The sequence below is a fragment of the Schistocerca serialis genome, unplaced genomic scaffold (genome assembly GCF_023864345.2).
Source record: "Schistocerca serialis cubense isolate TAMUIC-IGC-003099 unplaced genomic scaffold, iqSchSeri2.2 HiC_scaffold_1370, whole genome shotgun sequence".
Classification (NCBI taxonomy): Eukaryota; Metazoa; Arthropoda; class Insecta; order Orthoptera; family Acrididae; genus Schistocerca; species Schistocerca serialis.
In genome coordinates this window covers 11,039,914-11,112,002 of record NW_026047592.1, presented here as the reverse complement: position 1 = coordinate 11,112,002, position 72,089 = coordinate 11,039,914, and positions in this window count along the sequence as shown.

Below are 72,089 nucleotides of genomic sequence, written 5' to 3'. Positions count from 1 at the left end.
GTCTCCAAGGGTCAATTACTGCCTGGGGCACCTTATGAACGTTCTCCTGTGAGTCTAGATTTTCGAATCCAATGCAAAACTGATAGTTAATTGTAACGTTCAGGGCCTCCTAATGACGATGCAGCACTCAAATTGCGTTGCGATTCAATACATCATCCTCCAGCGGACTGGACTCCAAGGGGATATTGCTGCCTCGGGCACCTTATGGTCCGCCTCCAGTAAGTCTAGATATTCGAATCCGACGCAAAACTGATAGTTAATTGTAACGTTCAGGGCCTCCTAATGACAATTTAGCAAACAAATTGCGTCGCGATTCAATACATCGTCCTCCAGCGGACTGGTCGCCAAGGGAATATAGCTGCCTCGGGCACCTTATGGTCCGTCTCCAGTAAGTCTAGATTTTCGAATCCGACGCTAAACTGATAGTTAATTGTAACTTTGAGGGCCTCCTAGTTACGATGGAACAATCAAATTGCGTCGCGATCCAATACATCGTCCTCCAGCCGACTTGTCTCCAAGGGTCTATTACTGCCTGGGGCACCCTATGATCGTTCTCCTCTGAGTCTAGATTTTCGAATCCAACGCAAAACTGATAGTTGATTGTAACGTTCTGGGCCTCCTAATAACGATGGAGCACTCAAATTGCGTTGCGATTCAATACATCGTCCTCCAGCGCACTGGACTCCAAGGGGATATTGCTGCCTCGGGCACCCTATGGTCCGCCTCCAGTAAGTCTAGATATTCGAATCCGACGCAAAACTGATAGTTAATTGTAACGTTCAGGTCCGCCTAATGACGATGGCACACTCAAATTGCGTCGAGATTCAATACATCGTCCTTCAGCTGACTTGTCTCCAAACGAATATTGCTGCCTCGGGCACCTTGTGATCGTTCTCCTGTGAGTCTAGATTTTCGAACCCGACGTAAAACTGATAATTAATTGTAACGTTCAGGGCCTCCTAATGACGATGGAACACTCAAATTGCGTCGAGATTCAATACATCGTCCTTCAGCCGACTTGTCTCCAAGGGTCTATTGCTGCCTCGGGCTCCTTATCGTCGGTCTCCTGTGAGTCTAGATTTTCGAATCCGACGCAGAACTGATAGTTAATTGTAGCCTTCAGGGCCTCCCAATGACGATGGAACACTCAAATTGCGTCGCGATCCAATACATCGTCCTCCAGCTGACTTGTCTCCAAGGGTCAATTGCTGCCTGGGGCACCTTATGATCGTTCTCCTGTGAGTCTAGATTTTCGAATCCAACGCAAAACTGATAGTTAATTGTAACGTTCAGGGCCTCCTAATGACGATGCAGCACTCAAATTGCGTTGCGATTCAATACATCGTCCTCCAGCGCACTGGACTCCAAGGGGATATTGCTGCCTCGGGCACCTTATGGTCCGCCTCCAGTAAGTCTAGATATTTGAATCCGACGCAAAACTGATAGTTAATTGTAACGTTCAGGTCCGCCTAATGACGATGGCACACTCAAATTGCGTCGAGATTCAATACATCGTCCTTCAGCTGACTTGTCTCCAAAGGTATATTGCTGCCTCGGCCTTATGATTGTTCTCGTGTGAGTCTAGATTTTCGAACCCGACGCAAAACTGATAGTTAATTGTAACGTTCAGGGCCTCCTAATGACGATGGAACACTCTCATTGCGTGGAGATTCAATACATCGTCCTTCAGCCGACTTGTCTCCAAGGGTCTATTGCTGCCTCGGGCTCCTTATCGTCGGTCTCCTGTGAGTCTAGATTTTCGAATCCGACGCTAACTGATAGTTAATTGTAGCCTTCAGGGCCTCCTAATGACGATGGAACACTCAAATTGCGTCGAGAATCAATACATCGTTCTCCAGCCGACTTGTCTCCAAGGGTCTATTGCAGCCTCGGGCACCTTATGATCGTTCATCTGTGAGTCTAGATTTTCGAATCCGACGCATAACTGATAGTTTAGTGTAACGTTTAGCGCCTCCTAGTTACGATGGAACACTCAAATTGCGTCGCGATCCAATACATCGTCCTCCAGCCAACTTGTCTCCAAGGGTCAATTGCTGCCTGGGGCACCTTATGATCGTTCTCCTGTGAGTCTAGATTTTCGAATCCAACGCAAAACTGATAGTTAATTGTAAAGTTCAGGGCCTCCTAATGACGATGGAGCACTCGAATTGCGTTGCGATTCAATACATCGTCCTCCAGCGGACTGGACTAAACGGGGATATTGCTGCCTCGGGCACCTTATGGTCCGCCTCCAGTAAGTCTAGATATTCGAATCCGAAGCAAAACTGATAGTTAATTGTAACGTTCAGGGCCTCCTAATGACGATGGAACACTCAAATTGCGTCGAGATTCAATACATCGTCCTCCAGCCGACTTGTATCCAAGGGGATATTGCTGTCTCGGGCATCATATGATCCTTCTCCTGTGAGTAGATTTTCGAATCCCACGAAAAACTGATAAATAATTGTAACGTTCAGGGCCTCCCAATGACGATGGATAACTCAAATTGCGTCGAGATTCAATATATCGTTCTTCAGCCGACTTGTCTCCAAGGGTCTATTGCTGCCTCGGGCACCTTATCGTCGGTCTCCAGTAAGTCTAGATTTTCGAATCCGACGCAAAACTGATAATTAATTGTAACGTTCCGGGCCTCCTAATAATGATGGAGCACTCAAATTGCGTCGCGATTCAATACATCGTCCGCCACTGGATTGGTCTCCAAGGGGATATTGCTGCCTCGGGCACCTTATGGTCCGTCTCCAGTAAGTCTAGATTTTCGAATCCGACGCAAAACTGATAGTTAATTGCAACGTTCAGGGCCTCCTAATGACGATGGAACACTCAAATTGCGTCGAGATTCAATACATCGTTCTCCAACCGACTTTTCTCCAAGGGTCTATTGCAGCCTCGGGAACCTTATGATCGTTCTCCTGTGAGTCTAGATTTTCGAATCCGACGCAAAACTGATAGTTAATTGTAACGTTCAGGGCCTCCTAATGACGATGGAACACTCAAATTGCGTCGCGATCCAATATATCGTCGTTCAGCCGACTTGTCTCCAAGGGTCTATTGCTTTCTCGGGCACCTTATTGTCGTTCTTCTGTGAGTCTAGTTCATCGATTCCGAGGCAAAACTGAATGTTAATTGTAACGTTCAGGGCCTCCCAATGACGATGGAACACTCAAATTGCGTCGAGATTCAATACATCGTTCTCCAGCCGACTTGTCTCCAAGGGTCTATTGCAGCCTCGGGCACCTTATGATCGTTCTCCTGTGAGTCTAGATTTTCGAATCCGACGCAAAACTGATAGTTAATTGTAACGTTCAGGGCCTCCTAATGACGATGGAACACTCAAATTGCGTCGAGATTGTATACATCGTCCTCCAGCCGACTTGTATCCAAGGGAATATTGCTGTCTCGGGCATCATATGATCCTTCTCCTGTGAGTCGATTTTCGAATCCCACGCAAAACTGATAGTTAATTGTAACGTACAGGGCCTCCTAATGACGATGGAACACTCAAATTGCGTCGAGAATTAATACATCGTCCTTCAGCCGACATGTCTCCAAGGGTCTATTGCTGCCTCGGGCTCCTTATCGTCGGTCTCCTGTGAGTCTAGATATTCGAATCCGACGAAGAACTGATAGTTAATTGTAGCCTTCAGGGCCTCCTAGTGACGACGGAACACTCAAATTGCGTCGAGATTCAATACATCGTCCTTCAGCCGACTTGTCTCCAAGGGTCTATTGCTGCCTCGGGCTCCTTATCGTCGGTCTCCTGTGAGTCTAGATTTTCGAATCCGACGCTAACTGATAGTTAATTGTAGCCTTCAGGGCCTCCTAATGACGATGGAACACTCAAATTGCGTCGAGAATCAATACATCGTTCTCCAGCCGACTTGTCTCCAAGGGTCTATTGCAGCCTCGGGCACCTTATGATCGTTCATCTGTGAGTCTAGATTTTCGAATCCGACGCATAACTGATAGTTTAGTGTAACGTTTAGCGCCTCCTAGTTACGATGGAACACTCAAATTGCGTCGCGATCCAATACATCGTCCTCCAGCCAACTTGTCTCCAAGGGTCAATTGCTGCCTGGGGCACCTTATGATCGTTCTCCTGTGAGTCTAGATTTTCGAATCCAACGCAAAACTGATAGTTAATTGTAAAGTTCAGGGCCTCCTAATGACGATGGAGCACTCGAATTGCGTTGCGATTCAATACATCGTCCTCCAGCGGACTGGACTAAACGGGGATATTGCTGCCTCGGGCACCTTATGGTCCGCCTCCAGTAAGTCTAGATATTCGAATCCGAAGCAAAACTGATAGTTAATTGTAACGTTCAGGGCCTCCTAATGACGATGGAACACTCAAATTGCGTCGAGATTCAATACATCGTCCTCCAGCCGACTTGTATCCAAGGGGATATTGCTGTCTCGGGCATCATATGATCCTTCTCCTGTGAGTAGATTTTCGAATCCCACGAAAAACTGATAAATAATTGTAACGTTCAGGGCCTCCCAATGACGATGGATAACTCAAATTGCGTCGAGATTCAATATATCGTTCTTCAGCCGACTTGTCTCCAAGGGTCTATTGCTGCCTCGGGCACCTTATCGTCGGTCTCCAGTAAGTCTAGATTTTCGAATCCGACGCAAAACTGATAATTAATTGTAACGTTCCGGGCCTCCTAATAATGATGGAGCACTCAAATTGCGTCGCGATTCAATACATCGTCCGCCACTGGATTGGTCTCCAAGGGGATATTGCTGCCTCGGGCACCTTATGGTCCGTCTCCAGTAAGTCTAGATTTTCGAATCCGACGCAAAACTGATAGTTAATTGCAACGTTCAGGGCCTCCTAATGACGATGGAACACTCAAATTGCGTCGAGATTCAATACATCGTTCTCCAACCGACTTTTCTCCAAGGGTCTATTGCAGCCTCGGGAACCTTATGATCGTTCTCCTGTGAGTCTAGATTTTCGAATCCGACGCAAAACTGATAGTTAATTGTAACGTTCAGGGCCTCCTAATGACGATGGAACACTCAAATTGCGTCGCGATCCAATATATCGTCGTTCAGCCGACTTGTCTCCAAGGGTCTATTGCTTTCTCGGGCACCTTATTGTCGTTCTTCTGTGAGTCTAGTTCATCGATTCCGAGGCAAAACTGAATGTTAATTGTAACGTTCAGGGCCTCCCAATGACGATGGAACACTCAAATTGCGTCGAGATTCAATACATCGTTCTCCAGCCGACTTGTCTCCAAGGGTCTATTGCAGCCTCGGGCACCTTATGATCGTTCTCCTGTGAGTCTAGATTTTCGAATCCGACGCAAAACTGATAGTTAATTGTAACGTTCAGGGCCTCCTAATGACGATGGAACACTCAAATTGCGTCGAGATTGTATACATCGTCCTCCAGCCGACTTGTATCCAAGGGAATATTGCTGTCTCGGGCATCATATGATCCTTCTCCTGTGAGTCGATTTTCGAATCCCACGCAAAACTGATAGTTAATTGTAACGTACAGGGCCTCCTAATGACGATGGAACACTCAAATTGCGTCGAGAATTAATACATCGTCCTTCAGCCGACATGTCTCCAAGGGTCTATTGCTGCCTCGGGCTCCTTATCGTCGGTCTCCTGTGAGTCTAGATATTCGAATCCGACGAAGAACTGATAGTTAATTGTAGCCTTCAGGGCCTCCTAGTGACGACGGAACACTCAAATTGCGTCGAGATTCAATACATCGTCCTTCAGCCGACTTGTCTCCAAGGGTCTATTGCTGCCTCGGGCTCCTTATCGTCGGTCTCCTGTGAGTCTAGATTTTCGAATCCGACGCTAACTGATAGTTAATTGTAGCCTTCAGGGCCTCCTAATGACGATGGAACACTCAAATTGCGTCGAGAATCAATACATCGTTCTCCAGCCGACTTGTCTCCAAGGGTCAATTGCTGCCTGGGGCACCTTATAATCGTTCTCCTGTGAGTCTAGATTTTCGAATCCAACGCAAAACTGATAGTTAATTGTAAAGTTCACGGCCTCCTAATGACGATGGAGCACTCGAATTGCGTTGCGATTCAATACATCGTCCTCCAGCGGACTTGACTAAAAGGGGATATTGCTGCCTCGGGCACCTTATGGTCCGCCTCCAGTAAGTCTAGATATTCGAATCCGAAGCAAAACTGATAGTTAATTGTAACGTTCAGGGCCTCCGAATGACGATGGAACACTCAAATTGCGTCGAGATTCAATACATCGTCCTCCAGCCGACTTGTATCCAAGGGGATATTGCTGTCTCGGGCATCATATGATCCTTCTCCTGTGAGTAGATTTTCGAATCCCACGAAAAACTGATAGTTAATTGTAACGTTCAGGGCCTCCCAATGACGATGGAACACTCAAATTGCGTCGAGATTCAATATATCGTTCTTCAGCCGACTTGTCTCCAAGGGTCTATTGCTGCCTCGGGCACCTTATCGTCGGTCTCCTGTGAGTCTAGATTTTCGAATCCGACGCAGAACTGATAGTTAATTGTAACGTTCAGGGCGTCCTAATGACAATGGAACACTCAAATTGCGTCGAGATTCAATACATCGTTCTCCAGCCGACTTTTCTCCAAGGGTCTATTGCAGCCTCCAGCACCTTATGATCGTTCTCCTGTGAGTCTAGATTTTCTAATCCGACGCAAAACTGATTGTTAATTGTAACGTTCAGGGCCGCCTAATGACGATGAACACTCAAATTGCGACGAGATCCAATTCATCGTCCTTCAGCCGACTTGTCTCCAAGGGTCTATTGCTGCCTCGGGCACCTTATGGTCGCTCTCCTGTGAGTCTAGATTTTTGAACCCGACGCAAAACTGATAGTTAATAGTTACGTTCAGGGCCTCCTAATGACGATGGAACACTCAAATTTCGTCGAGATTCAATACATCGTCCTTCAGCCGGGTCTATTGCTGCCTCGGGCACCTTATGGTCGCTCTCCTGTGAGTCTAGATTTTCGAAGCCGACGCAAAACTGATTGGTAATCGTAAAGTTCAGGGCCTCCTAATGACGATGGAAGACTCAAACTGCGTCGAGATTCAATACATCGTTCTCCAGCCGACTTGTCTCTAAGGGTCTATTGCAGCCTCGGGCACCTTATGATCGTTCTCCTGTGAGTCTAGATTTTCGAATCCGACGCAAAACTGATAGTTAATTGTATCGTTCAGGGCCTCCTAATGACGATGGAGCACTCAAATTGCGTCGCGATTCAATACATCGTCCTCCACTGGACTGGACTCCAAGGGAATGTTGCTGCCTCAGGCACCTAATGGTCCGTCTCCAGTAAGTCTAGATTTTCGAATCCGACGCAAAACTGATAGTTAATTGTAACGTTCAGGGCCTCCTAATGACGATGGAACACTCATATTGCGTCGCGATCCAATACATCGTCCTTCTGCCGACTTGACTACAAGGGTCTTTTGCTGCCTCGAGCACCTTATCGTCGGTCTCCTGTGATTCTAGATTTTCGAATCCGACGCAGAACTGATAGTTAATTGTAGCCTTCAGGGCCTCCTAATGACGATGAACACTCAAATTGCAACGAGATCCAATACATCGTCCTTCAGACGACTTGTCTCCAAGGGGATATTGCTTTCACGGGCACCTTATTGTCATTCCCCTGTGAGTCTAGTTCATCGATTCCGACGCAAAACTGATTGTTAATCGTAACGTTCAGGGCATCCCAATGACGATGGAACACTCAAATTGCGTCGAGATTCAATACATCGTCCTTCAGCTGACTTGTCTCCAAAGGTGTATTGCTGCCTCGGGCACGTTATGATCGTTCTCCTGTGAGTCTAGATTTTCGAATCCGACGCAAAACTAATAGTTAATTGTAACGTTCAGGGCCTCCTAATGACGGTGGAGCACTCAAATTGCGTCGCGATTCAATACATCGTCCTCCACTGGACTGGTCTCCAAGGGGATGTTGCTGCCTCGGGCACCTTATGGTCCGTCTCCAGTAAGTCTAGATTTTCGAATCCGACGCAAAACTGATAGTTAATTGTATCGCTCAGGGCCTCCTAATGACGATGGAACACTCAAATTGCGTCGCGATTCAATACATCGTCCTTCTGCCGAATTGACTTCAAGGGTCTTTTGCTGCCTCGAGCACCTTATGATCGTTCTCATGTGAGTCTAGATTTTCGAATCCGACGCAAAACTGATAGTTAATTGTAACGTTCAGGGCCTCCTAATGACGATTTAGCACTCAAATTGCGTCTCGATTCAATACATCGTCCTCCAGCGGACTGGTCTCCAAGGGAAAATTGCTGCCTCGGGCACCTTATGGTCCGTCTCCAGTAAGTCTAGATTTTCGAATCCGACGCAAAACTGATAGTTAATTGTAACGTTCAGGGCCTCCTAATGACGATGAACACTCAAATTGCAACGAGATCCAATACATCGTCCTTCAGCCGACTTGTCTCCAAGGGTCTATTGATGCCTCGGGCACCTTATGATCGTTCTCATGTGAGTCTAGATTTTCGAATCCGACGCAAAACTGATAGTTAATTGTAACGTTCAGGGCCTTCTAATGACCATGGAACATTCAAATTGCGTCGAGATTCAATACATCGGCCTCCAGCCGACTTGTCTCTTGCCTTGGGCACCATGTGGTCGTTCTCCAGTGAGTCTAGATTTTCTAATCCGATGCAAAACTGATTGTTAATTGTAACGTTCAGCGCCTCCTAATGACGATGGAACACTCAAATTTCGTCGAGATTCAATTCATCGTCCTTCAGCCGACTTGCCTCCAAGGGTCTATTGTAGCCTCGGGCACCTTATGGTCGTTCTCCTGTGAGTCTAGATTTTCTTTACGGACGCAAAACTGTTAATTGTAACTTTCAGGGCGTCCTAATGACGATGGTGCACTCAAATTGAGTCGAGATTCAATATATCATCCTCCAGCCGAATTGTATCCGAGAGGATTTTGCTGTCTCGGGCATCATATGATCCTTCTCCTGTGAGTAGATTTTCGAATCCCACGAAAAACTGATACTTAATTGTAACGTTCAGGGCCTCCTAATGACAATGGAACACTCTAATTGCGTCGAGATTCAATACATCGTCCTTCAGCCGGCTTGTCTCCAAGGGTCTATTGCTGCCTCGGGCACCTTATCGTCGGTCTCATGTGATTCTAGATTTTCGAATCCGACGCAGAACTGATAGTTAATTGTAGCCTTCAGGGCCTCCTAATGACGATGGAACACTCAAATTGCGTCGAGATTCAATACATCGTTCTCCAGCTGACTTGTCTCCAAGGGTCTATTGGAGCCTCTGGCACCTTATGATCGTTCTCCTGTGAGTCCAGATTTTCGAATCAGACGCAAAACTGATAGTTAATAGTAACGTTAAGGGCCACCAAACGACCATGGAACATTCAAATTGCGTAGAGATTCAATACATCGGCCTCCAGCCGACTTGTCTCCAAGGGTCTATTGCTGCCTCGGGCACCATGTGGTCGTTCTCCTGTGAGTCTAGATTTTCTAATCCGACGCAAAACTGATTGTTAATTGTAACGTACAGGGCCTCCTAATGACGATGGAACACTCAAATTTCGTCGAGATTCAATACATCGTCCTTTAGCCGACTTGTGTCCAAGGGTCTATTGCTTTCTCGGGCACCTTATTGTCGTTCTGCTGTGAGTCTAGTTCATCGATTCCGACGCAAAACTGATAGTTAATTGTAACGTTCAGGGCCTCCTAATGACGGTGGAGCACTCAAATTGCGTCGCGATTCAATACATCGTCCTCCACTGGACTGGTCCCCAAGGGGATGTTGCTGCCTCGGGCACCTTATGGTCCGTCTCCAGTAAGTCTAGATTTTTGAATCCGACGCTAAACTGATAGTTAATTGTATCGCTCAGGGCCTCCTAATGACGATGAAACACTCAAATTGCGTCGCGATCCAATACATCGTCCTTCTGCCGACTTGACTTCAAGGGTCTTTTGCTGCCACGAGCACCTTATGATCGTTCTCCTGTGAGTCTAGATTTTCGAATCCGACGCAAAACTGATAGTTAATTGTAACGTTCAGGGCCTCCTAATGACGATTTAGCACTCAAATTGCGTCGCGATTCAATACATCGTCGTCCAGCGGACTGGTCTCCAAGGGAATATTGCTGCCTCGGGCACCTGATGGTCCGTCTCCAGTAAGTCTAGATTTTCGAATCCGACGCAAAACTGATAGTTAATAGTAACGTTCAGGGCCACCTAATGACCATGGAACATTCAAATTGCGTCGAGATCCAATACATCGGCCTCCAGCCGACTTGTCTCTTGCCTCGGGCACTATGTGGTCATTCTCCTGTGAGTCTAGATTTTCTAATCCGACGCAAAACTGATTGTTAATTGTAACGTTCAGGGGCTCCTAATGACGATGCAGCACTCAAATTGCGTCGCGATTCGATACAACGTCCTCCAGCGGACTGTTCTCCAAGGGGATATTGCTGCCTCGCCCACCTTATGGTCCGTCTCCAGTAAGTCTAGATTTTCGAATCCGACGCAAAACTGATTGTTAATTGTAACGTCCAGGGCCTCCTAATGACGATGGAACACTCTAATTGCGTCGAGATTCAATACATCGTCCTTCAGCCGACTTGTCTCCAAGGGTCTATTGCTGCCTCGGGCACCTTATCGTCGGCCTCCCGTGATTCTAGATTTTCGAATCCGACGCAGAACTGATAGTTAATTGTAGCCTTCAGGGCCTCCTAATGACGATGGAACACTCAAATTGCGTCGAGATTCAATACATCGTCCTTCAGCTGACTTGTCTCCAAAGTTATATTGCTGCCTCGGGCACCTTATGATCGTTCACCTGTGAGTCTAGATTTTCGTATCCGACGCAAAACTAATAGTTAATTGTAACGATCAGGGCCTCCTAATGACGGTGGAGCACTCAAATTGCGTCGCGATTCAATACATCGTCCTCCAGCGGACTGGTCTCCAAGGGAATATTGCTGCCTCGGGCACCTTATGGTCCGTCTCCAGTAAGCCTAGATTTTCTAATCCGACGCAAAACTGATTGTTAATTGTAACGTTCAGGGGCTCCTAATGACGATGGAGCACTCAAATTGCGTCGCGATTCGATACAACGTCCTCCAGCGGACTGGTCTCCAAGGGGATATTGCTGCCTCGGGCACCTTATGGTCCGTCTCCAGTAAGTCTAGATTTTCGAATCCGACGCAAAACTGATTGTTAATTGTAACGTCCAGGGCCTCCTAATGACGATGAAACACTCAAATTGCGTCGCGATCCAATACATCGTCCTTCTGCCGACTTGACTTCAAGGGTCTTTTGCTGCCTCGAGCACCTTATGATCGTTCTCCTGTGAGTCTAGATTTTCGAATCCGACGCAAAACTGATAGTTAATTGTAACGTTCAGGGCCTTCTAATGACCATGGATCATTCAAATTGCGTCGAGATTCATAACATCGGCCTCCAGCCGACTTGTCTCTTGCCTTGGGCACCATGTGGTCGTTCTCCAGTGAGTCTAGATTTTCTAATCCGACGCAAAACTGATTGTTAATTGTAACGTTCAGGGCCTCCTACTGACGATGGAACACTCAAATTGCGTTGCGATTCAATACATCGCCCTCCAGCGGACTGGACTCCAAGGGGATATTGCTGCCTCGGGCATCTCCAGTAAGTCTAGATATTCGAATCCGACGCAAAACTAATAGTTAATTTAACGTTCAGGTCCTCCTAATGACGATGGCGCACTCAAATTGCGTCGAGATTCAATACATCGTCCTTCAGCCGACTGGTCTCCAAGGGTATATTGCTGACTCGGCCACCTTATGATCGTTCTCCTATGAGTCTAGATTTTCGAACCCGACGTAAAACTGATGGTTAATTGTAACGTTCAGGGCCTCCTAATGACGATGGAGCACTCAAATTGCGTCGCGATTCGATACATCGTCCTCCAGCGGAATGGTCTCCAAGGGGATATTGCTGCCTCGGGCACCTTATGGTCCGTCTCCAGTAAGTCTAGATTTTCGAATCCAACGCAAAACTGATAGTTAATTGTAACGCTCAGGGCCTCCTAATGACGAAGGAACACTCAAATTGCGTCGTGATTCAATTCATCGTCCTTCAGCTGACTTGTCTCCAAAGGTATATTGCTGCCTCGGGCACCTTATGATCGTTCTCCTGTGAGTCAAGATTTTCGAAACCGACGCAAAACTAATAGTTAATTGTAACGATCAGGGCCTCCTAATGACGGTGGAGCACTCAAATTGCGTCGCGATTCAATACATCGTCCTCCAGCGGACTGGTCTCCAAGGGAATACTGCTGCCTCGGGCACCTTATGGTCCGTCTCCAGTAAGTCTTGATCTTCTAATCCGACGCAAAACTGATTGTTAATTGTAACGTCCAGGGCCTCCTAATGACGATGGAACACTCTAATTGCGTCGAGATTCAATACATCGTCCTTCAGCCGACTTGTCTCCAAGGTTCTATTGCTGCCTCGGGCACCTTATCGTCGGTCTCCTGTGATTCTAGATTTTCGAATCCGACGCAGAACTGATAGTTAATTGTAGCCTTCAGGGCCTCCTAATGACGATGGAACACTCAAATTGCGTCGAGATTCAATACATCGTTCTCCAGCCGACTTGACTCCAAGGGGATATTGCTTTCTCGGGCACCTTATTGTCGTTCTCCTGTGAGTCTAGTTCATCGATTCGGACGCAAAACTGATTGTTAATTGTAACGTTAAGGGCCACCAAATGACCATGGAACATTCAAATTGCGTCGAGATTCAATACATCGGCCTCCAGCCGACTTGTCTCCAAGGGTCTATTGCTGCCTCGGGCACCTTATGATCGTTCTCCTGTGAGTCTAGATTTTCGAACCCGACGCAAAACTGATAGTTAATTGTAACGCTCAGGGCCTCCTAATGACGATGGAACACTCAAATTGCGTCGAGATTCAATACATCGTCCTTCAGACGACTTGTCTCCAAGGGGATATTGCTTTCTCGGGCACCTTATTGTCGTTCTCCTGTGAGTCTAGTTCATCGATTCCGACGCAAAACTGATTGTTAATTGTAACGTTCAGGGCCTCCTAATGACGATGGAACACTCAAATTGCGTCGAGATTCAATATATCGTCCTTCAGCTGACTTGTCTCCAAAGGTATATTGCTGCCTCGGGCACCTTATGATCGTTCTCCTGTGAGTCTAGATTTTCGAATCCGACGCAAAACTAATAGTTAATTGTAACGTTCAGGGCCTCCTAATGACGGTGGAGCACTCAAATTGCGTCGCGATTCAATACATCGTCCTCCACTGGACTGGTCTCCAAGGGGATGTTGCTGCGTCGGGCACCTTATGTTCCGTCTCCAGTAAGTCTAGATTTTCGAATCCGACGCAAAACTGATAGTTAGTTGTATCGCTCAGGGCCTCCTAATGACGATGGAACACTCAAATTGCGTCGCGATCCAATACATCGTTATTCTGCCGACTTGACTTCAAGGGTCTTTTGTTGCCTCGAGCACCTTATGGTCGTTCTCCTGTGAGTCTAGATTTTCGAATCCGACGCAAAACTGATAGTTAATTGTAACGTTTAGGGCCTCCTAATGACGATTTAGCACTCAAATTGCGTCGCGATTCAATACATCGTCCTCCAGCGGACTGGTCTCCAATGGAATATTGCTGCCTCGGGCACCTTATGGTCCGTCTCCAGTAAGTCTAGATTTTCGAATCCGACGCAAAACTGATAGTTAATTGTAACGTTCAGGGCCTCCTAATGACGATGAACACTCAAATTGCGACGAGATCCAATACATCGTCCTTCAGCCGACATGTCTCCAAGGGTCTATTGCTGCCTCGGGCACCTTATGATCGTTCTCCTGTGAGTCTAGATTTTCGAACCCGACGCAAAACTGTTAGTTAATAGTAACGTTCTGGGCCACCTAATGACCATGGAACATTCAAATTGCGTCGAGATCCAATACATCGTCCTTCAGCCGACTTGTCTCCAAGTGTCTATTGCAGCCTCGGGCACCTTATGGTCGTTCTCCTGTGAGTCTAGATTTTCTTTACCGACGCAAAACTGATTATTAATTGTAATGTTCAGGGCCTCCTAATGACGATGGAACGCTCAAATTGCGTCGAGATTCAATACATCGTTCTCAAGCCGACTTGTCTCCAAGGGTCTATTGCAGCCTCGGGCACCTTATGATCGTTCTCCTGTGAGTCTAGATTTTCTAATCCGACGCAAAACTGATTGTTAATTGTAACGTTCAGGACGTCCTAATGACGATGGAACACTCAAATTGCGTCGAGATTCAATACATCGTCCTTCAGCCGACTTGTCTCCAAGGGTCTATTGCTTCCTCGGGCACGTTATGGTCATTCTCCTGTGAGTCTAGATTTTCCAATCCGACGCATAACTGATAGTTTATTGTAACGTTGAGCGCCTCCTAGTTACGATGGAATACACAAATTGCGTCGCGATTCAATACATCGTCCTCCAGCGGACTGGTCTCCAAGGGAATATTGCTGCCTCGGGCACCTTATGGTCCGTCTCCAGTAAGTCTAGATTTTCGAATCCGACGCAAAACTGATAGTTAATTGTAACGTTCCGGGCCTCCTAATGACGATGGAGCACTCAAATTGCGTCGCGATCCAATACAACGTTCTCCAGCTAACTTGTTTCCAAGGGTCTATTGCTGCCTGGGGCATCTTATGGTCGTTCTCCTGTGAGTCTAGATTTTCTAATCCGACGTAAAACTGATTGTTAATTGTAACGTTCAGGGCCTCCTAATGACGATGGAGCACTCAAATTGCGTTGCGATTCAATACATCGTATTCCAGCGGACTGGACTCCAAGGGGATATTGCTGCCTCGGGCACCTCCAGTAAGTCTAGATATTCGAATCCGACGCAAAACTAATAGTTAATTTAACGTTCAGGTCCACCTAATGACGATGGCGCACTCAAATTGCGTCGAGATTCAATACATCGTCCTTCAGCCGACTTGTCTCCAAGGGTATATTGCTGACTCGGGCACCTTATGATCGTTCTCCTGTGAGTCTAGATTTTCGAACCCGACGCAGAACTGATAGTTAATTGTAACGTTCAGGGCCTCCTAATGACGATGGAGCACTCAAATTGCGTCGCGATTCGATACATCGGTCTCCAGCTGAATGGTCTCCAAGGGGATATTGCTGCCTCGGGCACCTTATGGTCCGTCTCCAGTAAGTCTAGATTTTCGAATCCAACGCAAAACTGATAGTTAATTGTAACGCTCAGGGCCTCCTGATGACGATGGAACACTCAAATTGAGTCGAGATTCAATACATCGTCCTTCAGACGACTTGTCTCCAAGGGGATATTGCTTTCTCGGGCACCTTATTGTCGTTCTCCTGTGAGTCTAGTTCATCGATTCCGACGCAAAACTGATTGTTAATTGTAACGTTCAGGGCCTCCTAATGACAATGGAACACTCAAATTGCGTCGAGATTCAATACATCGTCCTTCAGCTGACTTGTCTCCAAAGGTATATTGCTGCCTCGGGCACCTTATGATCGTTCTCCTGTGAGTCTAGATTTTCGAACCCGACGCAAAACTGTTAGTTAATAGTAACGTTCAGGGCCACCTAATGACCATGGAACATTCAAATTGCGTCGAGATTCAATACATCGGCCTCCAGCCGACTTGTCTCTTGCCTCGGGCACCATGTTGTCGTTCTGCTGTGAGTCTAGATTTTCTAATCCGACGCAAAACTGATTGTTAATTGTAACGTTCAGCGCCTCCTAATGACGATGGAACACTCAAAATTCGTCGAGATTCAATACATCGTCCTTCAGCCGACTTGTCTCCAAGGGTCTATTGCAGCCTCGGGCACCTTAAGGTCGTTCTCCTGTGAATCTAGATTTTCTTTACCGACGCAAAACTGATTATCAATTGTAATGTTCAGGGCCTCCTAATGACGATAGAACACTCAAATTGCGTCGAGATTCAATACATCGTTCTCCAGCCGACTTGTCTCCAAGGGTCTATTGCAGCCTCAGGCACCTTATGATCGTTCTCCTGTGAGTGTAGATTTTCTAATCCGACGCAAAACTGATTGTTAATTGTAACGTTCAGGGTAATGACGATGGAACACCCAAATTGTGTCGAGATTCAATACATCTTCCTTCAGCCGACTTGTCTCCAAGGGTCTATTGCTTCCTCGGACACCTTATGGTCATTCTCCTGTGAGTCTAGATTTTCGAATCCGACGCATATCTGACAGTTTATTGTAACGTTGAGCGCCTCCTAGTTACGATGGAACACACAAATTGCGTCGCGATTCAATACATCGTCCTCCAGCGGACTGGTCTCCAAGGGAATTTTGCTGCCTCGGGCACCTTATGGTCCGTCTCCAGTAAGTCTAGATTTTCGAATCCGACGCAAAACTGATAGTTAATTGTAACGTTCAGGGCCTCCTAATGACGATGAACACTCAATTTGCGACTAGATCCAATACATCGTCCTGCAGGCGACATGTCTCCAAGGGTCTATTGCTGCCTCGGGCACCTTATGATCGTTCTCCTATGAGTCTAGATTTTCGAACCCGACGCAAAACTGTTAGTTAATAGTAACGTTCAGGGCCACCTAATGACCATGGAACATTCAAATTGCGTCGAGAATCAATACATCGGCCTCCAGCCGACTTGTCTCTTGCCTCGGGAACCATGTGGTCGTTCTCCTGTGAGTCTAGATTTTCTAACCCGACGCAAAACTGATTGTTAATTGTAACATTCAGGGCCTCCTAATGAAGATGGAGCACTCAAATTGCGTCTCGATTCGATACAACGTCCTCCAGCGGACTGGTCTCCAAGGGGATATTGCTGCCTCGGGCACCTTATGGTCCGTCTCCAGTAAGTCTTGATTTTCGAATCCGACGCAAAACTGATTGTTAATTGTAACGTCCAGGGCCTCCTAATGACGATGGAACACTCAAATTGCGTCGAGATTCAATACATCGTTCTCCAGCCGACTTTTCTCCAAGGGTCTATTGCAGCCTCTGGCACCTTATGATCGTTCTCCAGTGAGTCCAGATTTTCGAATCCGACGCAAAACTGATAGTTAATAGTAACGTTAAGAGCCACCAAATGACCATGGAACATTCAAATTGCGTCGAGATTCAATACATTGGCCTCCAGCCGACTTGTCTCCAAGGGTCTACTGCTGCCTCGGGCACCATGTGGTCGTTCTCCTGTGAGTCTAGATTTTCTAATCCGACGCAAGACTGATTGTTAGTTGTAACCTTCAGGGCCTCCTAATGCCGATGGAACACTCAAATTTCGACGAGATTCAATACATCGTCCACAGCCGACTTGTGTCCAAGGGTCTATTGCAGCCACGGGCACCTTATGGTCGTTCTCCTGTGGGTCTAGATTTTCGAATCCAACGCAAAACTGATAGTTAATTGTAACGTTCAGGGCCTCCTAATGACGATGGAGCACTCAAATTGCGTTGCGATTCAATACATCGTCCTCCAGCGGACTGGACTCCAAGGGGATATTGCTGCCTCGGGCACCTCCAGTAAGTCTAGATATTCGAATCGGACGCAAAACTAATAGTTAATTTAACGTTCACGTCCTCCTAATGACGATGGCGCACTCAAATTGCGTTTAGATTCAATACATTGTACTTCAGCCGACTTGTCTCCAAGGGTCTATTGCAGCCTCGGGCACCTTTTGGTCGTTCTCCTGTGAGTCTAGATTTTCGAAGCCGACGCAAAACTGATAGTTAATTGTAACGTTCAGGGCCTCCTAATGACGATGGAGCACTCAAATTGCGTCGCGATTCGATACATCGGACTCCAGCTGAATGGTCTCCAAGGGGATATTGCTCCTCGGGCACCTTATGGTCCGTCTCCAGTAAGTCTAGATTTTCGAATCCAACGCAAAACTGATAGTTAATTGTAACGCTCAGGGACTCCTAATGACGATGGAACACTCAAATTGCGTCGAGATTCAATACATCGTCCTTCAGACGACTTGTCTCCAAGGGGATATTGCTTTCTCGGGCACCTTATTGTCGTTCTCCTGTGAGTCTAGTTCATCGATTCCGACGCAAAACTGATTGTTAATTGTAACGTTCAGGGCCCCCTAATGACGATGGAACACTCAAATTGCGTCGAGATTCAATACATCGTCCTTCAGCTGACTTGGCTACAAAGGTATATTGCTGCCTCGGGCACCTTATGATCGTTCTCCTGTGAGTCTAGATTTTCGAATCCGACGCAAAACTAATAGTTAATTGTAACGTTCAGGGCCTCCTAATGACGGTGGAGCACTCAAATTGCGTCGCGATTCAATACATCGTCCTCCACTGGACAGGTCTCCAAGGGGATGTTCCTGCCTCGGGCACCTTATGGTCCTTCTCCAGTAAGTCTAGATTTTAGAATCCGACGCAAAACTGGTAGTTAGTTGTATCGCTCAGGGCCTCCTAATGACGATGGAACACTCAAATTGCGTCGCGATCCAATACATCGTCCTTCTGCCGACTTGACTTCAAGGGTCTTTTGTTGCCTCGAGCACCTTATGATCGTTCTCCTGTGAGTGTAGATTTTCGAATCCGACGCAAAACTGATAGTTAATTGTAACGTTCAGGGCCTCCTAATGACGATGAACACTCAAATTGCGACGAGATCCAATACATCGTTCTTCAGCCGACTTGTCTCCAAGGGTCTATTGCTGCCTCGGGCACCTTATGATCGTTCTCCTGTGAGTCTAGATTTTCGAACCCGACGCAAAACTGTTAGTTAATAGTAACGTTCAGGGCCACCTAATGACCATGGAACAATCAAATTGCGTCGAGATTCAATACATCGGCCTCCAGCCGACTTGTCTCTTGCCTCGGGCACCATGTGGTCGTTCTGCTGTGAGTCTAGATTTTCTAATCCGACGCAAAACTGATTGTTAATTGTACCGTTCAGCGCCTCCTAATGACGATGGAACACTCAAATTTCGTCGAGATTCAATACATCTTCCGTCAGACGACTTGTCTCCAAGGGTCTATTGCAGCATGGGGCACCTTATGGTCGTTCTCCTGTGAGTCTAGATTTTCTTTACCGACGCAAAACTGATTATTAATTGTAATGTTCAGGGCCTCCTAATGACGATGGAACACTCAAATTGCGTCGAGATTCAATACATCGTTCTCCAGCCGACTTGTCTCCAAGGGTCTATTGCAGCCTCGGGCACCTTATGATCGTTCTCCTGTGAGTCTAGATTTTGTAATCCGACGCAAAACTGATTGTTAATTGTAACGTTCAGGGTAATGACGATGTAACACCCAAATAGCTTCGAGATTCAATACATCGTCCTTCAGCCGACTAGACTCCAAGGGTCTATTGCTTCCTCGGGCACCTTATGGTCATTCTCCTGTGAGTCTAGATTTTCGAATCCGACGCATAACTGATAGTTTATTGTAACGTTGAGCGCCTCCTAGTTACGATGGAACACACAAATTGCGTCGCGATGCAATACATCGTCCTCCAGCGGACTGGTCTCCAAGGGAATATTGCTGCCTCGGGCACCTTATGGTCCGTCTCCAGTGAGTCTAGATTTTCGAATCCGACGGAAAACTGATAGTTAATTGTAATGTTCAGGGCCTCCTAATGACGATGAACACTCAAATTGCGACGAGATCCAATACATCGTCCTTCAGGCGACTTGTAGCCAAGGGTCTATTGCTTCCTCGGGCACCTTATGGTCATTCTCCTGTGAGTCTAGATTTTCGAATCCGACGCATAACTGACAGTTTATTGTAACGTTGAGCGCCTCCTAGTTACGATGGAACACACAAATTGCGTCGCGATTCAATACATCGTCCTCCAGCGGACTGGTCTCCAAGGGAATATTGCTGCCTCGGGCACCGTATGGTCCGTCTCCAGTAAGTCTAGATTTTCGAATCCGACGCAAAACTGATAGTTAATTGTAACGTTCAGGGCCTCCTAATGACGATAAACACTCAAATTGCAACGAGATCCAATACATCGTCCTTCAGGCGACTTGTCTCCAAGGGTCTATTGCTGCCTCGGGCACCTTATGATCGTTCTTCTATGAGTCTAGATTTTCGAACCCGACGCAAAACTTAGTTAATAGTAACGTTCAGGGCCACCTAATGACCATGGAACATGAAAATTGCGTCGAGATTCAATACATCGGCCTCCAGCCGACTTGTCTCTTGCCTCGGGAACCATGTGGTCGTTCTGCTGTGAGTCTAGATTTTCTAATCCGACGCAAAACTGATTGTTAATTGTAACATTCAGGGCCTCCTAATGACGATGGAGCACTCAAATTGCGTCTCGATTCGATACAACGTCCTCCAGCGGACTGGTCTCCAAGGGGATATTGCTGCATCGGGCACCTTATGGTCCGTCTCCAGTAAGTCTAGATTTTCGAATCCGACGCAAAACTGATTGTTAATTGTAACGTCCAGGGCCTCCTAATGACGATGGAACACTCAAATTGCGTCGAGATTCAATACATCGTTCTCCAGCCGACTTGTCTCCAAGGGTCTATTGCAGCCTCTGGCACCTTATGATCGTTCTCCTGTGAGTCCAGATTTTCGAATCCGACGCAAAACTGATAGTTAATAGTAACGTTAAGAGCCACCAAATGACCATGGAACATTCAAATTGCGTCGAGATTCAATACATCGGCCTCCAGCCGACTTGTCTCCAAGGGTCAACTGCTGCCTCGGGCACCATGTGGTCGTTCTCCTGTGAGTCTAGATTTTCTAATCCGACGCAAAACTGATTGTTAATTGTAACGTTCAGGGCCTCCTAATGACGATGGAACACTCAAATTGCGTCGCGATCCAATACATCGTCCTCCAGCTGACTTGTCTCCAAGGGTCTATTGCTGCCTGGGGCACCTTATGATCGTTCTCCTGTGGGTCTAGATTTTCGAATCCAACGCAAAACTGATAGAAAATTGTAACGTTCAGGGCCTCCTAATGACGATGGAGCACTCAAATTGCGTTGCGATTCAATGCATCGTCCTCCAGCGGACTGGACTCCAACTGGATATTGCTGCCTCGGGCACCTCCAGTAAGTCTAGATATTCGAATCCGACGCAAAACTAATAGTTAATTTAACGTTCAGGTCCTCCTAATGACGATGGCGCACTCAAATTGCGTTTAGATTCAATACATTGTACTTCAGCCGAATTGTCTCCAAGGGTATATTGCTGACTCGGGCACCTTATGATCGTTCTCCTGTGAGTCTAGATTTTCGAAGCCGACGCAAAACTGATAGTTAATTGTAACGTTCAGGGCTTCCTAATGACGATGGAGCACTCAAATTGCGTCGCGATTCGATACATCGGTCTCCAGCTGAATGGTCTCCAAGGTGATATTGCTGCCTCGGGCACCTTATGGTCCGTCTCCAGTAAGTCTAGATTTTCGAATCCAACGCTAAACTGATAGTTAATTGTAACGCTCAGGGCCTCCTAATGACGATGGAACACTCAAATTGCGTCGAGATTCAATACATCGTCCTTCAGACGACTTGTCTCCAAGGGGATATTGCTTTCTCGGGCACCTTATTGTCGTTCTCCTGTGAGTCTAGTTCATCGATTCCAACGCAAAACTGACTGTTAATTGTAACGTTCAGGGCCTCCTAATGACGATGGAACACTCAAATTGCGTCGAGATTCAATACATCGTCCTTCAGCTGACTTGTCTCCAAAGGTATATTGCTGCCTGGGGCACCTTATAATCGTTCTCCTGTGGGTCTAGATTTTCGAATCCAACGCAAAACTGATAGTTAATTGTAACGTTCAGGGCCTCCTAATGACGATGGAGCACTCAAATTGCGTTGCGATTCAATACATCGTCCTCCAGCGGACTGGACTCCAAGGGGATATTGCCGCCTCGGGCACCTCCAGTAAGTCTAGATATTCGAATCCGACGCAAAATTAATAGTTAATTTAACGTTCAGGTCCTCCTAATGACGATGGCGCACTCAAATTGCGTTTAGATTCAATACATTGTACTTCAGCCGACTTGTCTCCAAGGGTATATTGCTGACTCGGGCACCTTATGATCGTTCTCCTGTGAGTCTAGATTTTCGAATCCGACGCAAAACTAATAGTTAATTGTAACGTTCAGGGCCTCCTAATGACGATGAACACTCAAATTGCGACGAGATCCAATACATCGTTCTTCAGCCGTTTTGTCTCCAAGGGTCTATTGCTGCCTCGGGCACCTTATGATCGTTCTCCTGTGAGTCTAGATTTTCGAACCCGACGCAAAACTGTTAGTTAATAGTAACGTTCAGGGCCACCTAATGACCATGGAACATTCAAATTTCGTCGAGATTCAATACATCGTCCTTCAGCCGACTTGTCTCCAAGGGTCTATTGCAGCCTCGAGCACCTTATGGTCGTTCTCCTGTGAGTCTAGATTTTCTTTACCGACGCAAAACTGATTATTAATTGTAATGTTCAGGGCCTCCTAATGACGATGGAACACTCAAATTGCGTCGAGATTCAATACATCGTCCTTCAGCTGACTTGTCTCCAAAGGTATATTGCTGCCTCGGGCACCTTATGATCGTTCTCCTGTGAGTCTAGATTTTCGAACCCGACGCAAAACTGTTAGTTAATAGTAACGTTCAGGGCCACCTAATGACCATGGAACATTCAAATTTCGTCGAGATTCAATACATCGTCCTTCAGCCGACTTGTCTCCAAGGGTCTATTGCAGCCTCGAGCACCTTATGGTCGTTCTCCTGTGAGTCTAGATTTTCTTTACCGACGCAAAACTGATTATTAATTGTAATGTTCAGGGCCTCCTAATGACGATGGAACACTCAAATTGCGTCGAGATTCAATACATCGTCCTTCAGCTGACTTGTCTCCAAAGGTATATTGCTGCCTCGGGCACCTTATGATCGTTCTCCTGTGAGTCTAGATTTTCGAATCCGACGCAAAACTGATAGTTAGTTGTATCGCTCAGGGCCTCCTACTGACGATGGAACACTGAAATTGCGTCGCGATCCAATACATCGTCCTTCTGCCGACTTGACTTCAAGGGTCTTTTGTTGCCTCGAGCACCTTATGATCGTTCTCCTGTGAGGGTAGATTTTCGAATCCGACGCAAAACTGATACTTAATTGTAACGTTCAGGGCCTCCTAATGACGATTTAGCACTCAAATTGCGTCGCGATTCAATACATCGTCCTCCAGCGGACTGGTCTCCAAGGGAATATTGCTGCCTCGGGCACCTTATGGTCCGTCTCCAGTAAGTCTAGATATTCGAATCCGACGCAAAACTGATAGTTAATTGTAACGTTCAGGGCCTCCTAATGACGATGAACACTGAAATTGCGACGAGATCCAATACATCGTCCTTCAGCCGACTTGTTTCCAAGGGTCTATTGCAACCTCGGGCACCTTATGATCGTTCTCCTGTGAGTCTAGATTTTCGAATCCAACGCAGAACAGATAGTTAATTGTAACTTTCAAGGCGTTCTAATGACAATGGTACACTCAAATTGCGTCGAGATTCTTACATCGTCCTCCAGCCGACTTGCCTCCAAGGGTCTATTCCTGCCTCGGGCACCTTATGGTCATTCTCCTGTGAGTCTAGATTTTCGAATCGGACGCATAACTGATAGTTTATTGTAACGTTGAGCGCCTCCTAGTTACGATGCAACACACAAATTGCGTCGCGATCCAATTCATCGTCCTCCAGCCGACTTGCCTCCAAGGGTCTATTGCTGCCTGGGGCACCTTATGATCGTTGTCCTGTGAGTCTAGATTTTCAATCCAACGCAAAACTGATAGGTAATTGTAACGTTCAGGGCCTCCTAATGACGATGAACACTCAAATTGCGACGAGATCCAATACATCGTCCTTCAGGCGACTTGTATCCAAGGGTCTATTGCTTCCTCGGGCACCTTATGGTCATTCTCCTGTGAGTCTAGATTTTCGAATCCGACGCATAACTGACAGTTTATTGTAACGTTGAGCGCCTCCTAGTTACGATGGAACACACAAATTGCGTCGCGATTCAATACATCGTCCTACAGCGGACTGGTCTCCAAGGGAATATTGCTGCCTCGGGCACCTTATGGTCCGTCTCCAGTAAGTCTAGATTTTCGAATCCGACGCAAAACCGATAGTTAATTGTAACGTTCATTGCCTCCTAATGACGATAAACACTCAAATTGCAACGAGATCCAATACATCGTCCTTCAGGCGACTTGTCTCCAAGGGTCTATTGCTGCCTCGGGCACCTTATGATCGTTCTCCTGTGAGTCTAGATTTTCTAATCCGACGCAAAACTGATTGTTAATTGTAACGTTCAGGGCCTCCTAATGACGATGGAACACTCAAATTGCGTCGCGATCCAATACATCGTCCTCCAGCTGACTTGTCTCCAAGGGTCTATTGCTGCCTGGGGCACCTTATGATCGTTCTCCTGTGGGTCTAGATTTTCGAATCCAACGCAAAACTGATAGAAAATTGTAACGTTCAGGGCCTCCTAATGACGATGGAGCACCCAAATTGCGTTGCGATTCAATGCATCGTCCTCCAGCGGACTGGACTCCAAGGGGATATTGCTGCCTCGGGCACCTCCAGTAGGTCTAGATATTCGAATCCGACGCAAAACTAATAGTTAATTTAACGTTCAGGTCCTCCTAATGACGATGGCGCACTCAAATTGCGTTTAGATTCAATACATTGTACTTCAGCCGAATAGTCTCCAAGGGTATATTGCTGACTCGGGCACCTTATGATCGTTCTCCTGTGAGTCTAGATTTTCGAAGCCGACGCAAAACTGATAGTTAATTGTAACGTTCAGGGCTTCCTAATGACGATGGAGCACTCAAATTGCGTCGCGATTCGATACATCGGTCTCCAGCTGAATGGTCTCCAAGGTGATATTGCTGCCTCGGGCACCTTATGGTCCGTCTCCAGTAAGTCTAGATTTTCGAATCCAACGCAAAACTGATAGTTAATTGTAACGCTCAGGGCCTCCTAATGACGATGGAACACTCAAATTGCGTCGAGATTCAATACATCGTCCTTCAGACGACTTGTCTCCAAGGGGATATTGCTTTCTCGGGCACCTTATTGTCGTTCTCCTGTGAGTCTAGTTCATCGATTCCAACGCAAAACTGACTGTTAATTGTAACTTTCAGGGCCTCCTAATGACGATGGAACACTCAAATTGCGTCGAGATTCAATACATCGTCCTTCAGCTGACTTGTCTCCAAAGGTATATTGCTGCCTGGGGCACCTTATAATCGTTCTCCTGTGGGTCTAGATTTTCGAATCCAACGCAAAACTGATAGTTAATTGTAACGTTCAGGGCCTCCTAATGACGATGGAGCACTCAAATTGCGTTGCGATTCAATACATCGTCCTCCAGCGGACTGGACTCCAAGGGGATATTGCCGCCTCGGGCACCTCCAGTAAGTCTAGATATTCGAATCCGACGCAAAATTAATAGTTAATTTAACGTTCAGGTCCTCCTAATGACGATGGCGCACTCAAATTGCGTTTAGATTCAATACATTGTACTTCAGCCGACTTGTCTCCAAGGGTATATTGCTGACTCGGGCACCTTATGATCGTTCTCCTGTGAGTCTAGATTTTCGAATCCGACGCAAAACTAATAGTTAATTGTAACGTTCAGGGCCTCCTAATGACGGTGGAGCACTAATATTGCGTCGCGATTCAATACATCGTCCTCTACTGGACTGGTCTCCAAGGGGATGTTGCTGCCTCGGGCACCTTATGGTCCGTCTCCAGTAAGTCTAGGTTTTCGAATCCGACGCAAAACTGATAGTTAATTGTAACGTTCAGGGCCTCCTAATGACGATGGAACACTCAAATTGCGTCGAGAACCAATACATCGTCCTTCAGCCGACTTGTCTCCAAGGGTCTATTGCAGCCTCGGGCACCTTATGGTCGTTCTCCTGTGAGTCTAGATTTTCGAACCCGACGCAAAACTGATAGTTAATTGTTACGTTCAGGGCCTCCTAATGACGATGGAACACTCAAATTGCGTCGCGATTCGATACATCGGACTCCAGCTGAATGGTCTCCAAGGGGATATTGCTGCCTCGGGCACCTTATGGTCCGTCTCCAGTAAGTCTAGATTTTCGAATCCAACGCAAAACTGATAGTTAATTGTAACGCTCAGGGCCTCCTAATGACGCTGGAACACTCAAATTGCGTCGAGATTCAATACATCGTCCTTCAGACGACTTGTCTCCAAGGGGATATTGCTTTCTCGGGCACCTTATTGTCGTTCTCCTGTGAGTCTAGTTCATCGATTCCGACGCAAAACTGATTGTTAATTGTAACGTTCAGGGCCTCCTAATGACGATGGAACACTCAAATTGCGTCGAGATTCAATACATCGTCCTTCAGCTGACTTGGCTCCAAAGGTATATTGCTGCCTCGGGCACCTTATGATCGTTCTCCTGTGAGTCTAGATTTTCGAATCCGACGCAAAACTGATAGTTAATTGTAACGTTCAGGGCCTCCTAATGACGATGAACACTCAAATTGCGACGAGATCCAATACATCGTTCTTCAGCCGTTTTGTCTCCAAGGGTCTATTGCTGCCTCGGGCACCTTATGATCGTTCTCCTGTGAGTCTAGATTTTCGAACCCGACGCAAAACTGTTAGTTAATAGTAACGTTCAGGGCCACCTAATGACCATGGAACATTCAAATTGCGTCGAGATTCAATACATCGGCCTCCAGCCGACTTGTCTCTTGCCTCGGGCACCATGTGGTCGTTCTGCTGTGAGTCTAGATTTTCTAATCCGACGCAAAACTGATAGTTTATTGTAACGTTGAGCGCCTCCTAGTTACGATGGAACACACAAATTGCGTCGCGATTCAATACATCGTCCTACAGCGGACTGGTCTCCAAGGGAATATTGCTGCCTCGGGCACCTTATGGTCCGTCTCCAGTAAGTCTAGATTTTCGAATCCGACGCAAAACTGATAGTTAATTGTAACGTTCAGGGCCTCCTAATGACGATAAACACTCAAATTGCAACGAGATCCAATACATCGTCCTTCAGGCGACTTGTCTCCAAGGGTCTATTGCTGCCTCGGGCACCTTATGATCGTTCTCCTGTGAGTCTAGATTTTCTAATCCGACGCAAAACTGATTGTTAATTGTAACGTTCAGGGCCTCCTAATGACGATGGAACACTCAAATTGCGTCGCGATCCAATACATCGTCCTCCAGCTGACTTGTCTCCAAGGGTCTATTGCTGCCTGGGGCACCTTATGATCGTTCTCCTGTGGGTCTAGATTTTCGAATCCAACGCAAAACTGATAGAAAATTGTAACGTTCAGGGCCTCCTAATGACGATGGAGCACCCAAATTGCGTTGCGATTCAATGCATCGTCCTCCAGCTGAATGGTCTCCAAGGGGATATTGCTGCCTCGGGCACCTTATGGTCCGTCTCCAGTAAGTCTAGATTTTCGAATCCAACGCAAAACTGATAGTTAATTGTAACGTTCAGGGCCTCCTAATGACGATGGAGCACTCAAATTGCGTTGCGATTCAATACATAGTCCTCCAGCGGACTTGACTCCAAGGGGATATTGCTGCCTCGGGCACCTTATGTTCCGCCTCCAGTAAGACTCGATATTCGAATCCGACGCAAAACTGATAGTTAATGGTAACGTTCAGGTCCTCCTAATGACGATGGAGCACTCTAGTGCGTCGCGATTCGATACACCGTCCTCCAGCGGACTGGTCTCCAAGGGGATATTGCTGCCTCGGGCACATTATGGTCCGTCTCCAGTAAGTCTAGATTTTCGAATCCGACGCAAAACTGATTGTTAATTGTAACGTCCAGGGCCTCCTAATGACGATGGAACACTCAAATTGCGTCGAGATTCAATATATCGTCCTCCAGCTGACTTGTATCCAAGGGGATTTTGCTGTCTCGGGCATCATATGATCCTTCTCCTGTGAGTAGATTTTCGAATCCCACGCAAAACTGATACTTAATTGTAACGTTCATGGCCTCCTAATGACAATGGAACACTCTAATTGCGTCGAGATTCAATACATCGTCCTTCAGCTGACTTGTCTCCAAGGGTCTATTGCTGCCTCGGGCACCTTATCGTCGGTCTCCTGTGGGTCTGAATTTTCGAATCCAACGCAAAACTGATAGTTAATTGTAACGTTCAGGGCCTCCTAATGACGATGGAGCACTCAAATTGCGTTGCGATTCAATTCATCGTCCTCCAGCGGACTGGACTCAAAGGTTATATTGCTGCCTCGGGCACCTTATGGTCCGTCTCCAGTAAGTCTAGATTTTGGAATCCGACGCAAAACTGATAGTTAATTGTAACGTTCAGGGCCTCCTAATGACGATGGAACACTCAAATTGCGTCGCGATCCAATACATTGTCCTTCATTCGATTTGTCTCCAAGGGTCCAATGCTTTCTCGGGCACCTTATTGTCGTTCTCCTGTGGGTCTAGTTCATCGATTCCGACGCAAAACTGATTGTTAATTGTAACGTCCAGGGCCTCCTAATGACGATGGAACACTCAAATTGCGTCGAGATTCAATATATCGTCCTCCAGCCGACTTGTATCCAAGGGGATATTGCTGTCTCGGGCACCTTATGGTCGTTCTCCTGTGAGTTTAGATTTTCGAATCCAACGCAGAACAGATAGTTAATTGTAACTTCCAGGGCCTCCTAATGAAGATGGTACACTCAAATTGCGTCGAGATTCAATTCATCGTTCTCCAGCCGGCTTGTCTCCATGGGTCTATTGCAGCCCCGGGAACCTTATGGTCGTTCTCCTGTGAGTCTAGATTTTTGAATCCGACGCATAACTGACAGTTTATTGTAACGTTGAGCGCCTCCTAGTTACGATGGAACACTCAAATTGCGTTCCGATCCAATACATCGTCCTCGAGCCGACTTGTGTCCAAGGGTCTATTGCTGCCTGGGGCACCTTATGATCGTTCTCCTGTGAGTCTAGATTTTCGAATCCAACGCAAAACTGATAGTTGTAACGCTCAGGGCCTCCTAATGACGATGGAACACTCAAATTGCGTCGAGATTCAATACATTGTCCTTCAGACGACTTGTCTCCAAGGGGATATTGCTTTCTCGGGCACCTTATTGTCGTTCTCCTGTGAGTATAGTTCATCGATTCCGACGCAAAACTGATTGTTAATTGTAACGTTCAGGGCCTCCTAATGACGATGGAACACTCAAATTGCGTCGAGATTCAATACATCGTCCTTCAGCTGACTTGTCTCCAAAGGGATATTGCTGCCTCAGGCACCTTATGATCGTTCTCCTGTGAGTCTAGATTTACGAATCCGACGCAAAACTGATAGTTAATTGTAACGTTCAGGGCCTCCTAATGACGATGGAGCACTCAAATTGCGTCGCGATTCAATACATCGTCCTCCAATGGACTGGTCTCCAAGGGGATGTTGCTGCCTCGGGCACCTTATGGTCCGTCTCCAGTAAGTCTAGATTTTCGAATCCGACGCAAAACTGATAGTTAATTGTAACGTTCAGGGCCTCCTAATGACGATGAACACTCAAAATGCGACGAGATCCAATACATCGTACTTCAGCCGACTTGTCTCCAAGGGTCTATTGCTGCCTCGGGCACCTTATGATCTCCTGTGAGTCTAGATTTTCGAACCCGACACAAAACTCTTAGTTAATAGTAACGTTCAGGGCCACCTAATGACCATGGAACATTCAAATTGCGTCCTGATTCAATACATCGGCCTCCAGCCGACTTGTCTCCAAGGGTCTATTGCTGCCTCGGGCACCATGTGGTCGTTCTCCTGTGAGTCTAGATTTTCGAATCCGACGCATAACTGATAGTTTATTGTAACGTTGAGCGCCTCCTAGTTACGATGGAACACACAAATTGCGTCGCGATCCAATACATCGTCCTCCAGCCGACTTGTCTACAAGGGTCTATTGCAGCCTCGGGCACCTTATGATCATTCTCCTGTGAGTCTAGATTTTCGAATCCGACGCAAAACTGATAGTTAATTGCAACTTTTAGGGCCTCCTTGTGACGATGGAGCACTCAAATTGCGTCGCGATTCAATACATCGTCCTCCACTGGACTGGTCTCCATGGGGATGTTGCTGCCTCGGGCACCTTATGGTCCGTCTCCAGTAAGTCTAGATTTTCGAATCCGACGCAAAACTGATAGTTAATTGTAACGTTCAGGGCCTCCTAATGACGATGGAACACTCAAATTTCGTCGAGATTCAATACATCGTCCTCATGCCGACTTGTGTCCAAGGGTCTATTGCAGCCTCGGGCACCTTATGGTCGCTCTCCTGTGAGTCTAGATTTTCTAATCCGACGCAAAACAGATTGTTAATTGTAACTTTCAGGCCCTCTAATGACGATGGTACACTCAAATTGCGTCGAGATTCAATACATCGTCCTCCAGCCGACTTGTCTCCAAGGGTCTATTGCAGCCGCGGGCACCTTATGGTCGTTCTCCTGTGAGTCTAGATTTTCGAATCCGACGCATAACTGACAGTTTATTGTAACGTTGAGCGCCTCCTAGTTACGATGGAACACGCAAATTGCGTCGCGATTCAATACATCGTCCTCCACTGGACTGGACTCCAAGGGAATGATGCTGCCTCAGGCACCTAATGGTCCGTCTCCAGTAAGTCTAGATTTTCGAATCCGACGCAAAACTGATAGTTAATTGTAACGTTCAGGGCCTCCTAATGACGATGGAACACTGATATTGCGTCGCGATCCAATACATCGTCCTTCTGCCGACTTGACTACAAGGGTCTTTGGTGCCTCGAGCACCTTATCGTCGGTCTCCTGTGATTCTAGATTTTCGAATCCGACGCAGAACTGATAGTTAATTGTAGACTTCAGGGCCTCCTAATGACGATGAACACTCAAATTGCAACGAGATCCAATACATCGTCCTTCAGCCGACTTGTCTCCAAGGGTCTATTGCTGCCTCGGGCACCTTATGATCATTCTCCTGTGAGTCTAGATTTTCGAATCCGACGCAAAACTGATAGTTAATTGTAACGTTCAGGGCCTCCTAATGACGATTTAGCACACAAATTGCGTATCGATTCAATTCATCGTCCTCCAGCGGACTGGTCTCCAAGGGAATATTGCTGCCTCGGGCACCTTATGGTCCGTCTCCAGTAAGTCTATATTTTCGAATCCGACGCAAAACTGATAGTTAATTGTAACGTTCAGGGCCTCCTGATGACGATGAACACTCAAATTGCAATGAGATCCAATATATCGTCCTTCAGCCGACTTGTCTCCAAGGGTCTATTGCTGCCTCGGGCACCTTATGATCGTTCTCCTGTGAGTCTAGATTTTCGAACCCGACGCAAAACTGTTAGTTAATAGTATCGTTCAGGGCCACCTAATGACCATGGAGCATTCAAATTGCGTCGAGATTCAATACATCGGCCTCCAGCCGACTTGTTTCTTCCCTCCGGCACCATGTGGTCGTTCTCCTGTGAGTCTAGATTTTCTAATCCGACGCAAAACTGATTGTTAATTGTAACGTTCAGCGCCTCCTAATGACGATGGAACACTCAAATTTCGTCGAGATTCAATACATCGTCCTTCAGCCGACTTTTCTCCAAGGGTCTTTGCAGCCTCGGGCACCTAAGGTCGTTCTCCTGTGAGTCTAGATTATTTTTACCGACGCAAAACTGATTGTTAATTGTAATGTCCAGGGCCTCCTAATGACGATGGAACACTCAAATTGTGTCGAGATTCAATATATCGTCCTCCAGCCGACTTGTATCCAAGAGGATTTTGCTGTCTCGGGCATCATATGATCCTTCTCCTGTGAGTAGATTTTCGAATCCCACGCAAAACTGATAGTTAATTGTAACGCTCAGGGCCTCCTAATGACGATGGAATACTCAAATTGCGTCGAGATTCAATACATCGTCCTTCAGACGACTTGTCTCCAAGGGGATATTGCTTTCAAGGCCCCTTATTGTCGTTCTCCTGTGAGTCTAGTTCATCGATTCCAACGCAAAACTGATTGTTAATTGTAACGTTCAGGGCATCCCAATGACGATGGAACACTCAAATTGCGTCGAGATTCAATCCATCGTCCTTCACCTGACTTGTCTCCAAAGGTATATTGCTGCCTCGGTCACGTTATGATCGTTCTCCTGTGAGTCTAGATTTTCGAATCCGACGCAAAACTAATAGTTAATTGTAACGTTCAGGGCCTCCTAATGACGGTGGAGCACTCAAATTGCGTCGCGATTCAATACATCGTCCTCCACTGGACTGGTCTCCAAGGGGATGTTGCTGCCTCGGGCACCTTATTGTCCGTCTCCAGTAAGTCTAGATTTTCGAATCCGACGCAAAACTGATAGTTAATTGTATCGCTCAGGGCCTCCTAATGACGATGGAACACTCAAATTGCGTCGCGATTCAATACATCGACCTTCTGCCGAATTGACTTCAAGGGTCTTTTGCTGCCTCGAGCACCTTATGATCGTTCTCATGTGAGTCTAGATTTTCGAATCCGACGCAAAACTGATAGTTAATTGTAACGTTCAGGGCCTCCTAATGACGATGAACACTCAAATTGCAACGAGATCCAATACATCGTCCTTCAGCCGACTTGTCTCCAAGGGACTATTGATGCCTCGGGCGCCTTATGATCGTTCTCCTGTGAGTCTAGATTTTCGAACCCGACGCAAAACTGTTAGTTAATAGTATCGTTCAGGACCACCTAATGACCATGGAGCATTCAAATTACGTCGAGATTCAATACATCGGCTTCCAGCCGACTTGTTTCTTGCCTCCGGTACCATGTGGTCGTTCTCCTGTGAGTCTAGATTTTCTAATCCGACGCAAAACTGATTGTTAATTGTAACGTTCAGCGCCTCCTAATGACGATGGAAAACTCAAATTTCGTCGAGATTCAATACATCGTCCTCCAGCTGACTTGTCTCCAAGGGTCTATTGCAGCCCCGGGCACCTTATGGTTGTTCTCCTGTGGGTCTAGATTTTCGAATCCGACGCATAACTGACAGTTTATTGTAACGTTGAGCGCCTCCTAGTTACGATGGAACACTCAAATTGCGTCGCGATCCAATACATCGTCCTCCAGCCGACTTGTCTCCAAGGGTCTATTGCTGCCTGGGGCACCTTATGATCGTTCTCCTGTGAGTCTAGATTTTCGAATCCAACGCAAAACTGATAGTTAATTGTAACGCTCAGGGCCTCCTAATGACGATGGAACACTCAAATTGCGTCGCGATTCAATACATCGTCCTCCACTGGACTGGTCTCCAAGGGGATGTTGCTGCCTCGGGCACCTTATGGTCCGTCTCCAGTAAGTCTAGATTTACGAATCCGACGCAAAACCTGATAGTTAATTGTATCGCTCAGGGCCTCCTAATGACGATGGAACACTCAAATTGCGTCGCGATCCAATACATCGTCCTTCTGCCGACTTGACTTCAAGGGTCTTTTGCTGCCTCGAGCACTTTATGATCGTTCTCATGTGAGTCTAGATTTTCGAATCCGACGCAAAACTGATAGTTAATTGTAACGTTCAGGGCCTTCTAATGACCATGGAACATTCAAATTGCTCGAGATTCAATACATCGGCCTCCAGCCGACTTGTCTCTTGCCTTGGGCACCATGTGGTCGTTCTCCAGTGAGTCTAGATTTTCTAATCCGATGCAAAACTGATTGTTAATTGTAACGTTCAGCGCCTCCTAATGACGATGGAACACTCAAATTTCGTCGAGATTCAATTCATCATCCTTCAGCCGACTTGTCTCCAAGGGTCTATTGCGGCCTCGGGCATCATGTGGTCGTTCTCCTGTGAGTCTAGATTTTCTAATCCGACGCAAAACTGATTGTTAATTGTAACGTTCTAGGTAATGACGATGTAACACCCAAATTGCGTCGAGATTCAATACATCGTCCTTCAGCCGACTAGTCTCCAAGGGTCTATTGCAGCCTCGGGCACCTTATGGTCGTTCTCCTGTGAGTCTAGATTTTCTAATCCGACGCAAAACTGTTAATTGTAACGCTCAGGGCCTCCTAATGACGATGGAACACTCAAATTGCGTCGAGAATCAATACATCGTCCTTCAGACGACTTGTCTCCAAGGGGATATTGCTTTCTCGGGCACCTTATTGTCGTTCTCCTGTGAGTCTAGTTCATCGATTCCAACGCAAAACTGACTGTTAATTGTAACGTTCAGGCCCTCCTAATGACGAAGGAACACTGAAATTGGGTCGAGATTCAATACATCGTCCTTCAGCTGACTTGTCTCCAAAGGTATATTGCTGCCTCGGGCACCTTATGATCGTTCTCCTGTGAGTCTAGATTTTCGAATCCGACGCAAAACTGATAGTTAGTTGTATCGCTCAGGGCCTCCTAATGACGATGGAACACTGAAATTGCGTCGCGATCCAATACATCGTCCTTCTGCCGACTTGACTTCAAGGGTCTTTTGTTGCCTCGAGCACCTTATGATCGGTCTCCTGTGAGGGTAGATTTTCGAATCCGACGCAAAACTGATACTTAATTGTAACGTTCAGGGCCTCCTAATGACGATTTAGCACTCAAATTGCGTCGCGATTCAATACATCGTCCTCCAGCGGACTGGTCTCCAAGGGAATATTGCTGCCTCGGGCACCTTATGGTCCGTCTCCAGTAAGTCTAGATTTTCGAATCCGACGCAAAACTGATAGTTAATTGTAACTTTCAGGGCCTCCTAATGACGATGAACACTGAAATTGCGACGAGATCCAATCCATCGTCCTTCAGCCGACTTGTTTCCAAGGGTCTATTGCAACCTCGGGCACCTTATGATCGTTCTCCTGTGAGTCTAGATTTTCGAATCCAACGCAGAACAGATGGTTAATTGTAACTTTCAAGGCGTTCTAATGACAATGGTACACTCAAATTGCGTCGCGATTCTTACATCGTCCTCCAGCCGACTTGCCTCCAAGGGTCTATTGCTGCCTCGGGCACCTTATGGTCATTCTCCTGTGAGTCTAGATTTTCGAATCGGACGCATAACTGATAGTTTATTGTAACGTTGAGCGCCTCCTAGTTACGATGGAACACACAAATTGCGTCGCGATCCAATTCATCGTCCTCCAGCCGACTTGCCTCCAAGGGTCTATTGCTGCCTGGGGCACCTTATGATCGTTGTCCTGTGAGTCTAGATTTTCAATCCAACGCAAAACTGATAGTTAATTGTAACGTTCAGGGCCTCCTAATGACGATGGAGCACTCAAATTGCGTTGCGATTCAATACATAGTCCTCCAGGGGACTTGACTCCAAGGGGATATTGCTGCCTCGGGCACCTTATGTTCCGCCTCCAGTAAGACTCGATATTCGAATCCGACGCAAAACTGATAGTTAATTGTAACGTTCAGGTCCTCCTAATGACGATGGAGCACTCAAGTTGCGTCGCGATTCGATACACCGTCCTCCAGCGGACTGGCCTCCAAGGGGATATTGCTTCCTCGGGCACATTATGGTCCGTCTCCAGTAAGTCTAGATTTTCGAATCCGACGCAAAACTGATTGTTAATTGTAATGTCCACCGCCTCCTAATGACGATGGAACACTCAAATAGCGTCGAGATTCAATATATCGTCCTCCAGCCGACTTGTATCCAAGGGGACTTTGCTGTCTCGGGCATCATATGTTCCTTCTCCTGTGAGTAGATTTTCGAATCCCACGCAAAACTGATACTTAATTGTAACGTTCAGGGCCTCCTAATGACAATGGAACACTCTAATTGCGTCGAGATTCAATACATCGTCCTTCAGCCGACTTGTCTCCAAGGGTCTATTGCTGCCTCGGGCACCTTATCGTCGGTCTCCTGTGGGTCTGAATTTTCGAATCAAACGCAAAACTGATAGTTAATTGTAACGTTCAGGGCCTCCTAATGACGATGGAGCACTCAAATTGCGTCGCGATCCAATACATTGTCCTTCATTCGACTTGTCTCCAAGGGTCCATTGCTTTCTCGGGCACCTTATTGTCGTTCTCCTGTGAGTCTAGTTCATCGATTCCGACCCAAAACTGATTGTTAATTGTAACGTCCAGGGCCTCCTAATGACGATGGAACACTCAAATTGCGTCGAGATTCAATATATCGTCCTCCAGCCGACTTGTATCCAAGGGGATATTGCTGTCTCGGGCACCTTATGGTCGTTCTCCTGTGAGTCTAGATTTTCGAATCCAACGCAGAACAGATAGTTAATTGTAACTTCCAGGGCCTCCTAATGAAGATGGTACACTCAAATTGCGTCGAGATTCAATTCATCGTCGTCCAGCCGGCTTGTCTCCATGGGTCTATTGCAGCCCCGGGAACCTTATGGTCGTTCTCCTGTGAGTCTAGATTTTCGAATCCGACGCATAACTGACAGTTTATTGTAACGTTGAGCGCCTCCTAGTTACGATGGAACACTCAAATTGCGTTCCGATCCAATACATCGTCCTCCAGCCGACTTGTGTCCAAGGGTCTATTGCTGCCTGGGGCACCTTATGATCGTTCTCCTGTGAGTCTAGATTTTCGAATCCAACGCAAAACTGATAGTTAGTTGTAACGCTCAGGGCCTCCTAATGACGATGGAACACTCAAATTGCGTCGAGATTCAATACATTGTCCTTCAGACGACTTGTCTCCAAGGGGATATTGCTTTCTCGGGCACCTTATTGTCGTTCTCCTGTGAGTATAGTTCATCGATTCCGACGCAAAACTGATTGTTAATTGTAACGTTCAGGGCCTCCTAATGACGATGGAACACTCAAATTGCGTCGAGATTCTATACATCGTCCTTCAGCTGACTTGTCTCCAAAGGGATATTGCTGCCTCAGGCACCTTATGATCGTTCTCCTGTGAGTTTAGATTTTCGAATCCGACGCAAAACTGATAGTTAATTGTAACGTTCAGGGCCTCCTAATGACGATGGAGCACTCAAATTGCGTCGCGATTCAATACATCGACCTCCAATGGACTGGTCTCCAAGGGGATGTTGCTGCCTCGGGCACCTTATGGTCCGTCTCCAGTAAGTCTAGATTTTCGAATCCGACGCAAAACTGATAGTTAATTGTAACGTTCAGGGCCTCCTAATGACGATGAACACTCAAATTGCGACGAGATCCAATACATCGTACTTCAGCCGACTTGTCTCCAAGGGTCTATTGCTGCCTCGGGCACCTTATGATCTTCTGTGAGTCTAGATTTTCGAACCCGACACAAAACTCTTAGTTAATAGTAACGTTCAGGGCCACCTAATGACCATGGAACATTCAAATTGCGTCGAGATTCAATACATCGGCCTCCAGCCGACTTGTCTCCAAGGGTCTATTGCTGCCTCGGGCACCATGTGGTCGTTCTCCTGTGAGTCTAGATTTTCGAATCCGACGCATAACTGATAGTTTATTGTAACGTTGAGCGCCTCCTAGTTACGATGGAACACACAAATTGCGTCGCGATCCAATACATCGTCCTCCAGCCGACTTGTCTACAAGGGTCTATTGCAGCCTCGGGCACCTTATGATCATTCTCCTGTGAGTCTAGATTTTCGAATCCGACGCAAAACTGATAGTTAATTGCAACTTTTAGGGCCTCCTTGTGACGATGGAGCACTCAAATTGCGTCGCGAATCAATACATCGTCCTCCACTGGAGTGGTCTCCATGGGGATGTTGCTGCCTCGGGCACATTATGGTCCGTCTCCAGTAAGTCTAGATTTTCGAATCCGACGCAAAACTGATAGTTAATTGTAACGTTTAGGGCCTCCTAATGACGATGGAACACTCAAATTTCGTCGAGATTCAATACATCGTCCTCCAGCCGACTTGTCTCCAAGGGTCTATTGCAGCCGCGGGCACCTTATGGTCGTTCTCCTGTGAGTCTAGATTTTCGAATCCGACGCATAACTGACAGTTTATTGTAACGTTGAGCGCCTCCTAGTTACGATGGAACACGCAAATTGCGTCGCGATTCAATACATCGTCCTCCACTGGACTGGACTCCAAGGGAATGTTGCTGCCTCAGGCACCTAATGGTCCGTCTCCAGTAAGTCTAGATTTTCGAATCCGACGCAAAACTGATAGTTAATTGTAGCCTTCAGGGCCTCCTAATGACGATGAACACTCAAATTGCAACGAGATCCAATACATCGTCCTTCAGCCGACTTGTCTCCAAGGGTCTATTGCTGCCTCGGGCACCTTATGATCATTCTCCTGTGAGTCTAGATTTTCGAATCCGACGCAAAACTGGTAGTTAATTGTAACGCTCAGGGCCTCCTAATGACGATGGAACACTCAAATTGCGTCGAGATTCAATACATCGTCCTTGAGACGACTTGTCTCCAAGGGGATATTGCTTTCACGGGCACCTTATTGTCGTTCTCCTGTGAGTCTAGTTCATCGATTCCGACGCAAAACTGATTGTTAATCGTAACGTTCAGGGCATCCCAATGACGATGGAACACTCAAATTGCGTCGAGATTCAATACATCGTCCTTCAGCTGACTTGTCTCCAAAGGTGTATTGCTGCCTCGGGCACGTTATGATCGTTCTCCTGTGAGTCTAGATTTTCGAATCCGACGCAAAACTAATAGTTAATTGTAACGTTCAGGGCCTCCTAATGACGGTGGAGCACTCAAATTGCGTCGCGATTCAATACATCGTCCTCCAGCGGACTGGTCTCCAAGGGAATATTGCTGCCTCGAGCACCTTATGGTCCGTCTCCAGTAAGTCTAGATTTACGAATCCGACGCAAAACTGATAGTTAATTGTAACGTTCAGGGCCTCCTAATGACGATGAACACTCAAATTGCAATGAGATCCAATACATCGTCCTTCAGCCGACTTGTCTCCAAGGGTCTATTGCTGCCTCGGGCACCTTATGATCGTTCTCCTGTGAGTCTAGATTTTCGAACCCGACGCATAACTGTTAGTTAATAGTATCGTTCAGGGCCACCTAATGACCATGGAGCATTCAAATTTCGTCGAGATTCAATACATCGGCCTCCAGCCGACTTGTTTCTTCCCTCCGGCACCATGTGGTCGTTCTCCTGTGAGTCTAGATTTTCTAATCCGACGCAAAACTGATTGTTAATTGTAACGTTCAGCGCCTCCTAATGACGATGGAACACTCAAATTTCGTCGAGATTCAATACATCGTCCTTCAGCCGACTTTTCTCCAAGGGTCTATTGCAGCCTCGGGCACCTAAGGTCGTTCTCCTGTGAGTCTAGATTATTTTTACCGACGCAAAACTGATTGTTAATTGTAATGTCCAGGGCCTCCTAATGACGATGGAACACTCAAATTGCGTCGAGATTCAATATATCGTCCTCCAGCCGACTTGTATCCAAGAGGATTTTGCTGTCTCGGGCATCATATGATCATTCTCCTGTGAGTAGATTTTCGAATCCCACGCAAAACTGATAGTTAATTGTAACGCTCAGGGCCTCCTAATGACGATGGAATACTCAAATTGCGTCGAGATTCAATACATCGTCCTTCAGACGACTTGTCTCCAAGGGGATATTGCTTTCACGGGCACCTTATTGTCGTTCTCCTGTGAGTCTAGTTCATCGATTCCAACGCAAAACTGATTGTTAATTGTAACGTTCAGGGCATCCCAATGACGATGGAACACTCAAATTGCGTCGAGATTCAATACATCGTCCTTCACCTGACTTGTCTCCAAAGGTATATTGCTGCCTCGGTCACGTTATGATCGTTCTCCTGTGAGTCTAGAATTTCGAATCCGACGCAAAACTAATAGTTAATTGTAACGTTCAGGGCCTCCTAATGACGGTGGAGCACTCAAATTGCGTCGCGATTCAATACATCGTCCTCCACTGGACTGGTATCCAAGGGGATGTTGCTGCCTCGGGCACCTTATGGTCCGTCTCCAGTAAGTCTAGATTTTCGAATCCGACGCAAAACTGATAGTAAATTGTATCGCTCAGGGCCTCCTAATGACGATGGAACACTCAAATTGCGTCGCGATTCAATACATCGTCCTTCTGCCGAATTGACTTCAAGGGTCTTTTGCTGCCTCGAGCACCTTATGATCGTTATCATGTGAGTCTAGATTTTCGAATCCGACGCAAAACTGATAGTTAATTGTAACGTTCAGGGCCTCCTAATGACGATTTAGCACTCAAATTGCGTCTCGATTCAATACATCGTCCTCCAGCGGACTGGTCTCCAAGGGAAAATTGCTGCCTCGGGCACCTTATGGTCCGTCTCCAGTAAGTCTAGATATTCGAATCCGACGCAAAACTGATAGTTAATTGTAACGTTCAGGGCCTCCTAATGACGATGAACACTCAAATTGCAACGAGATCCAATACATCGTCCTTCAGCCGACTTGTCTCCAAGAGTCTATTGATGCCTCGGGCACCTTATGATCGTTCTCCTGTGAGTCTAGATTTTCGAACCCGACGCAAAACTGTTAGTTAATAGTATCGTTCAGGACCACCTAATGACCATGGAGCATTCAAATTGCGTCGAGATTCAATACATCGGCCTCCAGCCGACTTGTTTCTTGCCTCCGGTACCATGTGGTCGTTCTCCTGTGAGTCTAGATTTTCTAATCCGACGCAAAACTGATTGTTAATTGTAACGTTCAGCGCCTCCTAATGACGATGGAACACTCAAATTTCGTCGAGATTCAATACATCGTCCTTCAGCCGACTTGTCTCCAAGGGTCTATTGCAGCCTCGGGCACCTTATGGTCGTTCTCCTGTGAGTCTAGATTATTTTTACCGACGCAAAACTGATTGTTAATTGTAATGTTCAGGGCTTCCTAATGACGATGGAGCACTAAAATTGCGTCGAGATTCAATACATCGCTCTCCAGCAGACTTGTCTCCAATAGTCTATTGCAGTCTCGGGCACCTTATGATCGTTCTCCTGTGAGTCTAGATTTTCTAATCCGACGCAAAACTGATTGTTAATTGTAACGTTCAGGGTAATGACGATGGAACACTCAAATTGCGTCGAGATTCAATACATCGTTCTTCAGCCGACTTGTCTCCAAGGGTCTATTGCTTCCTCGGGCACCTTATGGTCGTTCGCCTGTGAGTCTAGATTTTCGAATCCGACGCATAACTGATAGTTTATTGTAACGTTGAGCGCCTCCTAGTTACGATGGAACACACAAATTGCGTCGCGATCCAATACATCGTCCTCCAGCCGACTTGTCCCCAAGGGTCTATTGCTGCCTGGGGCACCTTATGATCGTTCTCCTGTGAGTCTAGATTTTCGAATCCGACGCAGAACTGATAGTTAATTGTAGCCTTCAGGGCCTCCTAATGACGATGGAACACTCAAATTGCGTCGAGATTCAATACATCGGCCTCCAGCCGACTTGTCTCCAAGGGTCTATTGCGGCCTCGGGCATCATGTGGTCGTTCTCCTGTGAGTCTAGATTTTCTAATCCGACGCAAAACTGATTGTTAATTGTAACGTTCAGGGCCTCCTAATGACGATGGAACACTCAAATTGCGTCGAGATTCAATACATCGTCCTCCAGCTGACTTGTCTCCAAGGGTCTATTGCAGCCCCGGGCACCTTATGGTTGTTCTCCTGTGAGTCTAGATTTTCGAATCCGACGCATAACTGACAGTTTATTGTAACGTTGAGCGCCTCCTAGTTACGATGGAACACTCAAATTGCGTCGCGATCCAATACATCGTCCTTCTGCCGACTTGACTTCAAGGGTCTTTTGCTGCCTCGAGCACTTTATGATCGTTCTCATGTGAGTCTAGGTTTTCGAATCCGACGCAAAACTGATGGTTAACTGTAACGTTCAGGGCCTTCTAATGACCATGGAACATTCAAATTGCGTCGAGATTCAATACATCGGCCTCCAGCCGACTTGTCTCTTGCCTTGGGCACCATGTGGTCGTTCTCCAGTGAGTCTAGATTTTCTAATCCGATGCAAAACTGATTGTTAATTGTAACGTTCAGCGCCTCCTAATGACGATGGAACACTCAAATTTCGTCGAGATTCAATTCATCGTCCTTCAGCCGACTTGCCTCCAAGGGTCTATTGTAGCCTCGGGCACCTTATGGTCGTTCTCCTGTGAGTCTAGATTTTCTTTACGGACGCAAAACTGTTAATTGTAATGTTCAGGGCCTCCTAATGACGATGGAACACTCAAATTGCGTCGAGATTCAATACATCATTCTCCAGCCGACTTGTCTCCAAGGGTCTATTGCTTCCTCCGGCACTTTATGGTTGTTCTCCTGTGAGTCTAGATTGTCGAATCCAACGCAGAACAGATAGTTAATTGTAACTTTCAGGGCGTCCTAATGACGATGGTGCACTCAAATTGAGTCGAGATTCATACATCGTCCTCCAGCCGACTTGTCTCCAAGGGTCTATTGCTGCCTCGGGGACCTTATGGCCGTTCTCCTGTGAGTCTAGATTTTCGAATCCGACGCATAACTGATAGTTTATTGTAACGTTGAGCGCCTCCTAGTTACGATGGAACACACAAATTGAGTCGCGATCCAGTACATCGTCCTCCAGCCGACTTGTCTCCAAGGGTCTATTGCTGCCTGGGGCACCTTATGATCGTTCTCCTGTGAGTCTAGATTTTCTAATCCGACGCAAAACTGATTGTTAATTGTAACGTTCAGCGCCTCCTAATGACGATGGAACACTCAAATTGCGTTGTGATTCAATACATCGTCCTCCAGCGGACTGGACTCCAAGAGGATATTGCTGCCTCGGGCACCTTATGGTCCGCCTCCAGTAAGACTAGATATTAGAATCCGACGCAAAACTGATAGTTAATTGTAACGTTCAGGTCCTCCTAATGACGATGGCACACTCAAATTGCGTCGAGATTCAATACATCGTCCTTCAGCTGACTTGTCTCCAAAGGTATATTGCTGCCTCGGACACCTTATGATCGTTCTCCTGTGAGTCTAGATTTTCGAACCCGACGAAAAACTGATAGTTAATTGTAACGTTCAGGGCCTCCTAATGACGATGGAGCACTCAAATTGTGTCGCGATTCGATACAACATCCTCCAGCGGAATGGTCTCCATGGGGATATTGCTGCCTCGGGCACCTTATGGTCCGTCTCCAGCAAGTCTAGATTTTGGAATCCGACGCAAAACTGATTGTTTATTGTAACGTCCAGGGCCTCCTAATGACGATGGAACACTCAAATTGCGTCGAGATTCAATATATCGTCCTCCAGCCGAATTGTATCCAAGAGGATTTTGCTGTCTCGGGCATCATATGATCCTTCTCCTGTGAGTAGATTTTCGAATCCCACGAAAAACTGACACTTAATTGTAACGTTCAGGGCCTCCTAATGACAATGGAACACTCTACTTGCGTCGAGATTCAATACATCGTCCTTCAGCCGGCTTGTCTCCAAGGGTCTATTGCTGCCTCGGGCACCTTATCGTCGGTCTCCTGTGATTCTAGATTTTCGAATCCGACGCAGAACTGATAGTTAATTGTAGCCTTCGGGGCCTCCTAATGACGATGGAACACTCAAATTGCGTCGAGATTCAATACATCGTTCTCCAGCTGACTTGTCTCCAAGGGTCTATTGGAGCCTCTGGCACTGTGAGTCCAGATTTTCGAATCAGACGCAAAACTGATAGTTAATAGTAACGTTAAGGGCCACCAAACGACCATGGAACATTCAAATTGCGTAGAGATTCAATACATCGGCCTCCAGCCGACTTGTCTCCAAGGGTCTATTGCTGCCTCGGGCACCATGTGGTCGTTCTCCTGTGAGTCTAGATTTTCTAATCCGACGCAAAACTGATTGTTAATTGTAACGTGCAGGGCCTCCTAATAACGATGGAACACTCAAATTTCGTCGAGATTCAATACATCGTCCTTTAGCCGACTTGTGTCCAAGGGTCTATTGCTTTCTCGGGCACCTTATTGTCGTTCTGCTGTGAGTCTAGTTCATCGATTCCGTCGCAAAACTGATTGTTAATTGTAACGTTCAGGGCCTCCTAATGACAGGGGAGCCCTCAATTTGCGTTGCGATTCAATACATCGTCCTCCAGCGGACTGGACTCCAAAGGGATATTGCTGCCTCGGGCACCTCCAGTAAGTCTAGATATTCGAATCCGACGCAAAACTAATTGTTAATTTAACGTTCAGGTCCTCCTAATGACGATGGCAGACTCAAATTGCGTCGAGATTCAATCCATCGTCCTTCAGCCGACTTGTCTCCAAGGGTATATTGCTGACTCGGGCACCTTATGTTCGTTCTCCTGTGAGTCTAGATTTTCGAATCCGACGCAAAACTGATAGTTAATTGTAACGTTCAGGGCCTCCTAATGACGATTTAGCACTCAAATTGCGTCGCGATTCAATACATCGTCGTCCAGCGGACTGGTCTCCAAGGGAATATTGCTGCCTCGGGCACCTGATGGTCCGTCTCCAGTAAGTCTAGATTTTCGAATCCGACGCAAAACTGAATGTTAATTGTAACGTCCAGGGCCTCCTAATGACGATGGAACACTCTAATTGCGTCGAGATTCAATACATCGTCCTTCAGCCGACTTGTCTCCAAGGGTCCATTGCTGCCTCGGGCACCTTATCGTCGTTCTCCTGTGAGTCCAGATTTTCGAATCCGACGCAAAACTGATAGTTAATAGTAACGTTAAGGGCCACCAAATGTTCATGCAACATTCAAATTGCGTCGAGATTCAATACATCGTTCTCCAGCCGACTTGTCTCCAAGGGTCTATTGCTGCCTCGGGCACCATGTGGTAATTCTCCTGTGAGTCTAGATTTTCTAATCCGACGCAAAACTGATTGTTAATTGTAACGTTCAGGGTAATGACGATGTAACACCCAAATTGCGTCGAGATTCAATACATCGTCCTTCAGCCGACTAGTCTCCAAGGGTCTATTGCTTCTTCGGGCACCTTATGGTCATTCTCCTGTGAGTCTAGATTTTCGAATCCGACGCATAACTGATAGTTTATTGTAACGTTGAGCGCCTCCTAGTTACGATGGAACACACAAATTGCGTCGCGATTCAATACATCGTCCTCCAGCGGACTGGTCTCCAAGGGAATATTGCTGCCTCGGGCACCTTATGGTCCGTCTCCAGTGAGTCTAGATTATCGAACCCGACGCAAAACTGATAGTTAATTGTAACGTTCAGGGCCTCCTAATGACGATGGAGCACTCAAATTGCGTCGCGATTCGATACATCGTTCTCCAGCTGAATGGTCTCCAAGGGGATATTGCTGCCTCGGGCACCATATGGTCCGTCTCCAGTAAGTCTAGATTTTCGAATCCGACGCAAAACTGATAGTTAATTGTAACGTTCAGGGCCACCTAATGACCATGGAACATTCAAATTGCGTCGAGATCAGATACATCGTCCTTCAGCCGACTTGTCTCCAAGGGTCTATTGCAGCCTCGGGCACCTTATGGTCGTTCTCCTGTGAGTCTAGATTTTCTTTACCGACGCAAAACTGATTATTAATTGTAATGTTTAGGGCCTCCTAATGACGATGGAACGCTCAAATTGCGTCGAGATTCAATACATCGTTCTCAAGCCGACTTGTCTCCAAGGGTCTATTGCAGCCTCTGGCATCTTATGATCGTCCTCCTGTGAGTCTTGATTTTCTAATCCGACGCAAAACTGATTGTTAATTGTAACGTTCAGGACGTCCTAATGACGATGGAACACTCAAATTGCGTCGAGATTCAATACATCGTCCTTCAGCCGACTTGTCTCCAAGGGTCTATTGCTTCCTCGGGCACGTTATGGTCATTCTCCTGTGAGTCTAGATTTTCCAATCCCACGCATAACTGATACTTTATTGTAACGTTGAGCGCCTCCTAGTTACGATGGAATACACAAATTGCGTCGCGATTCAATACATCGTCCTCCAGCGGACTGGTCTCCAAGGGAATATTGCTGCCTCGGGCACCTTATGGTCCGTCTCCAGTAAGTCTAGATTTTCGAATCCGACGCAAAACTGATAGTTAATTGTAACGTTCAGGGCCTCCTAATGACGATGAACACTCTAATTGCGTCGAGATTCAATACATCGTCCTTCAGCCGACTTGTCTCCAAGGGTCTATTGCTGCCTCGGGCAACTTATGGTCGGTCTCCTGTGATTCTAGATTTTCGAATCCGACGCAGAACTGATAGTTAATTGTAGCCTTCAGGGCCTCCTAATGACGATGAAACACTCAAATTGCGTCGAGATTCAATACATCGTTCTCCAGCCGACTTGTCTCCAGGGGTCTATTGCAGCCTCTGGCACCTTATGATCGTTCTCCTGTGAGTCCAGATTTTGAATCCGACGCAAAACTGATAGTTAATAGTAACGTTAAGGGCCACCAAATGACCATGGAACATTCAAATTGCGTCGAGATTCAATACATCGGCCTCCAGCCGACTTGTGTCCAAGGGTCTATTGCAGCCTCGGGCACCTTATGGTCGTTCTCCTGTGAGTCTAGATTTTCTAATCCGACGCAAAACTGATTGTTAATTGTAACGTTCCGGGCCTCCTAATGACGATGGAGCACTCAAATTGCGTCGTGATCCAATACATCGTTCTCCAGCTAACTTGTTTCCAAGGGTCTATTGCTGCCTGGGGCACCTTATGGTCGTTCTCCTGTGAGTCTAGATTTTCTAATCCGACGCAAAACTGATTGTTAATTGTAACGTTCAGGGCCTCCTAATGACGATGGAGCACTGAAATTGCGTTGCGATTCAATACATCGCATTCCAGCGGACTGGACTCCAAGGGGATATTGCTGCCTCGGGCACCTCCAGTAAGTCTAGATATTCGAATCCGACGCAAAACTAATAGTTAATTTAACGTTCAGGTCCACCTAATGACGATGGCGCACTCAAATTGCGTCGAGATTCAATACATCGTCCTTCAGCCGACTTGTCTCCAAGGGTCTATTGCAGCCTCGGGCACCTTATGATCGTTCTCCTGTGAGTGTAGATTTTCTAATCCGACGCAAAACTGATTGTTAATTGTAACGTTCAGGGTAATGACGATGGAACACCCAAATTGTGTCGAGATTCAATACATCTTCCTTCAGCCGACTTGTCTCCAAGGTTCTATTGCTTCCTCGGACACCTTATGGTCATTCTCCTGTGAGTCTAGATTTTCGAATCCGACGCATAACTGACAGTTTATTGTAACGTTGAGCGCCTCCTAGTTACGATGGAACACACAAATTGCGTCGCGATTCAATACATCGTCCTCCAGCGGACTGGTCTCCAAGGGAATTTTGCTGCCTCGGGCACCTTATGGTCCGTCTCCAGTAAGTCTAGATTTTCGAATCCGACGCAAATCTGATAGTTAATTGTAACGTTCAGGGCCTCCTAATGACGATGAACACTCAAATTGCGACGAGATCCAATACATCGTCCTTCAGGCGACATGTCTCCAAGGGTCTATTGCAGCCTCGGGCACCTTATGATCGTTCTCCTATGAGTCTAGATTTTCGAACCCGACGCAAAACTGTTAGTTAATAGTAACGTTCAGGGCCACCTAATGACCATGGAACATTCAAATTGCGTCGAGATTCAATACATCGGCCTCCAGCCGACTTGTCTCTTGCCTCGGGAACCATGTGGTCGTTCTCCTGTGAGTCTAGATTTTCTAATCCGACGCAAAACTGATTGTTAATTGTAACCTTCAGGGCCTCCTAATGCCGATGGAACACTCAAATTTCGACGAGATTCAATACATCGTCCACAGCCGACTTGTGTCCAAGGGTCTATTGCAGCCTCGGGCACCTTATGGTCGTTCTCCTGTGAGTCTAGATTTTCTAATCCGACGCAAAACTGATAATTGTAACGTTCAGGGCCTCCTAATGACGATGGAACACTCAAATTGCGTCGCGATCCAATACATCGTTCTCCAGCTGACTTGTCTCCAAGGGTCTATTGCTGCCTGGGGCACCTTATGATCGTTCTCCTGTGGGTCTAGATTTTCGAATCCAACGCAAAACTGATAGTTAATTGTAACGTTCAGGGCCTCCTAATGACGATGGAGCACTCAAACTGCGTTGCGATTCAATACATCGTCCTCCAGCGGACTGGACTCCAAGGGGATATTGCTGCCTCGGGCACCTCCAGTAAGTCTAGATATTCGAATCCGACGCAAAACTAATAGTTAATTTAACGTTCAGGTCCTCCTAATGATGATGGCGCACTCAAATTGCGTTTAGATTCAATACATTGTACTTCAGCCGACTTGTCTCCAAGGGTCTATTGCACCCTCGGGCACCTTTTGGTCGTTCTCCTGTGAGTCTAGATTTTCGAAGCCGACGCAAAACTGATAGTTAATTGTAACGTTCAGGGCCTCCTAATGACGATGGAACACTCAAATTGCGTCGAGATTCAATACATCGTCCTTCAGACGACTTGTCTCCAAGGGGATATTGCTTTCTCGGGCACCTTATTGTCGTTCTCCTGTGAGTCTAGTTCATCGATTCCGACGCAAAACTGATTGTTAATTGTAACGTTCAGGGCCTCCTAATGACGATGGAACACTCAAATTGCGTCGAGATTCAATACATCGTCCTTCAGCTGACTTGGCTACAAAGGTATATTGCTGCCTCGGGCACCTTATGATCGTTCTCCTGTGAGTCTAGATTTTCGAATCCGACGCAAAACTAATAGTTAATTGTAACGTTCAGGGCCTCCTAATGACGGTGGAGCACTCAAATTGCGTCGCGATTCAATACATCGTCCTCCACTGGACAGGTCTCCAAGGAGATGTTCCTGCCTCGGGCACCTTATGGTCCTTCTCCAGTAAGTCTAGATTTTAGAATCCGACGCAAAACTGGTAGTTAGTTGTATCGCTCAGGGCCTCCTAATGACGATGGAACACTCAAATTGCGTCGCGATCCAATACATCGTCCTACTGCCGACTTGACTTCAAGGGTCTTTTTTTGCCTCGAGCACCTTATGATCGTTCTCCTGTGAGTGTAGATTTTCGAATCCGACGCAAAACTGATAGTTAATTGTAACGTTCAGGGCCTCCTAATGACGATGAACACTCAAATTGCGACGAGATCCAATACATCGTTCTTCAGCCGACTTGTCTCCAAGGGTCTATTGCTGCCTCGGGCACCTTATGATCGTTCTCCTGTGAGTCTAGATTTTCGAACCCGACGCAAAACTGTTAGTTAATAGTAACGTTCAGGGCCACCTAATGACCATGGAACAATCAAATTGCGTCGAGATTCAATACATCGGCCTCCAGCCGACTTGTCTCTTGCCTCGGGCACCATGTGGTCGTTCTGCTGTGAGTCTAGATTTTCTAATCCGACGCAAAACTGATTGTTAATTGTAACGTTCAGCGCCTCCTAATGACGATGGAACACTCAAATTTCGTCGAGATTCAATACATCGTCTTTCAGCTGACTTGTCTCCAAGGGTCTATTGCAGCATCGGGCACCTTATGGTCGTTCTCCTGTGAGTCTAGGTTTTCTTTACCGACGCAAAACTGATTATTAATTGTAATGTTCAGGGCCTCCTAATGACGATGGAACACTCAAATTGCGTCGAGATTCAATACATCGTTCTCCAGCCGACTTGTCTCCAAGGGTCCATTGCAGCCTCGGGCACCTTATGATCGTTCTCCTGTGAGTCTAGATTTTCTAATCCGACGCAAAACTGATTGTTAATTGTAACGTTCAGGGTGATGACGATGTAACACCCAAATTGCGTCAAGATTCAATACATCGTCCTTCAGCCGACTAGTCTCCAAGGGTCTATTGCTTCTTCGGGCACCTTATGGTCATTCTCCTGTGAGTCTAGATTTTCGAATCCGACGCATAACTGATAGTTTATTGTAACGTTGAGCGCCTCCTAGTTACGATGGAACACACAAATTGCGTCGCGATTCAATACATCGTCCTCCAGCGGACTGGTCTCCAAGGGAATATTGCTGCCTCGGGCACCTTATGGTCCGTCTCCAGTGAGTCTAGATTATCGAATCCGACGCAAAACTGATAGGTAATTGTAACGTTCAGGGCCTCCTAATGACGATGAACACTCAAATTGCGACGAGATCCAATACATCGTCCTTCAGGCGACTTGTCTCCAAGGGTCTATTGCTTCCTCGGGCACCTTATGGTCATTCTCCTGTGAGTCTAGATTTTCGAATCCGACGCATAACTGACAGTTTATTGTAACGTTGAGCGCCTCCTAGTTACGATGGAACACACAAATTGCGTCGCGATTCAATACATCGTCCTCCAGCGGACTGGTCTCCAAGGGAATATTGCTGCCTCGGGCACCTTATGGTCCGTCTCCAGTAAGTCTAGATTTTCGAATCCGACGCAAAACTGATAGTTAATTGTAACGTTCAGGGCCTCCTAATGACGATGAACACTCAAATTGCAACGAGATCCAATACATCGTCCTTCAGGCGACTTGTCTCCAAGGGTCTATTGCTGCCTCGGGCACCTTATGATCGTTCTCCTATTTGTCTAGATTTTCGAACCCGACGCAAAACTTAGTTAATAGTAACATTCAGGGCCTCCTAATGACGATGGAGCACTCAAATTGCGTCTCGATTCGATACAACGTCCTCCAGCGGACTGGTCTCCAAGGGGATATTGCTGCCTCGGGCACTTTATGGTCCGTCTCCAGTAAGTCTAGATTTTCGAATCCGACGCAAAACTGATTGTTAATTGTAACGTCCAGGGCCTCCTAATGACGATGGAACACTCAAATTGCGTCGAGATTCAATACATCGTTCTCCAGCCGACTTGTCTCCCAGGGTCTATTGCAGCCTCTGGCACCTTATGATCGTTCTCCTGTGAGTCCAGATTTTCGAATCCGACGCAAAACTGATAGTTAATAGTAACCTTAAGAGCCACCAAATGACCATGGAACATTCATATTGCGTCGCGATTCAATACATCGGCCTCCAGCCGACTTGTCTCCAAGGGTCAACTGCTGCCTCGGGCACCATGTGGTCGTTCTCCTGTGAGTCTAGATTTTCTAATCCGACGCAAAACTGATTGTTAATTGTAACGTTCAGGGCCTCCTAATGACGATGGAACACTCAAATTGCGTTTAGATTCAATACATTGTACTTCAGCCGACTTGTCTCCAAGGGTATATTGCTGACTCGGGCACCTTATGATCGTTCTCCTGTGAGTCTAGATTTTCGAAGCCGACGCAAAACTGATAGTTAATTGTAACGTTCAGGGCCTCCTAATGACGATGGAGCACTCAAATTGCGTCGCGATTCGATACATCGGTCTCCAGCTGAATGGTCTCCAAGGTGATATTGCTGCCTCGGGCACCTTATGGTCCGTCTCCAGTAAGTCTAGATTTTCGAATCCAACGCAAAACTGATAGTTAATTGTAACGCTCAGGGCCTCCTAATGACGATGGAACACTCAAATTGCGTCGAGATTCAATACATCGTCCTTCAGACGACTTATCTCCAAGGGGATATTGCTTTCTCGGGCACCTTATTGTCGTTCTCCTGTGAGTCTAGATTTTCGAATCCAACGCAAAACCGATAGTTAATTGTAACGTTCAGGGCCTCCTAATGACGATGGAGCACTCAAATTGCGTTGCGATTCAATACATCGTCCTCCAGCGGACTGGACTCCAAGGGGATATTGCCGCCTCGGGCACCTCCAGTAAGTCTAGATATTCGAATCCGACGCAAAATTAATAGTTAATTTAACGTTCAGGTCCTCCTAATGACGATGGCGCACTCAAATTGCGTTTAGATTCAATACATTGTACTTCAGCCGACTTGTCTCCAAGGGTATATTGCTGACTCGGGCACCTTATGATCGTTCTCCTGTGAGTCTAGATTTTCGAATCCGACGCAAAACTAATAGTTAATTGTAACGTTCAGGGCCTCCTAATGACGGTGGAGCACTAATATTGCGTCGCGATTCAATACATCGTCCTCTACTGGACTGGTCTCCAAGGGGATGTTGCTGCCTCGGGCACCTTATGGTCCGTCTCCAGTAAGTCTAGGTTTTCGAATCCGACGCAAAACTGATAGTTAATTGTAACGTTCAGGGCCTCCTAATGACGATGGAACACTCAAATTGCGTCGAGGACCAATACATCGTCCTTCAGCCGACTTGTCTCCAAGGGTCTATTGCAGCCTCGGGCACCTTATGGTCGTTCTCCTGTGAGTCTAGATTTTCGAACCCGACGCAAAACTGATAGTTAATTGTAACGTTCAGGGCCTCCTAATGACGTTGGAACACTCAAATTGCGTCGCGATCCAATACATCGTCCTCCAGCTGACTTGTCTCCAAGGGTCTATTGCTGCCTGGGGCACCTTATGATCGTTCTCCTGTGGGTCTAGATTTTCGAATCCAACGCAAAACTGATAGTTAATTGTAACGTTCAGGGCCTCCTAATGACGATGGAGCACTCAAATTGCGTTGCGATTCAATACATCGTCCTCCAGCGGACTGGACTCCAAGGGGATATTGCTGCCTCGGGCACCTCCAGTAAGTCTAGATATTCGAATCCGACGCAAAACTAATAGTTAATTTAACGTTCAGGTCCTCCTAATGACGATGGCGCACTCAAATTGCGTTTAGATTCAATACATTGTACTTCAGCCGACTTGTCTCCAAGGGTATATTGCTGACTCGGGCACCTTATGATCGTTCTCCTGTGAGTCTAGATTTTCGAACCCGACGCAAAACTGATAGTTAATTGTAACGTTCAGGGCCTCCTAATGACGATGGAGCACTCAAATTGCGTCGCGATTCGATACATCGGTCTCCAGCTGAATGGTCTCCAAGGTGATATTGCTGCCTCGGGCACCTTATGGTCTGTCTCCAGTAAGTCTAGATTTTCGAATCCAACGCAAAACTGATAGTTAATTGTAACGCTCAGGGCCTCCTAATGACGATGGAACACTCAAATTGCGTCGAGATTCAATACATCGTCCTTCAGACGACTTGTCTCCAAGGGGATATTGCTTTCTCGGGCACCTTATTGTCGTTCTCCTGTGAGTCTAGTTCATCGATTCCAACGCAAAACTGACTGTTAATTGTAACGTTCAGGGCCTCCTAATGACGATGGAACACTCAAATTGCGTCGAGATTCAATACATCGTCCTTCAGCTGACTTGTCTCCAAAGGTATATTGCTGCCTGGGGCACCATATAATCGTTCTCCTGTGGGTCTAGATTTTCGAATCCAACGCAAAACTGATAGTTAATTGTAACGTTCAGGGCCTCCTAATGACGATGGAGCACTCAAATTGCGTTGCGATTCAATACATCGTCCTCCAGCGGACTGGTCTCCAAGGGGATATTGCCGCCTCGGGCACCTCCAGTAAGTCTAGATATTCGAATCCGACGCAAAACTAATAGTTAATTTAACGTTCAGGTCCTCCTAATGACGATGGCGCACTCAAATTGCGTTTAGATTCAATACATTGTACTTCAGCCGACTTGTCTCCAAGGGTATATTCCTGAATCGGGCACCTTATGATCGTTCTCCTGTGAGTCTAGATTTTCGAATCCGACGCAAAACTAATAGTTAATTGTAACGTTCAGGGCCTCCTAATGACGGTGGAGCACTAATATTGCGTCGCGATTCAATACATCGTCCTCTACTGGACTGGTCTCCAAGGGGATGTTGCTGCCTCGGGCAACTTATGGTCCGTCTCCAGTAAGTCTTGGTTTTCGAATCCGACGCAAAACTGATAGTTAATTGTAACGTTCAGGGCCTCCTAATGACGATGGAACACTCAAAATGCGTCGAGGACCAATACATCGTCCTTCAGCCGACTTGTCTCCAAGGGTCTATTGCAGCCTCGGGGAACTTATGGTCGTTCTCCTGTGAGTCTAGATTTTCTTTACCGACGTAAAACTGATTATTAATTGTAATGTTCAGGGCCTCCTAATGACGATGGAACACTCAAATTGCGTCGAGATTCAATACATCGTTCTCCAGCCGACTTGTCTCCAAGGGTCTATTGCAGCCTCGGGCACCTTATGGTCGTTCTCCTGTGAGTCTAGATTTTCGAACCCGACGCAAAACTGATAGTTAATTGTAACGTTCAGGGCCTCCTAATGACGATGGAACACTCAAATTGCGTCGCGATTCGATACATCGGACTCCAGCTGAATGGTCTCCAAGGGGATATTGCTGCCTCGGGCACCTTATGGTCCGTCTCCAGTAAGTCTAGATTTTCGAATCCAACGCAAAACTGATAGTTAATTGTAACGCTCAGGGCCTCCTAATGACGATGGAACACTCAAATTGCGTCGAGATTCAATAAATCGTCCTTCAGCCGACTTGTCTCCAAGGGGATATTGCTTTCTCGGGCACCTTATTGTCGTTCTCCTGTGAGTCTAGTTCATCGATTCCGACGCAAAACTGATTGTTAATTGTAACGTTCAGGGCCTCCTAATGATGATGGAACACTCAAATTGCGTCGAGATTCAATACATCGGCCTCCAGCCGACTTGTCTCTTGCCTCGGGCACCATGTGGTCGTTCTGCTGTGAGTCTAGATTTTCTAATCCGACGCAAAACTGATTGTTAATTGTAACGTTCAGCGTCTCCTAATGACGATGGAACACTCAAATTTCGTCGAGATTCAATACATCGTCCTTCAGCCGACTTGTCTCCAAGGGTCTATTGCAGCCTCGAGCACCTTATGGTCGTTCTCCTGTGAGTCTAGATTTTCTTTACCGACGCAAAACTGATTATTAATTGTAATGTTCAGGGCCTCCTAATGACGATGGAACACTCAAATTGCGTCGAGATTCAATACATCGTTCTCCAGCCGACTTGTCTCCAAGGCTCTATTGCAGCCTCGGGCACCTTATGATCGTTCTCCTGTGACTCTAGATTTTCTAATCCGACGCAAAACTGATTGTTAATTGTAACGTTCAGGGTAATGACGATGTAACACCCAAATTGCGTCGAGATTCAATACATCGTCCTTCAGCCGACTAGTCTCCAAGGGTCCATTGCAGCCTCGGGCACCTTATGGTCGTTCTCCTGTGAGTCTAGATTTTCTAATCCGACGCAAAACTGTTAATTGTAACGCTCAGGGCCTCCTAATGACGATGGAACACTCAAATTGCGTCGAGATTCAATATATCGTCCTCCAGCCGACCTGTATCCAAGGGGATTTTGCTGTCTCGGGCATCATATGATCCTTCTCCTGTGAGTAGATTTTCGAATCCCACGCAAAACTGATAGTTAATTGTAACGTTCAGGGCCTCCTAATGACAATGGAACGCTCTAATTGCGTCGAGATTCAATACATCGTCCTTCAGCCGACTTGTCTCCAAGGGTCTATTGCAGCCTCGGGCACCTTATGGTCGTTCTCCTGTGAGTCTAAATTTTCGAATCCAGAGCAAAACTGATAGTTAATTGTAACGTTCAGGGCCTCCTAATGACGTTGGAGCACTCAAATTGCGTTGCGATTCAATAAATCGTCCTCCAGCGGACTGGACTCCAAGGGGATATTGCTGCCTCGGGCACCTCCAGTAAGTCTAGATAGTCGTATCCGACGCAAAACTGATAGTTAATTGTAACGTTCAGGTCCTCCTAATGACGATGGCACACTCAAATTGCGTCGAGATTCAATACATCGTCCTTCAGGTGACTTTTCTCCAAGGGTATATTGCTGCCTCGGGCACCTTATGATCGTTGTCCTGTGATTCTAGATTTTCGAACCCGACGCAAAACTGATAGTTAATTGTAAAGTTCAGGGCCTCCTAATGACGATGGAGCTCTCAAATTGCGTCGCGATTAGATACATCGTTCTCCAGCGGAAAGATCTCCAAGTGGATATTGCTGCCTCGGGCACCTTATGGCCCGTCTCCAGTAAGTCTAGATTTTGGACTCCGACGCAAAACTGATAGTTAATTGTAACGTTAAGGGCCTCCTAAGGACGATGGAACACTCAAATTGCGTCGAGATTCAATACATCGTCCTTCAGCCGACTTGTCTCCAAGCGTCTATTGCTGCCTCGGGCACCTTTTCGTCGGTCTCCTGGGATTCTAGATTTTCGAATCCGACGCAGAACTGATAGTTAATTGTAGCCTTCAGGGCCTCCTAATGACGATGGTACACTCAAATTGCGTCGAGATTCAATACATCGTCCTTCAGCCGACTTGTCTCCAAGCGTCTATTGCTGCCTCGGGCACCTTTTCGTCGGTCTCTTGGGATTCTAGATTTTCGAATCCGACGCAGAACTGATAGTTAATTGTAGCCTTCAGGGCCTCCTAATGACGATGGTACACTCAAATTGCGTCGAGGTAAATTCATCGTCCTCTAGCCGACTTGTCTCCAAGGGTCTATTGCTGCCTGGGGCACCTTATGATCGTTCTCCTGTGAGTCTAGATTATCGAATCCAACGCAAAACTGATAGTTAATTGTAACGTTCAAGGCATCCTAATGATGATGGAGCACTGAAATTGCGTCGCGATTCAATACATCGTCCTCCAACCGACTTGTATCCAAGGGGATACTGCTGTCTCGGGCATCATATGATCCTTCTCCTGTGAGTAGATTTTCGAATTCCACGCAAAACTGATAGTTAATTGTAACGTTCAGGGCCTCCTAATGACGATGGAACACTCTAATTGCGTCGAGACTCAATACATCGTCCTTCAGCCGACTTGTCTCCAAAGGTCTATTGCTGCCTCGGGCACCTTATCGTCGGTCTCCTGTCAGTATAGATTTTCGAATCCAACGCAGAACAGATAGTTAATTATAACTTTCAGGGAGTCCTAAAGACGATGGTACACTCAAATTGCGTCGAGATTCAATACATCGTCATCCAGCCGACTTGTCTCCAAGGGTCTTTTGCAGCCTCGGGCACCTTATGGTCGTTCTCCTGTGAGTCTAGATTTTCGAATCCGACCCAAAAATGATAGTTAATTGTAACGTTCAGGGATTCCTAATGACGATGGAACACTCAAATTGCGTCCTCCAGCCGACTTATGTCGAAGGGGATATTGCTGTCTCGGGCACCATATGATCCTTCTACTGTGAGTAGATTTTCGAATCCAACGCTAGACTGATAGTTAATTGTAACGTTCAGGGCCTCCTAAAACGATGGAACACTCAAATTGCGTCGAGATTCAATACATCGTCCTTCAGCCGACTTGTCTCCAAGGGTCTATTGCTTTCTCGGGCACCTTATTGTCGTTCTGCTGTGAGTCTAGTTCATCGATTCCGACGCAAAACTGATTGTTAATTGTAACGTTCAGGGCCTCCTAATGACGATGGAACACTCAAATTGCGTCGAGATTCAATATATCTTCCTCCAGCCGACTTGTATCCAAGGGGATATTGCCGTCTCGGGCACCTTATGGTCGTTCTCCTGTGAGTCTTGATTTTCGAATCCAACGCAGAACAGATAGTTAATTGTAACTTCCAGGGCTTCCTAATGACGATGGTACACTCAAATTGCGTCGAGATTCAATACATCGTCCTCCAGCCAACTTGTCTCCAAGGGTCTATTGCAGCCACGGGCACCTTATGGTCGTTCTCCTGTGAGTCTAGATTTTCGAATCCGACGCATAACTGACAGTTTATTGTAACGTTGAGCGCCTCCTAGTTACGATGGAACACTCAAATTGCGTCGCGATCCAATACATCGTCCTCCAGCCGATTGTCTCCAAGGGTCTATTGCTGCCTGGGGCACCTTATGATCGTTCTCCTGTGAGTCTAGATTTTCGAATCCAACGCAAAACTGATAGTTAATTGTAACGTTCAGGGCCTCCTAATGACGATGGAGCACTCAAATTGCGTTGCGATTCAATACATCGTCCTCAAGCGGACTGCACTCCAAGGGGATATTGCTGCCTCGGGCACCTCCAGTAAGTCTAGATATTCGAATCCGACGCAAAACTGATAGTTAATTGTAACGTTCAGGGCCTCCTAATGACGATGGAGCACTCAAATTGCGTCGCGATTCGATACATCGTTCTCCAGCGGAATGGTCTAAAGGGGATATTGCTGCCTCGGGCACCTTATGGTCCGTCTCCAGTAAGTCTAGATTTTCGAATCCGACGAAAAACTGATAGTTAATTGTAACGTTCAGGGCCACCTAATGACGATGGAACATTCAAATTTCGTCGAGATTCAATACATCGGCCTCCAGCCGACTTGTCTCCAAGGGTCTATTGCTGCCTCGGGCACCATATGGTCGTTCTCCTGTGAGTCTAGATTTTCGAATCCGACGGCAAACTGATAGTTAATTGTAACGTTCAGGGCCTCCTAATGACGATGGAGCTCTCAAAATGCGTTGCGATTCAATACATCGTCCTCCAGCGGACTGGACTCCAAGGGGATATTGCTGCCTCGGGCACCTCCAGTAAGTCCAGATATTCGAATCCGACGCAAAACTGATAGTTAATTGTAACGTTCAGGTCCTCCTAATGACGATTTAGCACTCAAATTGCGTCGCGATTCAATACATCGTCCTCCAGCGGACTGGTCTCCAAGGGGATATTGCTGACTCGGGTACCTTACGGTCCGTCTCCAGTAAGTCTAGATTGTCGAATCCGACGCAAAACTGATAGTTAATTGTAACGTTCAGGGCCTCCTAATGACGATGAACACTCAAATTGCGACGAGATCCAATACATCGTCCTTCAGCCGACTTGTCTCCAAAGGTCTATTGCTGCCTCGGGCACCTCATGATCGTTCTCCTGTGAGTCTAGATTTTCGAACCCGACGCAAAACTGATAGTTAATAGTAACGTTCAGGTCCACCTAATGACGATGGCACACTCAAATTGCGTCGAGATTCAATACATCGTCCTTCAGCCGACTTGTCTCCAAGGGTCTATTGCTTCCTCGGGCACCTTATGGTCGTTCTCCTGTCAGTCTAGATTTTAGAATCCAACGCAGAACAGATAGTTAATTGTAACTTTCAGGGAGTCCTAATGACGATGGTACACTCAAATTGCGTCGAGATTCAATACATCGTCATCCAGCCGACTTGTCTCCAAGGGTCTTTTGCAGCCTCGGGCACCATGTGGTCGTTCTCCTGTGAGTCTAGAATTTCGAATCCGACCCAAAAAAGATAGTTAATTGTAACGTTCAGGGCCTCCTAATGACGATGGAACACTCAAATTGCGTCGAGATTCAATATATCTTCCTCCAGCCGACTTGTCTCCAAGGGTCGATTGCAGCCCCGGGCACCTTATGGTCGTTCTCCTGTGTGTCTAGATTTTCGAATCCGACGCATATCTGACTGTTTATTGTAACGTTGAGCGCCTCCTAGTTACGATGGAACACTCAAATTGGTTCGCGATCCAATACATCGTCCTCCAGCCGACTTGTCTCCAAGGGTCTTTTGCTGCCTGGGGCACATTATGATCGTTCTCCTGTGAGCCTAGATTTTCGAATCAAACGCAAAACTGATAGTTAATTGTAACGTTCAGGGCCTCCTAATGACGATGGAGCTCTCAAAATGCGTTGCGATTCAATACATCGTCCTCCACCGGACTGGACTCCAAGGGGATATTGCTGCCTCGGGCACCTCCAGTAAGTCCAGATATTCGAATCCGACGCAAAACTGATAGTTAATTGTAACGTTCAGGGCCTCCTAATGACGATGGAACACTCAAATTGCGTCGCGATTCAATACATCGTCCTCCAGCGGACTGGTCTCCAAGGGGATATTGCTGCCTCGGGTACCTTACGGTCCGTCTCCAGTAAGTCTAGATTGTCGAATCCGACGCAAAACTGATAGTTAATTGTAACGTTCAGGGCCTCCTAATGACGATGAACACTCAAATTGCGACGAGATCCAATACATCGTCCTTCAGCCGACCTGTCTCAAAGGGTCTATTGCTTTCTCGGGCACCTTATTGTCGTTCTGCTGTGAGTCTAGTTCATCGATTCCGACGCAAAATTGATTGTTAATTGTAACGTTTAGGGCCTCCTAATGACGATGGAACACTCAAATTGCGTCGAGATACAATACATCGGCCTCCAGCCGACTTGCCTCCAATGGTCTAAAGCGGCCTCGGGCTCCATGTGGGCGTTCTCCTGTGAATCTCGATTTTCTCATCCGACGCAAAACTGATTGTTAATTGTAACGTTCAGGGCCTCCTAATGACGATGGAGCACTCAAATTGCGTTGCGATTAAATACATCGTCCTCAAGCGGACTGCACTCCAAGGGGATATTGCTGCCTCGGGCACCTCCAGTAAGTCTAGATATTCGAATCCGACGTAAAACTGATAGTTAATTGTAACGTTCAGGGCCTCCTAATGACGGTGGAACACTCAAATTGCGTCGAGATTCAATATATCTTCCTCCAGCCGACTTGTCTCCAAGGGTCTGTTGCAGCCCAGGGCACCTTATGGTCGTTCTCCTGTGTGTCTAGATTTTCGAATCCGACGCATAACTGACAGTTTATTGTAACGTTGAGCGCCTCCTAGTTACGATGGAACACTCAAATTGCGTCGCGATCCAATACATCGTCCTCCAGCCGACTTGTCTCCAAGGGTCTTTTGCTGCCTGGGGCGCCTTATGATCGTTCTCCTGTGAGTCTAGATTTTCGAATCCAACGCAAAACTGATAGTTATTGTAACGTTCAGGGCCTCCTAATGACGATGGAGATCTCAAAATGCGTTGCGATTCAATACATCGTCCTCCAGCGGACTGGACTCCAAGGGGATATTGCTGTCTCGGGCACCTCCAGTAAGTCTAGATATTCGAATCCGACGCAAAACTGATAGTTAATTGTAACGTTCAGGTCCTCCTAATGACGATGGCACCCTCAAATTGCGTCGAGATTCAATACATCGTCCTTCAGCCGACTTGTATCCAAGGGTATATTGCTGCCTCGGGCACCTTATGATCGTTCTCCAGTGAGTCTAGATTTTCGAACCCGACGCCAAACTGATAGTTAATTGTAACGTTCAGGGCCACCTAATGACGATGGAACATTCAAATTTCGTCGAGATTCAATACATCGTCCTCCAGCAGACTTGTCTCCAAGGGAATATTGCTGCCTCGGGCACCATATGGTCCGTCTCCAGTAAGTCTAGATTTTCGAATCCGACGCAAAACTGATAGTTAATTGTAACGTTCAGGGCCACCTAATGACGATGGAACATTCAAATTTCGTCGAGATTCAATACATCGTCCTCCAGCAGACTTGTCTCCAAGGGTCTATTGCTTCATCGGGCACCTTATGATCGTTCTCCTGTGAGTCCAGATTTTGGAATGCGACGCAAAACTGATAGTTAATTGTAACGTTCAGGGCCTCCTAATGACGATTTAGCACTCAAATTGCGTCGCGATTCAATACATCGTCCTCCAGCGGACTGGTCTCCAAGGGGATATTGCTGCCTCGGGCACCTAATGGTCCGTCTCCAGTAAGTCTAGATTGTCGAACCCGACGCAAAACTGATTGTTAATTGTAACGTTCAGGGCCTCCTAATGACGATGGAACACTCAAATTGCGTCGCGATCCAATACATCGTCCTCCAGCCGACTTGTCTCCAAGGGTCTTTTCCTGCCTGGGGCGCCTTATGATCGTTCTCCTGTGAGTCTAGATTTTCGAATCCAACGCAAAACTGATAGTTAATTGTAACGTTCAGGGCCTCCTAATGACGATGGAGATCTCAAAATGCGTTGCGATTCAATACATCGTCCTCCAGCGGACTGGACTCCAAGGGGATATTGCTGTCTCGGGCACCTCCAGTAAGTCTAGATATTCGAATCCGACGTAAAACTGATAGTTAATTGTAACGTTCAGGGCCTCCTAATGACGATTTAGCACTCAAATTGCGTCGCGATTCAATACATCGTCCTCCAGCGGACTGGACTCCAAGGGGATATTGCTGTCTCGGGCACCTCCAGTAAGTCTAAATATTCGAATCCGCCGCAAAACTGATAGTTAATTGTAACGTTCAGGGCCTCCTAATGACGATGGACCACTCAAATTGCGTCGAGATTCAATACATCGTCCTTCAGCCGACTTGTCTCCAAGGGTATATTGCTGCCTCGGGCACCTTATGATCGTTCTCCTGTGAGTCTAGATTTTCGAACCCGACGCAAAACTGATTGTTAATTGTAACGTTCAGGGCCTCCTAATGACGATGGAACACTCAAATTGAGTCGCGATTCAATACATCGTTCTCCAGCGGACTGGTCTCCAAGGGGATATTGCTGCCTCGGGCACCTTATGGTGCGTCTCCAGTATGTCTAGATTTTCGAATCCGACGCAAAACTGATAGTTAATTGTAACGTTCAGGGCCACCTAATGACCATGGAACATTCAAATTGCGTTGAGATTCAATACATCGGCCTCCAGCCGACTTGTATCCAAGGGGATATTGCTGCCTCGGGCACCATATGATCCGTCTCCTGTGAGTAGATTTTCGAATCCGACACTAAACTGATAGTTAATTGTAACGTTCAAGGCTACCTAATGATGATGGAGCACTCAAATTGCGTCGCGATTCAATACATCGTCCTCCAGCCGACTTGTATCCAAGGGGATATTGCTGTCTCGGGCATCATATGATCCTTCTCCTGTGAGTAGATTTTCGAATTGCACGCAAAACTGATAGTTAATTGTAACGTTCAGGACGTCCTAATGACGATGGAGCACTCAAATTGCGTCGCGATCGATACATCGTCCTCCAGCGGACTAGTCTCCAACGGGATATTGCTGCCTCGGGCACCTTGTGGTCCGTCTCCAGTAAGTCTAGATTTTGGAATCTGACGCACAACTGATTGTTAATTGTAACGTTCAGAGCCTCCTAATGACGATGGAACATTCAAATTGCGTCGAGATTCAATACATCGGCCTCCAGCCGACTTGTCTCCAAGGGTCTATTGCTGCCTCGCACACCATATGGTCGTTCTCCTGTGAGTCTAGATTTTCGAATCCGACGCATAACTGACAGTTTATTGTAACGTTGAGCGCCTCCTAGTTACGATGGAACACTCAAATTGCGTCGCGATCCAATACATCGTCCTCCAGCCGACTTGTCTCCAAGGGTCTTTTGCTGCCTGGGGCGCCTTATGATCGTTCTCCTGTGAGTCTAGATTTTCGAATCCAACGCAAAACTGATAGTTAATTGTAACGTTCAGGGCCTCCTAATGACGATGGAGATCTCAAAATGCGTTGCGATTCAATACATCGTCCTCCAGCGGACTGGACTCCAAGGGGATATTGCTGCCTCGGGTACCTTATGGTCCGTCTCCAGTAAGTCTAGATTGTCGAAGCCGACGCAAAACTGATAGTTAATTGTAACGTTCAGGGCCTCCTAATGACGATGAACACACAAATTGCGACGAGATCCAATACATCGTCCTTCAGCCGACTTGTCTCCAAAGGTCTATTGCTGCCTCGGGCACCTCATGATCGTTCTCCTGTGAGTCTAGATTTTCGAATCCGACGCAAAACTGATAGTTAATAGTAACGTTCAGGGCCACCTAATGACCATGGAACATTCAAATTGCGTCGAGATTCAATACATCGGCCTCCAGCCGACTTGCCTCCAATGGTCTAAAGCGGCCTCGGGCTCCATGTGGGCGTTCTCCTGTGAGTCTCGATTTTCTAATCCGACGCAAAACTGATTGTTAATTGTAACGTTCAGGGCCTCCTAATGACGATTTAGCACTCAAATTGCGTTGCGATTCAATACATCGTCCTCCAGCGGACTGGTCTCCAAGGGGATATTGCTGCCTCGGGCACCTTATGGTCCGTCTCCAGTAGGTCTAGATTTTCGAATCCGCCGCAAAACTGATAGTTAATTGTATCGTTCAGGGCCTCCTAATGACGATGGAGCACTCAAAATTCGTTGCGATTCAATACATCGTCCTCCAGCGGACTGGACTCCAAGGGGATATTGCTGCCTCGGGCACCTCCAGTAAGTCTAGATATTCGAATCCGACGCAAAACTGATAGTTAATTGTAACGTTCAGGTCCTCCTAATGACGATGGCACACTCAAATTGCGTCGAGATTCAATACATCGTCCTTCAGCCGACTTGTCTCCAAGGGTATATTGCTGCCTCGAGCACCTTATGATCGTTCTCCTGTAAGTCTAGGTTTTCGAACCCGACACAAAACTGATAATTAATTGTAACGTTCAGGGCCTCCTAATGACTATGGAGCACTCAAATTGCGTCGCGATTCGATACATCGTTCTCCAGCGGACTGGTCTCCAAGGGAATATTGCTGCCTCGGGCACCATGTGGTCCGTCTCCAGTAAGGCTAGATTTTGGATTCCGACGCAATACTGATAGTTAATTGTAACGTTCAGGGACTCCTATTGACGATGGAACACTCAAATTGCGTCGCGATCCAATACATCGTCCTTCATCCGACTTGTCTCCAAGGGTCTATTGCAGCCTCGGGCACCTTATGATCGTTCTCCTGTGGGTCTAGATTTTAGAATCAGACGCAAAACTGATACGTAATTGTAACGTTCAGGGCCTCCTAATGACGATGGAGAACTCAAATTGCAGCGCGATTCAATACATTGTCCTCCACTGGACTGGTCTCCAAGGGGATGTTGCTGCCTCGGGCACCTTATGGTCCGTCTCCAGTAAGTCTAGATTTTCGAATCCAACGCAAAACTGATAGTTAATTGTAACGTTCAGGGCCACCTAATGACGATGGAACATTCAAATTTCGTCGAGATTCAATACATCGGCCTCCAGCCGACTTGTCTCCAAGGGTCTATTGCTGCCTCGGGCACCATATGGTCGTTCTCCTGTGAGTCTAGATTTTCGAATCCGACGCCAAACTGATAGTTAATTGTAACGTTCAGGGCCTCCTAATGACGATTTAGCACTCAAATTGCGTCGCGATTCGATACATCGTCCTCCAGCGGACTGGTCTCCAAGGGGATATTGCCGCCTCGGGCACCTTATGGTCCGTCTCCAGTAAGTCTAGATTGTCGAATCCGACGCAAAACTGATTGTTAATTGTAACGTTCAGGGCCTACTAATGACGATGGAGATCTCAAAATGCGTTGCGATTCAATACATCGTCCTCCAGCGGACTGGACTCCAAGGGGATATTGCTGTCTCGGGCACCTCCAGTAAGTTTAGATATTCGAATCCGACGCAAAACTGATAGTTAATTGTAACGTGCAGGTCCTCCTAATGACGATGGCACACTCAAATTGCGTCGAGATTCAATACATCGTCCTTCAGCCGACTTGTATCCAAGGGTATATTGCTGCCTCGGGCACCTTATGATCGTTCTCCAGTGAGTCTAGATTTTGGAACCCGACGCAAAATTGATAGTTAATTGTAACGTTCAGGGCCTCCTAATGACGTTGGAGCACTCAAATTGCGTCGCGATTCGATACATCTTTCTCCAGCGGACTGGTCTCCAAGGGGATATTGCCGCCTCGCGTACCTTATGGTCCGTCACCAGTAAGTCTAGATTGTCGAATCCGACGCAAAACTGATAGTTAATTGTAACGTTCAGGGCCTCCTAATGACGATGAACACTCAAATTGCGACGAGATCCAATACATCGTCCTTCAGCCGACTTGTGTCCAAAGGTCTATTGTTGCCTCGGGCACCTCATGATCGTTCTCCTGTGAGTCTAGATTTTCGAACCCGACGCAAAACTGATAGTTAATAGTAACGTTCAGGGCCACCTAATATCCATGGAACATTCAAATTGCGTCGAGATTCAATACATCGGCCTCCAGCCGACTTGCCTCCAATGGTCTAAAGCGGCCTCGGGCTCCATGTGGGCGTTCTCCTGTGAGTCTCGATTTTCTAATCCGACGCAAAACTGATTGTTAATTGTAACGTTCAGGGCCTCCTAATGACGATTTAGCACTCAAATTGCGTCGCGAATCAATACCTCGTCCTCCAGCGGACTGGTCTCCAAGGTGATATTGCTGCCTCGGGCACCTTATGGTCCGTCTCCAGTAGGTCTAGATTTTCGAATCCGCCGCAATACTGATAGTTAATTGTAACGTTCAGGGCCTCCGAATGACGATGAACACTCAAATTTCGTCGAGATTCAATACATCGTCCTCCAGCCGACTTGTCTCCAAGGGTCTATTGCAGCCCCGGGCACCTTATGATCGATTTCCTGTGTGTCTAGAATTTCGAATCCGACGCATAACTGACAGTTTATTGTAACGTTGAGCGCCTCCTAGTTACGATGGAACACTCAAATTGCGTCGCGATCCAATACATCGTCCTCCAGCCGACTTGTCTCCAAGGGTCTATTGCTGCCTCGGGCACCATATGGTCGTTCTCCTGTGAGTCTAGATTTTCGAATCCGACGCCAAACTGATAGTTAATTGTAACGTTCAGGGCCTCCTAATGACGATTTAGCACTCAAATTGCGTCGCGATTCAATACATCGTCCTCCAGCGGACTGGTCTCCAAGGGGATATTGCTGCCTCGGGCACCTTATGGTCCGTCTCCAGTAAGTCTAGATTGTCGAATCCGACGCAAAACTGATTGTTAATTGTAACGTTCAGGGCCTCCTAATGACGATGAACACTCAAATTGCGACGAGATCCAATACATCGTCCTTCAGCCGACTTGTCTCCAAAGGTCTATTGCTGCCTCGGGCACCTCATGATCGTTCTCCTGTGAGTCTAGATTTTCGAACCCGACGCAAAACTGATAGTTAAGAGTAACGTTCAGGGCCACCTAATGACCATGGAACATTCAAATTGCGTCGAGATACAATACATCGGCCTCCAGCCGACTTGCCTCCAATGGTCTAAAGCGGCCTCGGGCTCCATGTGGGCGTTCTCCTGTGAATCTCGATTTTCTAATCCGACGCAAAACTGATTGTTAATTGTAACGTTCAGGGCCTCCTAATGACGATTTAGCACTCAAATTGCGTCGCGATTCAATACATCGTCCTCCAGCGGACTGGTCTCCAACGGGATATTGCTGCCTCGGGCCCCTTATGGTCCGTCTCCAGTAGGTCTAGATTTTCGAATCCGCCGCAAAACTGATAGTTAATTGTAACGTTCAGGGCCTCCGAATGACGATGAACACTCAAATTTCGTCGAGATTCAATACATCGTCCTTCAGCCGACTTGTGTCCAAGGGTCTATTGCAGCCTCGGGCACCTTATGGTCGTCCTCCTGTGAGTCTAGATTTTCTAATCCGACGCAAAACTGATTGTTAATTGTAACGTACAGGGCCTCCTAATGACGATGAACACTCAAATTTCGTCGAGATTCAATACATCGTCCTTCAGCCGACTTGTGTCCAAGGGTCTATTGCTGCCTCGGGCATCTTATGGTGCGTCTCCAGTATGTCTAGATTTTCGTATCCGACGCAAAACTGATAGTTAATTGTAACGTTCAGGGCCATCTAATGACCATGGAACATTCAAATTGCGTCGCGATTCAATACATCGTCCTCCAGCCGACTTGTATCCAAGGGGATATTGCTGTCTCGGGCATCATATGATCCTTCTCCTGTGAGTAGATTTTACAATTGCACGCAAAACTGATAGTTAATTGTAACGTTCAGGGCCTCCTAATGACGATGGAACACTCTAATTGCGTCGAGATTCAATACATCGTCCTTCAGCCGACTTGTCTCCAAGGGTCTATTGCTGCTTCGGGCACCTTATCGTTGGTCTCCTGTGAGTTTAGATTTTCGAATCCGACGCAGAACTGATAGTTAATTGTAGCCTTCAGGGCCTCCTAATGACGATGGTACACTCAAATTGCGTCGAAGTAAATACATCGCCCTCCAGCCGACTTGTCTCCAAGGGTCTAATGCTTCCTCGGGCACCTTATTGTCGTTCTCCTGTGACTCTAGATTTTCGATTCCGACGCAAAACCGATTGTTAATTGTAACGTTCAGGACGTCCTAATGACGATGGAACACTCAAATTGCGTCGAGATTCAATATATCGTCCTCCAGCCGACTTATATCCAAGGGTCTATTGCAGCCTCGGGCACCTTATGGTCGTTCTCCTGTGAGTCTAGATTTTCGAATCCGACCCAAAAATGATAGTTTATTGTAACGTTCAGGGCCTCCTAATGACGATGGAATACTCAAATTGCATCGAGATTAAATATATCGTCCTCCAGCCGACTTATATCCAAGGGAATATTCCTGTCTCGGGCACCATATGATCCTTCTCCTGTGAGTGGATTTTCGAATCCAACGCTAAACTGACAGTCAATTGTAACGTTCAGGGCCACCTAATGACCATGGAACATTCAAATTGCGTCGAGTTTCAATACATCGGCCTCCAGCCGACTTGTCTCCGAGGGTCTATTGCTGCCTCGGGAACCATATGGTCGTTCTCCTGTGAGTCTAGATTTTCTAATCCGACGCAAAACTGATTGTTAATTCTAACGTTCAGGGCCTCCTAATGACGTTGGAGCACTCAAATTGCGTCGCGATCGATACATCGTCCTCCAGCGGACTAGTCTCCAAGGGGATATTGCTGCCTCGGGCACCTTATGGTCCGTCTCCAGTAAGTCTAGATTTTGGAATCTGACGCACAACTGATTGTTAATTGTAACGTTCAGAGCCTCCTAATGATGATGGAACATTCAAATTGCGTCGAGATTCAATACATCGGCCTCCAGCCGACTTGTCTCCAAGGGTCTATTGCTGCCTCGGGCACCATATGGTCGTTCACCTGTGAGTCTAGATTCTCGAATCCGACGCAAAACTGATAGTTAATTGTAACGTTCAGGGCCTCCCAAAAGACGATGGAACACTCAAATTGCGTCGCGATTCAATACATCGTTCTGCAGCGGACTGGTCTCCAAGGGGATATTGCTGCCTCGGGCACCTTATGGTACGTCTCCAGTATGTCTAGATTTTGGAATCTGACGCACAACTGATTGTTAATTGTAACGTTCAGAGCCTCCTAATGACGATGGAACATTCAAATTGCGTCGCGATCCAATACATCGTCCTCCAGCCGACTTGTCTCCAAGTGTCTAATGCTGCATGTGGCACCTTATGATCGTTCTCCTGTGAGTCTAGATTTTCGAATCCAACGTAAAACTGATAGGTAATTGTAACGTTCAAGGCATCCTAATGATGATGGAGCACTCAAATTGCATCGCGATTCAATACATCGTCCTCCAGCCGACTTGTATCCAAGGGGATATTGCTGCCTCGGGCATCATATGATCCTTCTCCTGTGAGTAGATTTTCGAATTGCACGCAAAACTGATAGTTAATTGTAACGTTCAGGGCCTCCTAATTACGATGGAACACTCTAATTGCGTCGAGATTCAATACATCGTCCTTCAGCCGACTTGTCTCCAAGGGTCTATTGCTGCTTAGGGCACCTTATCGTCGGTCTCCTGTGAGTCTAGATTTTCGAATCCGACGCAGAACTGATAGTTAATTGTAGCCTTCAGGGCCTCGTAATGACGATGGTACACTCAGATTGCGTCGAGGTAAATACATCGTCCTCCAGCCGACTTGTCTCCAAGAGTCTATTGCAGCCTCGGGCACCTTATGATCGTTCTCCAGTGAGTCTAGATTTTCGAATCCGACACGAAACTGATTGTTAATTGTAATGTTCAGGGCTTCCTAATGACGATGGAACAGTCAAATTGCGTCGAGATTCAATACATCGGCCTCCAGCCGACTTGTCTCCAAGGGAATATTGCTGCCTCGGGCACCTTATGGTCCGCCTACAGTAAGTCTAGATACTCGAATCCGACGCAAAACTGATAGTTAATTGTAACGTTCAAGTCCACCTAATGACGATGGCACACTCAAATTGCGTTGAGATTCAATACATCGTCCTTCAGCCGACTTGTCTCCAAGGGTATATTGCTGTCTCGGGCACCATATGATCCTTCTCCTGAGAGTAAATTTTCGAATCCGACGCAAAACTGATTGTTAATTGTAACGTTCAGAGCCTCCTAATGACGAAGGAACACTCAAATTGCGTCGAGATTCAATACATCGTCCTTCAGTCGACTTGTCTCCAAGGGTCTAATGCTTCCTCGAGCACCTTATTGTCGTTCTCCTGTGAGTCTAGATTTTCGATTCCGACACAAAACTGATTGTTAATTGTAACGTTCAGGGCCTCCTAATGACGATGGAACACTCAAATTGCTTCGAGATTCAATATATCGTCCTCCAGCCGACTTATATCCAAGGGTCTATTGCAGCCTCGGACACCTTATGGTCGTTCTCCTGTGAGTCTAGATTTTCGAATCCGACCCAAAAATGATAGTTTCTTGTAACGTTCAGGGCCTCCTAATGACGATGGAATACTCAAATTGCGTCGACATTAAATATATCGTCCTCCAGCCGACTTATATCCAAGGGGATATTGCTGTCTTGGGCACCATATGATCCTTCTCCTGTGAGTGGATTTTCGAATCCAACGCTAAACTGATAGTCAATTGTAACGTTCAGGGCCACCTAATGACCATGGAACATTCAAATTGCGTCGAGTTTCAATACATCGGCCTCCAGCCGACTTGTCTCCGAGGGTCTATTGCTGCCTCGGGAACCATATGTTCGTTCTCCTGTGAGTCTAGATTTTCTAATCCGACGCAAAACTGATAGGTAATTGTAACGTTCAAGGCATCCTAATGATGATGGAGCACTCAAATTGCGTCGCGATTCAATACATCGTCCTCCAGCCGACTTGTATCCAAGGGGATATTGCAGTCTCGGGCATCAGATGATCCTTCTCCTGTGAGTAGATTTTCGAATTGCACGCAAAACTGATATTTAATTGTAACGTTCAGGGCCTCCTATTGACGATGGAACACTCAAATTGCGTCGCGATCCAATACATCGTCCTTCATTCGACTTGTCTCCAAGGGTCTATTGCAGCCTCGGGCACCCTATGATCGTTCTCCTGTGGGTCTAGATTTTCGAATCAGACGCAAAACTGATACGTAATTGTAACGTTCAGGGCTTCTTAATGACGATGGAGCACTCAAATTGCGGCGCGATTCAATACATTGTCCTCCACTGGACAGGTCTCCAAGAGGATGTTGCTGCCTCGGGCACCTTATGGTCCGTCTCCAGTAAGTCTAGATCTTCGAATCCGACGCAAAACTGATAGTTAATTGTAACGTTCAGAGCCACCTAATGACGATGGAACATTCAAATTTCGTCGAGATTCAATACATCGGCCTCCAGCAGACTTGTCTCCAAGGGTATATTGCTGCCTCGGGCACCTTATGATCGTTCTCCTGTGAGTCTAGATTTTCGAACCCGACGCAAAACTGAAAGTTGATTGTAACGTTCAGGGCCTCCTAATGACGATGGAACCCTCAAATTGAGTCGCGATTCAATACATCGTTCTCCAGCGGACTGGTCTCCAAGGGGATATTGCTGCCTCGGGCACCTTATGGTGCGTCTCCAGTATGTCTAGATTTTCGAATCCGACGCTAAACTGATAGTTAATTGTAACGTTCAGGGCCACCTAATGACCATGGAACATTCAAATTGCGTTGAGATTCAATACATAGGCCTCCAGCCGACTTGTATCCAAGGGGTTATTGCTGCCTCGGGCACCATATGATCCTACTCCTGTGAGTAGATTTTCTAATCCGACACTAAACTGATAGTTAATTGTAACGTTCAAGGCATCCTAATGATGATGGAGCACTCAAATTGCGTCGCGATTCAATACATCGTCCTCCAGCCGACTTGTATGTAAGGGGATATTGCTGTCTCGGGCATCATATGATCCTTCTCCTGTGAGTAGATTTTCGAATTGCACGCAAAACTGATAGTTAATTGTAACGTTCAGGGCCTCCTAATGACGATGGAACACTCTAATTGCGTCGAGATTCAATACATCGTCCTTCAGCCGACTTGTCTCCAAGGGCTGCTTAGGGCACCTTATCGTCGGTCTCCTGTGAGTTTAGATTTTCGAATCCGACGCAGAACTGATAGTTAATTGTAGCCTTCAGGGCCTCCTAATGACGATGGTACACTCAAATTGCGTCGAAGTAAGTACATCGTCCTCCAGCCGACTTGCTTCCTCGGGCACCTTTTTGTCGTTCTCCTGTGAGTCTAGATTTTCGATTCCGACGCAAAACTGATTGTTAATTGTAACGTTC